The sequence below is a fragment of the Papaver somniferum genome, chromosome 8 (genome assembly GCF_003573695.1).
Source record: "Papaver somniferum cultivar HN1 chromosome 8, ASM357369v1, whole genome shotgun sequence".
In the NCBI taxonomy this organism is placed as follows: domain Eukaryota; kingdom Viridiplantae; phylum Streptophyta; class Magnoliopsida; order Ranunculales; family Papaveraceae; genus Papaver; species Papaver somniferum.
This window is the reverse complement of record NC_039365.1, coordinates 97600364-97672452: the sequence shown is the minus strand read 5'-3', so window position 1 is coordinate 97672452 and position 72089 is coordinate 97600364. Positions and strand designations below refer to the sequence as shown.

At 38.3% G+C, this 72089-nt stretch overlaps 2 protein-coding genes, 1 non-coding gene and 1 pseudogene across 3 annotated transcripts; all 4 read right to left on the bottom strand.

Moving 5' to 3' along the window:
- Positions 1–23037: 23037 nt before the first annotated feature.
- Positions 23038–24070, bottom strand: LOC113305821. Its single transcript, XM_026554819.1, has 3 exons — positions 23968–24070; positions 23473–23841; positions 23038–23105 (listed from the first exon to the last, which is right to left on the bottom strand). Exons 1-3 carry the CDS (start codon positions 24068–24070, stop codon positions 23038–23040), a joined length of 540 nt encoding a protein of 179 aa, XP_026410604.1.
- Positions 24071–34649: 10579 nt separating this feature from the next.
- On the bottom strand, positions 34650–34722 carry TRNAE-CUC. Its single transcript has one exon. It is a non-coding gene; the product is annotated as a tRNA-Glu (tRNA).
- A 143-nt stretch (positions 34723–34865) lies between these two features.
- Positions 34866–41143, bottom strand: LOC113302213 (AUGMIN subunit 7-like). Its single transcript, XM_026551085.1, has 8 exons — positions 40674–41143; positions 40511–40572; positions 39691–39782; positions 39414–39539; positions 36506–36596; positions 36081–36188; positions 35665–35763; positions 34866–35218 (listed from the first exon to the last, which is right to left on the bottom strand). The coding sequence occupies exons 1-8, from the start codon at positions 40891–40893 to the stop codon at positions 35012–35014; spliced, it is 1005 nt and encodes a 334-aa protein (XP_026406870.1). The 5' UTR covers positions 40894–41143; the 3' UTR covers positions 34866–35011.
- Positions 41144–61824: 20681 nt separating this feature from the next.
- LOC113307192 lies at positions 61825–61924 on the bottom strand (annotated as a pseudogene).
- Positions 61925–72089: the final 10165 nt, after the last annotated feature.

Here is a 72089-nt window from a genome sequence, read left to right as displayed (position 1 = left end):
CCAAAACCAACCCTTCTCCTTCACTTTGTGACCGACGCAAGTCTGGAACGACCATTTCTTGGTTTAGGCCAGATTTGTACAGATTAATCTCTCGAATCTAAAGTACTCCCTTGCAGTACATTGTTTAGGGTTTAAACTCGTTTCTCATCCACACACCCGAAATTACCAAAATCAGCAGAAATCGTTTTCACCCTCAAACAATAGTCTTTCAAATCAGGGTTTGCAATCAATGTTAGCTTAGTAACAAAGCATTCAATATTCACCGTTAGATGAGAACCTGATTAGATTCAAGCTAATATCTTTCAACTGTTAGATCGAAAACTTAGCTTGTTACACACTAATGAAATGCACGTTTTAGGTTTGTGTAACCGTACCCAAACATGTACATTTGTTGGCTCAACATTAGTTAACCAAATGGTTAGCCATATGAGCACTTTCATATTAACCATATTCTTCTTTACCATAACTAGTTCAAATGACTCAAATGAACTAGTTAGAGAGTTGTTCAATTGCTTAGAAGTATACAAGACACAATCGAAGCAAAAACGATTTGATTCACTCGAATCGATTCATGAACTTTATAGCCACGGTTTGCAAACTAACATTCCTTAGTTAATATAAGTATAAGTTCACGAATAATCGTTTTTAGAAAATAACCAACCTAAGTACGCAGACTAGGTACGCGGACTTAAGTACCCGGAATAAATTTGTAAATAGTTCACAAACTCCAGCAGATTTTCTCGGGAAGAGAACCTCCGACAGTACGCGGACTCTGTTCCGGTTTCCTGAGCAGCAAAGTACGCATACTTTGGTTCAAGGAATAAGGACTTATACATGTATGTGTTACCACACAATGCTTATATCCAAAACTGGTTATATAATCTAAACTCTTATTTCAATCATTGAAACATTCTTAGAGGACGTTATATAGTTTTTATTCACAAACTATTTTTCATCAAAGCCATTTTCAAGTAATTGAAACATAATATGACTTTCATCACTAGGTAAAGATGAACTTGGCCAAAGCGAAAGCTTACCAACACATATTTCGAGAAATAGATAAGCGATATGAACTCGGCTCGAAATAGTAAATGTGTATAATCAAAGTCTATATAGCAAAACGACTTTTGTCTCAAGATAGGAGATAAAGTAGATAGACTTTTGAGTGATAGATAAGTTCAAGTATCCACATACCTTTTAGTCGATGAAGTTCCACCAGCTCCTTTAGTAGTTCTTTGTCTTGTATGATGATCGCCATGGAGTTCTTGAGCTCAACTACACTTTCTATCCTAGTCCGAGACTTAGCTGTAGTAGACTAGAAATCAAGACTTATAGTTTTGATCACTAACATTGACAAACATGCTTGAGATAGCAACGATGCGAGTTCGACCGAGCAGTGCTCTAACAACAATTATCTAGTTTCCCACCAACGGTACTCGTAGAGCTTCTTGATCCCATAGACGTCTTTAAACGAGCGGTCGTAAGAGATTTCGCCTAATTAGGGTACTTTCCTCTCCGAATAGACGACTCCACCAGTAACAACACAACAAGGTAGTTTTGCTGGCTCTTAGGATAGTTTGCTCGAAATGCAAACTTGAGTATTTATAGACCAAAGAAGTTTGGATACCAAGGAATTTCCAAAACCGAATTATTCTTAAGATATGCAATAAATACCCAAATCGGTTTTCATAATTCCTGGAAATGCTTAGTCCAATATTACCGAAATCTCACTAGAAAATCTCCAATTAGTAAATGCACATTACCAATTTTTATTTTTCAGAGATATGCATTTAATTGCTGGTAATTAAAACCATATAAAATTAACAACCTTAATTAAAAGATTATTAATTTATCTCGGTCCGAGATCTCCTTGAGTTATTAAGGAATATCTTTGAACAATAAAATATAAGAGTTACTGAACATGTTCAAAGTATGTCGACATCTTTTTCTTTGTAAATAATTTTTCATATTTACAATCTTGGAACTAGTTATACCACACTTCCAAACAAGTTAGAATTGGTTCATCTGAATTCCAAGAACTATGTGATTGATCAAATATCAATACACTAGTCATGGGTTTACGGTTCTACCAAACAAAAGGATCGGTTCTAACTTCATATGGTTACTGGGACCGGTTACATCAGTTACCAGGATCGATTATGTCAATTACCAGGACCGGTTACCATATTCTCATGGTATTACTTGTGATCGGTTACACTAGTCACTAGGATCGGCTACACCAATTACCAGGACCGGTTACTCCAATTACAAGGATCGATTACACAACTCTTTTTGTGATTGGTCACACCAATTACTAGGATCGGTTACACCAATTACAAATATCGATCATACCATCTAAGGTGATTACTTAGGATCGGTTACACTAATAAAAGTCATACCAATACATAAGTCAGGCATTGTGATTAGTTTTAACGAGATACATAACAAATCATGATGATCGGTTCTACTAACTCACACATATTGGTAATCCAAAGATATGCAATGAATAACAATACCAATAATCCTAGTGATTTCCCTTTCGATTCATAAAACAAGTTCATGAATGTACTTCCTTTAAACGAATGTAAACATTGTTTCCTAGGATGAAATATTCACCTTTACCCATACACATGATCACAATAGCATTCATCGGATTATGTCGATGTCTTATATACGAAGTTCAAAAGATAAGCGTTATACTTCGTATTCTAATTCCTTAACACTATGTCTTACTAGAGTATAATCATTCACAGCTTCGCAGTTATGTTTTCAATATAACACGACTTGAAAGATACGTTGGGAATGAAACAGTTCAAGTCAAAATATTACTAACCTCAAGAGGAAGGATGATGTCGTCGATGTAGCTTGTTACTTCTTCACATTCTTCAGGTCTTCGAGTAATACTTGTATGTATCATAATCCTAATCTTTCTAGCATAACCTATACGAAGTTGTCTCGAGTATATAATCAAGCGACTCTTTAATTGAGTTTTGATTCACTAAAATATGACAAGCAAACTTACAATACCAACGCTTGGTGGGTTCAACCGAGTTATGCTCTAACATGATAGATAATCAAATGAATATAAATATGCTTTAATAGAGTTGTTCAAATGTTCACTATCTCGTAGAAATATCCATGAACAATTTGAAGCATATTCGGTTGGTTTGTAAACGAACCAGGGATTTTAGTTCGCAAACGAACCTGAGTTCATGAGTATGAGTTGTCATACTTACTGATTTCAGAACCTAACCACTGTGTTCGCAAATTGAGTAAGCGAACCACAATTCCGGACTTGGCCTAGTCATTCATTCGCAAACAATATTCGCAAACCACAGTTCCGTACCTTTCACAGATAAACCCGTTCGCAAACACAGCTCGCAAACAAGAGATCCTGACTTGAACTAGTACTTCACAGTTCACATAGTAGGTACGCATATTGTGTTGCATCCAGACATTGGTAGTACTTATAAAACTCTCATTTAATCATTGAAACATCCTCAGAAGACAACAATGATAATCTCACACATACCACTAGATTCAAATAATTTTCAAATGATTAATTAATCAAACGTCCATGACAACCTATCAATTGCACATTTAACAAAAACATACAAATCGTAAGTTTATTAATATTAATAATCAGTTCAATGTTACTTATAAATATACCATAGATACATAGAAACTACAAGAAAACTTTAACTGAAGACAATTATGATGAATAGATAAAATACGGTTTCTAAGGTGTGACCAAGTAAAAGTACAAGAAACTACATTTAGTGCTGGAATCAAAACTATCAAGTGGTGAATAGGGGATAATGCAAAATACCCTTAAAGTAGTGTTGGAATCTACACTACAAAAATTATGACGGACCGAAAAAACGCCTTTGGCGCGTTGCCCCGCAGGCCGTAACTTCCCCGATGCACCATGATGAAGCTACGATCTGGGCCTTAAAGCTAGGCAAATGCACGCTCATTTTCCATTGCAGGCATGCTCGACGAGCATGATGCAGCTAACTTAGGTTCCACACCGTTCCAACTTAACCTTGATCCGCAAAGGGTTTATTAAGTAAACCAAAAACTTTCTTAAAGCGGAAAAAATGGCCTTTTGAGACCCTAAATGATGGAATTTGGCAAAATTATGGTGACCATGTGGATCTATAGATCAACATGTCTTGATTTTTGGGCCGTTTCCCATCAAAATGGACTTCTGTTGAGCTAAATTACGACACTCGGTATTTTAGCCTATTTTGAACGCCTTGATAAGAAGTATGAGCATCCAGTGAATGAAATGCAACTTTCCTCATCAAGTTTGGCCAAAATCATCTCTTGCATCGCATTACCGAGCTTAGATAATATGAGAGGCCAATGTGCCGCAATCATATCCCAAATAGATGATATGAGCGACAAAGTGCTGGATTGGCAATGCTGCAACTCATTGTGGCTGCCTACGTATCCTTCTCTACTCTAAAAGGATCAAGCACAGACCGTAGTTCATCCAGAAGGGACAAGCAACTTAAGCCAACTCGTTTGCAAAGCCGTAGCCAAGCAATAAGGGTAATGGCCTAGTACGTATATGCCATTCCGTCAAAATGCATCCAAGTGTTGAATACTTGGTCTGCGGCATGGCATAGTGATTCTCATGCTTAACACGCTCCATTGGTAAGGCTACGCATATATAAATTAGGCCTAATCATCATTTATACTCTTTCGACTAAGCTATGAAGCTTATTTGGTACATGGTCCGCAGATGTACCTTCAACAAACTACCCCTCCCTATATATGTTAACTTGACATTTTTACAACTTATATTGGGGGAGCAAAAATCATTCATCAACTCCCAAGGCCGTGATGTATGTACCTCACCACCCTGGCCAACTGCGATATACGTCAGTGATGGTTGTACATTCAATTCTGGTTCACGGGTCAGTTTTAATGTCCGACCATGACGGCTGAACATTTTCTGAGCCAGGTCCCGTGAAGGGCCGTGAAGGCTGTACTTCCGGCTTTGGCCCATAGGCCACTCCAATGTCCATCCGTGATGGTTGTACATCTCTAAGGTTATCTCACTTGGTGCATGGTCTGTATATGCACCTTTAACCAAGTACCCCTCCCTATATATGTTAACTTGACATTTTTACAACTTTGATTGGGGGAGGAAAAATCATTCATCAACTCCCACTTTTACTGTTCATGGTCGTTGCCATATTGCCGGCCATGTTGGTTGTCCGTTTCCAACCGGATGTCCAGCCATGTTGGACGCTCACTGCCAGCGCATTGGCCAAGGGCCAATGTTCCTTCTCTTACGCAACAGAAGATTTGGATGAAGCTTCATCTCGGGCCATGGCGCATCTTTTAGCATGCGCCATGCTAAAAACACGAGGTGTTACATTATTCAACCCTTTAAAGAATTTCGTCCCCGAAATTCAAAACAAAACTATTGTGGACAAACACTTCGGTTTGGATTTCCTGAGCAAAAGTCCCATACCTGATGCTCAGAAATCACGGGTTTCTTCAACTTGTCATGAACAACAATTTAGGCCTTACGAGAGAACGTCTCATACCGCATACTCAGGAACCCAAAAAGTGTCAACAACGTTACCAAGAATCGCAATTGGCCAGTACCAAGAGGATATCTCGACCAGGTATCCCAAATGTGCATCATGTACTACACTCTCAGGAGTCCTTAAAGTTCACAAGGTTGATGTCAACAACATCTAGTACTGTGTGGAACAAGATCCAGTAGCCCACCGTCCCTGACGGTCATCCAAGTTGTCACTCGTAAGTGGGATGCTAGTCGGGCCTGACACGCACACCGTTGACCAGTTTCCAACGTGTGGGGATGATCAGTCCCATTGTCTACCCACCGTCCCAGACGGTCTTTCGGATATCCACTCGTAAGTGGGGTTCCACTTAGGCCAGAAAAACTCACAGTACTTAAAACAAGCTCAACTCGATTCGCAATGTAACTGGCACATCAAATACAAACTCTTTCCCGCGCAGAAGTTGGCCTACTCTCCAACTTAAATTTTTCCATTAAAGAAAATACTCGCTAATGAGTTCACACCGCACAGTTCCTAGAGTTTTCTCGGAACTTACTCTGATACCAACTGTGACAGACCGGAAAATTACGCCTTTGGCGCGTTGCTCCGCAGGCCGTAACTTCCCCGATGCCTCATGATGAAGCCACGATCCGGGCCTTAAAGCTAGGCAAATGCATGCTCATTTTCCATTTTAGGCATGCTCGACGACCATGATGCATCTAACTTAGGTTCCAAATCGTTCCAACTTACCCTTGATCCGCAAAGGGTTTATTAAGTAAACCAAAAACTTTCTTAGAGCGGCAAAAACGACCTTTTGAGGCCTTAAACGATGGAATTTGGCAAAATTCTGGTGACCATGTGGATCTATAGATCAACATGTCTTGATCTTTGGGCCGTTTCCCATCAAAATGGACTCCTGTTAAGCTAAATTACGACACGCGGGTTTTTAGCCTATATCGAATGCCTTAATAACAAGTATGAGCATCTAGTGAATGGAATGCAACTTTCTTCATCAAGTTTGGCCACAATCATCTCTTGCATCGCATCACCGAGCTTAGATGATATGAGAGGTAAATGTGCCGCAATCATCTCCCAAATAGATGATATGAGCGACAAAGTGCTGGACCGGCAATGCTGCAACTCATTGCGGCTGCTTACGTACCCTTACCTACTCTAAAGGGATCAAGCAGATACCGTAGTTCATCCAGAAGGGACAAGCAACTTAAACCAACTCGTTTGCAAAGCCGTAGCCAAGCAATAAGGGTAATGGCCTAGTCCGTATAGGCCGTTCCGTCAAAATGCATCCAAGTGTTGAATACTTGGTCTGCGACATGAAATAGTGATGCTCATGCTTAACATGCCCCATTGGTAAGGCTACGCATCTATAAATGAGGCCTAAGCATCATTTATACTCTTTCCACTAAGCTATGAAGCTTATTTGGTACATGGTCTGCATATGTACCTTCAACAAACTACCCTTCCCTATATATGTTAACTTGACATTTTTACAACTTAGATTGGGGGAGAAAAAATCATTCATTTATTCCCCAGGCCGTGATGGATGCACCTCACCACACTTGCCAACTGCGATGTACGACAGTGATGGATAAATATTCAATTCTGGCTCACGGGTCAGTTCTAATTTCCGGCCATGATGGCCGAACATTTCCTGAGCCAGGTCCCGTGAAGGATGTACTTTCTGCGTTGGCCCATAGGCCGCTCCAATGTCCAGCCGTGATGGATGTACATCTCTAAGGTTATCTCACTTGTTGCATGGTCCGTATATGCACCTTCAACCAAGTACCCCTCCCTATATATGTTAACTTAACATTTTTAAAACTTTGATTGGGGGAGGAAAAATCATTCATCAACTCCCACTTTTACTGTTCATGACCGTTGCCATATACCCGGCCATGACGGCTATCCGCTGCCAGCCCGATGTCCAGCCATGTTGGTTGTCCGCTTCCAACCTTATGTCCAGCCATGTTGGTTGTCGGCTGCCAACCCGATGTCCAGCCATGTTGGATGTTCACTGTCAACGCATTGGCCAAGGGTCAATGTTCCTTCTCCTACGCAACAGAAGCTTTGGATGAAGGTTCATCTCGGGTCATGGCGCATCTTTTAGCATGTGCCAAGCTAAAAACACGGGGTGTTACATAAATTGCAAAAAATAATAATTTGATATTCAAAATGAAAAACGCAGTAAATACAAAACATGTAATGAAATTTTTGTAGTAGATATTGATATCCAATGTGCAAAACCTAGTAGATATTGATATGTATATAGTAAAACTAATAGATATTGATATGTACTCCATATAACAATTGTGATTTGTTCCAATACAAGTTAGTATTATCAAATTGGAGTTGAACTCCATTCAACTTTTATGTTACTTTTAGAGAACAATATAATTGAGTAGTCCTATTATCAAGGTAGAATTTGTTTCATGTGCATAAATTACCATTCCGGCGGTGCATAACTACTAGACTATCCGTGTAAGGCACATAGTAACGATATGCATGGTATAAAACAACTCAAAAAGTTTGTAACTCAGTAAGAATAGACCCAATGTCCCCAAAAATCCGACCTTTCAGACCCATGGTAGATAATAGCCTGAGATAAAATTGGTTGAATCAAATCTCCACATATTCCAAAAGTACTAAAACTAAGCATAAGAAGTAAAAGCAGTAACCGCTAAAAGAGACATACATGGAAAGAAAAAAAAACGTGTGAAATATGTGCAGATGATTCCTTATGAACCTTCTGCGCAAGGATCTGAGCCGACCCAATTGGGGGAATGTTCAGTCACTGAATCTTGAATGACCTCAGAATTACAAATACAGTTGGACAAGCAATATGAATGTGAGTACAACATAAAGGAAAAAAACAGTTCTTTACACATGCATATTTTATCAAAAATTATGATGCAACATAAAAATTACTCATTGAGAATATGTAAACAAAAATCATAGAAATTGTAGTTAGTATACACATATATCCAAGAAAATAAGACTCGAAGCTTAGTAGATATTAATATGTACTGAGTAAAAATATAATAAATATCGATACGTACTTAGTGAAAATATCACAGTACATATACACATGTACTGAGAAAAACAAATTATGTACTCAATTGAAAAAACAAAAGATATACTTTATATCGTACTAGAATATAACCCGTGCGGTAATGGCACGGCTCGATGATAAGTATTTTCATATATTCTGATTTTGATTCATGTCGTTTGTCGTTTGTCTGCAGTTACTAAATAACGTGACAATTGATTTAGTTTTTTTTCTTCTTTCAATTGTCATATGTTTTATCCGAGTTTAAAATTAACATTAAAATGGTCAATAATATTTTACACTTTATAATGTTACACGTCTTGTGGCATCACATAATTAATATAGTCTATTATTACTCACCAATACGCGCCACCACCACAAAATCATATGATATCATTTCTTTTCCACCACCACCAAGTAATTAAGTCAATGATTGATTAACCAAACTCTAATTCCCCTTAAAATTTTAACAATTACATAAAAATCTTTAGATTCATTTTATAAATAATACTTAGCCCATCCGTAATTAGGGTTCAGTTCACTAAAGTTTACATGTTTCTTTAAATAAAAAAAGTAGCCCTCTTAATGTCAATTTTTGACTCCGCCACTGCCACCACCACTGCCATGTACCTCATGTAGGTTGTTGGGCGTAATTCTATTTTTCAATCACAAAAACCATGTATGAGGTTTATATAGAACAAAATTAAGTTGTTAATTAATTTTTCCAATATATTCTTTTCCATTCTCTTTTATATTGCACTCAATTTTATTTTAACATTAAAAATCATGATTTATACGATATGGTACCAAAGATAGTAGGGGTACCATTTGGGTGATCTAGTTGTCAAGAATAATTTGTCATATATGATTTGATATCATTGCTGGAATATATGGTACATGCCTCTACCAATCGTGCTAAAACAACCAGCCACATCTTTCACAACACAATGTTATCCGTCAGTGGAGAATCCACAGTGGACCAGTGAGACCACCGGCCCCCACATGTTTTTTAGGAAAGCAAATATCATACACAATTTTCATCAGAAACTTATTTCTAAATCAAATTTCATGAGATACAAAACTACCCAAAATTAAGGATTACTTCCATATTTTATATTTTATCGTAAAAAAAAAGTAATTTTCCTTAAATCTAAAGATATGTTTCATTCACATGAACAGCTAAAGAACAATTAGTTTTTCACTACATCGATTCTATTTTCATGTAAGGGTACATATTCCTATGTTAATCAAATTTTTCATTTTTTATTCTTCAATTAGTTAATTTCGGTATTGTTTTTACTGATCGATGAAATTAGGTTTACTTCGACGGTGGTTTACTATCATTTTTTCAACTATTTTTCTATTATAATAATCTTCGAGAAGAAATTGTGCTCCTATTGAAATTTTGTTCTGAATTCGTCACTGTTATCCTTGTTGTAATGACACGGTACTAATATTTTCCATCATTATTCACCAACACCTACCGCCACTACTTATTCCACCACCACCACTACTTATTCCACCACCACCACTAGGGGCAGAGCCAGGATTTTGAGGAAGGGGGACAATTCTTTGTTGGGAAATTGGATACGGGTGCAAAATAGACTTTGTAGCCCATTTATGGTAAAAAAAAAGATCGAAAACAATTAAAATTGGGCTTGGCTCTACCCATGACCACCACTTTTTAAGAAACGCCACTGCTTCCACCACCTACTACCGCCACTTATGTCTATTTATATTATTTTTATCAAAATTATTTATTAATGGAAATACATATTTATTAAATTAATTAAGGGAACGTTTATAGTGAAAAATAGTTAATACATCATTTATTATGAGCAGTTAGTGAAACTCTAATTAATAAATCACTTTATAAATACAACACTAATTAATAAAGCACTTATAATATTTAAGTTGAACAAACCACGACCGTAAATTTATCTATCCTTCTAGACAGATCTCGGTCGTTCTTTATCTACCCTAACTTAGCCCAACTTTGTTTTGTATTGTAAATACATTTATAACTGAATCATGACAGCATGACCAGGCACGTTCTGTATTTTGTTTAGAAAAATTAACAACTGAAGCTGATTTTAATCCTGTAATCCATATCCTGCTTCACTTGATAAACATTTTAAGATCCACAATTAGTAATCACTCAATAAAACTTAAATAAACATCAAAAGTGACAAAAAGAATGTAACGTTAACTGATGTACGTTCAAATATTAGACCCAATCTCCCCAGAAAGCTGACTTTTCATACCCATGGTAGATAATTGACTGAAATAAAATTGGTTGAATCAAGTCTCCACATACAATATTTCAGAAATCGACTAAAAATAAGCATAAGCATTGTAAAAGTAGTAACTGTTAAAAGAGAATGAAAAAAAAACACGTGATTCTGTGCAGACAAGAAAATGACATATAAATGTTCAAGATTAAAATATAAAAATCAAGCACTTGTGGTTACATTTGCTGATGCTTCAACGGACAAAAAATAATATGCAATTCTTAATTCCTTTTATCATAATAAATTAGTTTATTTCCGCTAACTTAAAAGTTCAGAATGTGAACTGTCAATATGAATTACTATCAATTCTTAAAGTAGTAACTGCGATTTTCACTAGACGTAATCAATTCTTAAAGTAAGAATTACTAGTTAATTCAGTTTGAATACCCGTTTAATGGATGGTCCACCCATACAACTAGTTTAATCACTAGTCCCTTTTTATGATTTTGGACTAACAAAATTATTCATACGTCCACCACACGTGTGGGACATCATAATAAATTCCAAAGTTACCCCTCTGTATTTATAATAGCCTTAACCAAATTCATTTCACTATCTTTGAATTTTTGTGTCGAAGAGAGCTTCGGCCATGGAATTTTTAATATATGTGATCGATCCATATGTGGGTGTCGGATCTTAGAATTGATTTTAGATTCGTAAACAACATACCTTCATATATGTATTTATAATTTTTCAAAAGTAAATAATTTCTGATTTTTGACATAGATTTTGTTTTCTTTTGATTCATATGTAGATACATAGATCCGATAATTAATTTAATAGGAGCATCCTAATTAAATTTTTGAGGTGATCTTTATTAATTTTGGAATATGTGGAGACTTGATTCAACCAACTTTATTTCAGTCAATTATCTACCATGGGTCTGAAAGGTCATCTTTCTGGGGACACCGGGTCTACTATTTGAACGTGCATCGGTTAATGATGCATTATTTTTGTTACTTTAGATGTTTATTTTTAAGTTTTATTGAGTGATTACTAATTGTGGCTCTTAAAATGTTTATCAAGTGAAGCAGGATATGGATACATGTTTAAAATCAGCTTCAATTGTTAATTTTTCTAAACAAAATACGGTACGTGCCTGGTCATCCCGTCATAATTCAGTTATCATTAGTACAAAACAAAGATAGACTAAGTTAGCCTGTGTTAGTAGTGGTCAGGATTTGTCCAGACAAAGATAAATCAAGGGTTGTGGTTCTCCTGACCATCTCCTACAACTCGCACGCGTGGCATTAATTCCAATATTATGAATGAAAAATGAATACTCAAGTCAAGATATGGATTTTCAAAAATTATAACGGGGAGGTTTGAACTCATGACCTATTGTGTCATAAGAGTGGCCTCTAACCAGTGTTCCACCTTGGTTGGAATTAATAGAAAAGATAAATCAACGGTGGTGGTTGTTCAACTTAAATATCATAATTGCTTTATTACTTAGTGTTTCACTAATTGCACATAATAAATAATCTATTCATTAGAAAAGTGTTTTATTAATTAGTGTTTCACTAATTGCTCATAATAAATGACTAATCATTTTTTAATTATAAATGTTTTCTTAATTAATTATAATATTTATTTCTATTAATAAGTAATTTTGATAAATAATATCAATAGACATTTTTGACGACAATGAGTAGTAGAAGAGGTGGAGGCCTAAAGATTAGTGGTTGTTAAGGGCGGCGCCAAGCACAATTATATTTATTTTTGTTCTTTTATCATAAAATGGGATACAAAGTCCATTTTTACATGTATCCAACTTGGCAAGAGTTTTTTCTCCCTCTTTCTTAAAAATCCAGGCTCCGCCCCTGGTTTGTGGTGGAAGAAGTAGTGACGGTGAGTGCTGGTGAGTAGTGATGGACAATATTAATTTTATGTTGTCGTTACAACGTCGATAACATCGTAGTAGGTACCATATATTTCAGGGATAATATCATACAAGATAATATTTTGATGATCGTAGTTGGATCACCCAAATGGTACCCCTGTTATCTTTGGTACTATGTCGTATAAATCATGATTTTTTAATGTTAAAATAAAATTGATTGCAATACAAAAAAGAATATATACACAGAAAAAAAATAATGAAACTAATCAATTGACGACATTTTGTTCAATCTAAACCTCATACATGGCATCTGTGATTGAAAATTAAAATTTTGTCCAACAACCTACATGGGGTGGACGGCAGTGGTGGAGTCAAAAATTGACATTGAGGAGGCCTACTTTAAAAAGAAAAGAAACATGTAAACTTTGGTGGACTAAACCATAAATATATATGTACAAAGTACTATTTATAAAATAAACTAAAAAATTTATGTAGTTATTAAAAATTTAAAGGGTTAGAGCCAGGTTAGTCAACTCTTAGCTCTACCACTAGGTGGTGGTGGATAAAAAAAATGGATTCATATGGTTTTATGGTGGTGGCGGGTATTGGTGAACAAAAACATATTATGCTAATTTCGTAACGCCACAAAATAGGTAACGTTATATTATAAAGTATAAAACATGGTTGATCATTCTAATGTTAAAATAAACTCGATAAAATACATGTCCATTTTAAAAAATTGGTGCAATCAATTGCCATGTTATGTAACAACTAAACGAACGACACGAATCAAGATCAGAACATATGAAATTATTTATTGTCAAATCGTCTATGTAAAGAATGGTCAGGATTTGTCCTTGGCAAAGATAAATTTATCGCTGGGGTTTGTTTAACTTAACCATTTTTAAATATTTTATTAATTAGTGTCTCATGATCGTTCATAATGATTAATTAAATTTCTATTATGTCCCTTTAATAATATAACATAAATACATAATTTTATTAATAAATAATTGTACTAAAAGCTATATTAATTCTAATGGTGGTAGTGGAAGTAGGGTTAGTATAAACGGTGGCGGGTGATTGTGAATGGTGGAGGCGGTAACATTACTATTGGTGGAAGAGATAGTGGCGGTAGATGGTTTTTATGATGGTGGGTGTTGCTAATAGTAGTGGATAATAATAGTTTTTGCTTTTTAGTGAGTTTTATTGACTGAGTAAAAAAAATCTTCACAAAACATGCAACATTTTATTGTGAAAGATGTAATTGGTTGTTTTTAGCACCATTGATAAGGACAAAAAATAAATATTTTGAGGATGATACCAGAATGTATAAGACAATATGATCATGACTGTTGGATCACCGAAACGGTATCCGTATTATATAAAGGCAATTGGTGTACCCGCGTAAGAGAACATTATCGCTCTCTCAAGTACTATTACATTTTTTTTCCTGAAAGACCATCAATGTCGAGTTGTTTCGCGACAACTACCTACAAAGACAACAACTTTCACTCAATTCCCGATATAAAACATTATTGACCGGGAAAATGTATTTGCATTCTAAAATATTTGTTTGAAAGTTATGTTTGTTCATCAAAATCATCATAAAAAACTCTAAATCATAAATCTAAATTTCACCTCCGATGTTTATAGAATATTTTTTATATTTTACATTTTCAAATCATGCGACCTCTTGATTACAAATAAACAATATCAAATTACGGATCAATATGTATAGGTTTCATTCACTGGGTTAGAAGGTAGAGTTGATACAGATGGGTAGATCACACAAAGCAGAACATGACTGAGAATACTTCAATAATTTGGTCAAGAAATAAGCTCAAAAATTTAAGATTAACTTTCTATAAAACTAATTAGATCGGTTTCGATAGGAGACAACTAAAATATGGATTAATAATAATTTCCACGTAAGACAATTTCAAAACATAGTTTGGCTAACTCTGCATATGTAAAGAGTGGTCAAGATTTGTCCTTCCTCAATTGCTATGTTATGTGAGAAGAAGGTGATATCTAAGATTGAGGTACAATTCAAATCTATTAGATTCATACCATTTACAACTGGACGCCTTGAAAAAAATTTACGTGTTGTTATTATTATTACGGGTAAGGGATACATTGACCACACTTGCGCAAATATCTCACTTCACAAATGATTGGTGTTGCATGTGCTGTCTAGAATGCAACGATGAATTTGAGGAAACAAGGCACCAGAAGCAGTGTCCAGAGTATTTTGGATATAGTAACTTAGACCCGATGTAATACTTATGTTCTTCTTTTTTTAGTTTTTCCACAATCTATTTATTTAAGAAAAATGAACATTGCAAATACATAACATCAACAAAAATTAGACAGATTATGTTTGATAATAATGGCTACTGATGGTCCGGAAACGACAAAAGAAAGGAATTGATGTAGAATAATTGTTGGGATATACGATGGATTACTTGATACGAATGAAAGAAGTATAACTATTTCGATTCTGAAATCACGTAAAGTTCACAGTAGAAGATGACGTCAAGTTTAAAGTTAGTAACAAACATAATATGGCTAACTAAAATGTTAAAAACAAACATGATATATAAACTTAGAAATCCGTGGGACTCGAAGAAGCCAATTTTGAAAACTATAATCTTAGAAAGCAACGATCCACAATACTATAATTTTTTTATAAATATTCAACGTAGAAGATGTCAACTTTTGGTAAAGGATCTATTGAAAACCTATAAATCTGAAATGGGATCAGGGAGTACAATATGTGTTCAAGGTTCTTTATGAGGTAATGTGTCGCCAAATTGTATTCCAAGTGAAGGTCGGAACATATGGAAGTGACAAAATGTCTAAGACTTTTGAAGTTACCAAAGCCTTCGTTAAGACGAACTGTTGGGCACAATACTTTGTTGAGGATTTAATGGCAGAGGTTTGCATATATACAATCCATTCGGAAAGGTAATTAGTACACATTTTAAACATTGTCATCTAATGGGTGTTGAAAAATTACAGGAAAATCATGTCACATTTGAGAGTTTGTATCATCCGTTCGATGCAGAAAAATATTATTCTCTGCCTATTTGGAGGATCGACAACATGACCATGATAGATGAGTCACCTGGAGCGAAATAGGAGCATGATGAGACTTTTATGGAGGATATTGATTAGTTGATTTCACTGAGATGAGCGCTGTTGAAGACATATTTTCAAAAAATATTTAAACTTGCATGTTGATGTAGAGCATTATCTCATTATAAGCAATGAACCTAAATAAAAAGTGTCTGGAAGTTAAGATTATATTTCTTTCGTTTGAGCAAATCTCCGGCGGTAAAATATTAAAGGAAAAAAACAAGAAAAAAGTACAGGATGACACGGGTTAAGGGCTAGTAATTGTATATGATATAGAGTATATCTTTTGTTTTTTCAATTGAGTACATAATTTTTTTTTCTCAGTACATGTGTATATGTACTGTGATATCTACTAGGTTTTCACTAAGTACATATCGATATTTACTAGATTTTTACTCAGTACATATTAATATCTACTAGGATTTTGATTCTTATTTTCTTTGGTAATGTGTATATTAACCGCAATTTCTATGATTCTTTTTTCTTTTTTCATATTCATAGTGTGTAATTTTTGTGTTAATTGCATCAGAATTTTTGATCAAAAGTGCATGTGTAAAGAACTGATTTTTCCATTCTGATGTACTCAAATTCATATTGTTTTTCCAACTATATTTGTAGTTCTGAGGTCCTTCAAGATTCAGTGGCAGAAAATTCCCCTAATTGGGTCGGCTCAGATCCTTGTGCCGAAGGTTCTGAAGGAATCGTCTGCACATATTTCACACGTTTTTTTTCTTCCATCTATGTCTCTTTTAGCAGTTACTGCTTTTACTTCTTATGCTTAGTTTTAGTACTTTTGGAACCAATTTGATCTCAGTCAATTATCTACCATGGGTCTGAAAGGTCAGATTTCTGGGGACATTGGGTCTACTCTTACTGAGTTACAAAATTTTTAAGTTGTTTTATACTATGCATATCATTACTATGTGCCATACACGGGTAGTCTAGTAGTTATGCACATGCAACAAATTCTACCTGTCGATAATAGGACTGCTAAATTTATATAGTTTTCTAAGAGTAACATACAAGTTGAATGGAGTTCAACTCCAATTTGATAGTACTAAATTGTATTGGAACTAATCACAATTGTTATATGGAGTACATATCAACATCTATTAGTTTTACTCTATACATATCAATATCTACTAGGTTTTGCACAGTGCATACCAATATCTACTAATTTTTTTCATTACATGTTGTGTATGTACTGTGTTTTTCATTTTGAATATCAACTACTTTTTTTGTTGTTGTAATATCTGTAGTGTAGATTAAGACTTCTTAACGGGGGTCGAGGGGGCAGCACCCCCTCGTACTTTTTTGTCAATTGGCGTTTCCTTAATTTATACAAGTAAAATGTTTAGTGTTTTTTTTTACAAGAATGGTTCATAAAGAGTAGAATTTGAAAAAGCGGGGGTCTAACAACCACATTTCGTTCGGAAATCTGTATGGATTAACTCCAATATAATTCCAAGAGAATCAACTAGACATTCAGACCCAATCAAGGAAAAACATCCAAGAGTTATATCTCAATTTCTTAATAATATCTGCAATCGAACAAATATAAATCTGTGAGCCTGATTGATATGAGAAATAACTTGAACGGTATCAAAAACCAATGTTCAAGTGTCAATCAACAACCAAAGGTCAGATTTACCAATTGATTGAACTACGCACAACCTGTGATATTTCAATTATATAAACAAATATAATGCGGAAAAAAAAAATAACACATACACTAGAAGTTTTGTTAACGAGGAAACCGCAAATGCAGAAAAACCTCGGGATTAGTCCATATTTGAACACCACACTGCATTAAGCCGCTACAGACACTATCCTACTACAAGTTAACTTCGGACTGGAATGTAGTTTAGCCCTAACCAAGTCTCACACGGATTATGGTATAGTCGTGTTCCTTACATCTCTGGATCCCAGTAGGACTCTACGCACTTGATTTGCTTAGATGATCTCACCCACAACTAATAGTTGCTACAACCCAAAGCAAAGACTTTATAAACAAATCTGTCTCCCACAGAAAAGTCTATTCTAATAGATAAATCTGTCTTCCACATAAATACCTATGAAGTATTTGTTCCGTCTTTTGATAAATCAAGGTGAACATGAACCAATTGATAATCCGGTCTTATATTCCCGAAGAACTGCCTAGAAATATCAATCACCTCATAATAACTTAACTATATGGTAGTAGAACAAGTTATTATGGTATCACAGAGAATGATACAAAGAGCTTTGTGATTACTTTTTATATCTTACCTATCGGAGATAAATCTCGAGCCAATATTAGAGAAGATAGTACTCAATATGATAGAACAAGTAAAATCAGAACATATAACTACAGAAAAAATAGTTGGGTCTGGCTTTAGAATCCCAATGAAGTCTTTAAGTCGTTAACCTATAATGGTTTTAGGAAAAACCTAGGTTAAAGGAGAATCGAATCTAGTACGCAACTTAGCTTGAGTCTTCAAATCAGGGTTTGATAGCTTTGAAACAAAGCAATCAATATTCATCGTTAGACGAAAACCTGATTTAAGACTCAAGCTAAGTTTGCTTAAAACCAAAGCAATATCTCTCCACCGTTAGATGGTCTTAGCTTGTTACACACAAATGAAATATACCTTTATTTAGATACGGGTAACCGTACCTAAACGTGTATATTGAGTTGGCTCAACAATAGTTAACCGAAGTTAGCCATATGGACATTTTTCTATTAACCACATTCATCCAAAACTTCTAGATCAAATGATAATCAAATGAGTCTAATTATGTTACTCATAGAGTTGCTCAATTGTTTATATTCTCATAGAAGTATACAAGACACAATTGAAACGAAATGGGATTGATTCAAGAGAATCGATTCATGAACATTAAGCCACGGTTTGCAAAGATTGCATTCCTTAATTTATATATGTATTTGTTCATGGGTATGAAGTCATATTTAACCGAATTTAGAACAAAAACCAACTTAGTTTGAAAACGGGTACGTAAACTTAAGTTCCGGACTTTGGTCTTGTCTGACAGTTCACAAACCGGTATGCATATTGTCGTCCCGGACCTAACTCAAGTAGAACCGTTCGCATACTGGTATGAAAACTTGGGTCCCGGACTTTAACAGTTAAAACCGTTCGCATACTGGTATGCAAACTTGGTTTCCGAACTTGAATCATACCACAACAGTTTGCATACTGGTATGCATACTGTGCTATATCCAGACAATGGTTAATTGTTCTAAACTCCCATTTCAATCATTGAAACATCCTTAGAAGATGACAATAGATGTCTTACACAAACTATTAATTTATAAGTAATTTTCAATTGATCGAATGATAAATACGAAATATTCCGAGTCAACATTAAATGACCGTGTCACACAAATCATGTAAGATGTTTCAAGGCAATATTCACATGAACATCTTTTGACATATTATTTAGTTTCCAACAAATAAATTGTTTCCAATTAAACCCGTTAAGAATAATGATGACCGTAGCTAAGCAAAAAGCTTCCAACACATATTTCGAGAAAGATATAAGCGAGTTACACTCAGCTCGAAATATCAAATGTGTATAATGTAAAAGTCTATATAGCTATACGACTTAGTCTCAATAGAAGATATAATAGAATAGACTTCTGAGTGATAGATAAGTTTTAGTCTCCACATACCTTTTGTTGACAAAGTTCCTCCAAGCTCTCCTCAGTAGATATCTGTCTTCAATCGATGAACGTCGTGAAGTCTAAATCTCAACTACACATTCTATGCTAATCCGATACATAGCTATAAGTAGATTAGAAATCAATACTTATAGTTTGATCACATAAACTTGACAAACAAGCTTGAGATATCAACGCTTGTGAGTTCGACCGAGTAGTGTTCTAACAGAATTGTCTTATTTATTTGCAAGTGATGAGTATTACTGTTGTAGGATTTTGAACTTAGAAAATACAAGTATGTATCTTCTCCATTTATAATTAGCATTATTACTAATTGCTTCAATTCCTAATAAAAATTAAAATTACATCTTGATTACAAGGAATAGTCCTTAAACTGTTTCACACCATTGATAACCTTGTCAAGTCTACTATGAGTCCTACAGTTCTATTCATTGAGATTACCGGGTTTCTATTCATGATTGAATGTGGTGTGTCTTTGGTAACTATATTTATGGATGTATAAGTATTTTAGCAGAAGACCTTCACCAGGCTCTGATTATGTTGACAATGCATGTAGGCGAATTGCTGATATAATGTGCAAAAACTTGAATAATATGATACTCAGTACATATTAATATGTACTAGGGTTTCAATTAGTATATATCGATATGTACTGGTGTCCATGCTAAGGTTTGTTTCTTTTGTGTCCTGTAAGTTGTGTTGTCTGAGCTGTTATAAGTATCCATTTGTTAAGATAAATGCACGCCTTCTCGATAGACTGATGTGACTTTGTACCTCCTTCCAAGTGCTAGTGTGAGTATTTAGACCACTAATTTGTCAAACTTTAAGGATATTTTGCATTAACCCCTATACACCACTTGATTGTTTTGATTCCAACACTAAATGTAGATTCTTGTACCTTTTACTTGGTCACACTTTGGAAACCGTCTTCTGACTATGCAGCATAATTGTCTTCAGTTAGAGTTTTCTTGTAGTTTTTATGTATCTATGGTATATTTATAAGTAAAATTTAATTGATTATTAATATTAATAAACTTATAATTTTATGTTTTGCTAAATGTGCAGTTGCTAGGATCTCATGGACGTTTGACTAGACATCAGGTCGGTCAAGCTTTCTTAGATTTGTTGCTGCTTAGAGAGACAAAATTTTCTTTGACTACATAAGACAAAAATGTTTTACTTAGTAAAACATATAGTACTTTTAAAAGTAGAGACCATATTTTCGAAAGTAGTAATTTGTGATAATTTTGGGTTTAACAACTTTTATTTATGTTCGGATAATACTTTTTGTATGGATTGCATTGAAAGAACTGATACTTGTTTGTCTGCCCTTTTGTTTTGGTGTAACACCTAGCTTTTTTGTGTTATTTTATTTCAACTAGTACTAATGGTTCTTAGAATAGAAGGTCAGTTCATTTGTATTTAGAGATAAGGAAAAGAAACAACAATTTTTTATCATTCTCCAGGTCCTCTTATTCATCTTCTGCCGGTTGAATTAGTTTTTACTTCTGCACTACTTTCACAAACAAGACCATTTTCTTTCCTTTGGAGTATCAATTGGAAGTTCATATTATTTTTTTTCCTGGGGCAAACTTGCTTAAAGATTATGATCTTGCTCTGGTCGTGTTGACCATTCCAGTAGTCGAATTGCTGATATAATTGCGTGAAAACTTGAAGAGTCATATACTCAGTACATATCGATATTTACTACGGTTTCACTTAGTACGTACAAATAAGTACTATAATATTATATTAAATATACAGTTGACCACCTAGTTTTTCCTGACAAACTTTAGGTTGAAAAACTAATTTTTGCAACAATTACGTACTGAAATTTATTGAAAGAAAATAACAGCACCCAACTTTCCACGGTACATACAAATATGTTCTGGCAATTGACACTGTCATAAACCACCAAGTTTCTTTTAGTACAGTCAAATATGTATTGCATCATTTACAATTGAAAATCCAAATAAATTAGGTTCATATTGATATGTACTGCATTAACGAATCACTTTTCCCTAAGTACATATCAATATGTATCGTAGGATTCAATCATAAACTAGAGTTTTATCTAGTACATATTGATATGTATTGGATCAACGAATCACTTTTTCTTTCAATATGCATTGTTGGATCATGCACAATAAAAAGGAACAAAAGCGAAGTAAACATTTGTGATGGGTATTCAAGCATAAATTAGGGCATTACCCTGTACATATTAAAATGTGTTGTAGAAAAACATAATGTATGTTATTTTTGTGGATGCATATCAATAAATCAATTTTTTTCTTCAATACATATCAATATGTATTACTGGATCAAAAATAAACTATTAGTATTTTTACCTTTACATGTTGCATCACTGAATGGAAATACTTTTTCCTACGATACATATCAATATGTATCGTAGAATTATGCAAAACAAAAAAGTTCATACAAAATAAAAATCTTTTTCTTATTCATTGGATTTATTAAACGGCTTTTCAAATATGTTATCAGCATCACCACAACCCCAATCTCATATACAGTAATTAATCTCAATTTCTTCAGATTATGGATGCAAATTGAATTACGAAACAACTAAGAAATGAAAAAATCAATCTGTAACATGATTAGTTGATTATTTATTTTATTTTTGCTAAATCACATTTTTAATTAATTGAAGAACTCAAATGTTACACAAACTGACAGAATAGAAACAAAAATTTAAAGTACATGAATTGAATGCCTAAATACTACCAAATAAGTATAACTGCAGAATCTGTAGTAAGGTCTTCCTGGCATTTCAATAATCTTCAAAAACTAAGGTCTTCATGTGTCAACTATTCTTTCTCCTGCAGCAAAGGTCTTCCTGGCATTTCAATAATCTTCAAACACCGAGGTCTTCATGTGTCAACTTCCTGGCATTTCAATAATTTTTGCTAAAATTTGTTTCTATGGAAATGTGTACAAGATATCCTGCCTACTAAAAGTAATCTTTTTAGTTTCGTCTCTAACCAGAGTACTACTTGTGTTATGTGTGATGATAACTGTCAAGAGTCTGCTGAATATATTATTCTAACTGCAAGTTTGCTAAAGATGTGTGGTCTGCTACTTCTTATGCACACTTAGTCCAGCAGAATGTCGGTTCAACCATTAGGTTAAGGATTGGATGCACAAATGGCTAGTGAGTTCTAACCCGTGTGATGAAATTTGTGTTATCTTCACCATTGCCTGGTACCTTTGGAAAGAAAGATGCTGCAAAAAAATTCAAGATAAAAATGTAAACCATCTTATCACAGCTAGATGGGCTATGAGGCTTTGTAATGAGACTATGTATGCTCGAAACAGTAATAATACCATTATTCAGTACATGTACATGTACCCGCAGAGAGCCCATACAATCTAGATTTGCCTGACCAATGCATTCTTACATACTGTGATGCCTTATTTGACATGAATACTCACCAGTTTGGTATTGGAATTGTCTGCTATGACTTAGCAGGTAACTTCAAAGGCTGCAGAACAGTGAATGGGATAACTGGAAGTGTAGAAGAAGCTGAAAGTATGGCCATCTATGAAGCACTGCAATAGACCAGTAACAAAGAATTTAATTACACTTTCATAAGAAGTGATTCTAGATTAGCTACCTCTTATTCAAACAAAGCAGATTTCTGGGTTGCAAGTTGGATTTTGGATGATTGCTCTGTTTTGGCAAGCCATCTTGTTATTTTTTAAATTTGAATACATTAGTAGAGATTTCAATTCTAAAGCTGACAAAGATGCTAAGTATAGCAGAAAGATGAATGTAACTGGCACTTGGTAAGTTGATCAACCTCACTTCCTAACCCAATCTGTGTAACATTTCCGTTGAGTAATGATATCTCTATTTTCTTAGCAAAAAAAAAAGCAAGCTAAGGCAGTACCTTTCTTGGCTAGTAGATCAGCAGAGAAATTGATTTCTCTGTAACAGTGTTGAAATTTAACATCATCAAACAGTTGAATAACATTTTGCCATCTAATTCTTAAGTACCATGGTACTTTGTTCTTTTCAAAGGGACTAACTACTGATTTGTAATCAGACCTTATGATAACCTTTTTAACCATCAATACCACTGCCCATTCTAGTGCACAAAGAATTACATAAATTTCTGCAATGGAGTTAGTGGCAATCCCCACTCCACCTGATAATGTACCAATTACCTGAGAAATGTTATCTCTAGCAACCACCCCGAATCCTGCATTTCCAGGATTTCCAAATGAAACACCATCACAATAAAATAATATGTACCCATCTGCAGGAGGAATTCAAAAACATTCTTTGATGCAGTTAAATTTTATGTACCTGGTCCCCAGTTTGAAGAAAGATATTATTTGGGTATCATAGTTTTGTCCCCATTTATTCCCATTTATTCTGCTACCTCCTTCATGCACCATCTGATGAATCTTTCTTTTGAAATTGTTCATATTAATCTTCCCATCTTCAAATAAGACGTCATTTCTTTGAAACCAAATATATCTCATTATGGCACTAGCTGCTGTAATTCATATCTCCTTAACCAATGAATTTTTATTTTTTGTTGCTTGAAAAACATCATGAAAGGATAATGGCCTGGAAAATCCAAATATTGAACATAACCAAGTCCAAATCTGCACAATGAATTCACACTGCCATAAATAATGGTCCATACTGTCTTATTATGCAACACACACAGAGCATCTGCAAGGCATTTCATAACCATGTTTCCCCATTGTTTCATCATCTACATAAACACCTTGTTATAGCTTCCAAATATTGCATGCTATACTGGGATGTAAAAATGGTTGCCAAATGAAGGATGGCCATGATAGTTTTTGTTCTTTGAATCTCATTTTTTCCACTGCCATTGCTGTAGAAAATTGACCATTGGCACTGCCACTCCGTACCATGCAATCATTTTCTCCTCCACAAGTAATTTACTAATGATTAAGATGAATTGCAGTTCAGGAGGAATATTCCAGGCTTTACCGTTTAGCAACTCCTTTACTTTCATCTGCATATTATTCCTCACAAATTCAGTGTAACCAATTTCATGTATTAAAGGAGAAAGTAGTATAGATAATATGGTTACTGAGACACATAACCGTGATATCTTTAGCGCCACCATTAGCACCATGCCAAAATCTACTCCTTGTTTCATATGTCGCCGCCTCCATCGAAAACTTCATTTAAATAACGGTGAATAATTTCACCCCTTCTCTTTCTCCATGATTTTTTTCTCCAAATCTATATTCAGTTTCTCTCTCTAGCTTCTCCTTCTCATGGGCCACCACCGAAAATGCTAAAATCAAATACATCCTCTAACGTCGCGGCCATCACCATCACAGACTTTACCTCAAACTAATTGATCTCTCTAACGCCATTAACGCAGGCTCTTCTCTCCTTTTTCGTTTTTGGTTTTTTCTTTATGTTTTGAGATCAGACGTACAATGGTAAGTGTTCAGTCGTCATTTTCATGTTTTAAATATTTTTTGGACCTCCCATTAAATGCTTTTTCCCGTTGGACCTTAGGTTAACTAGTAGATGGGATTTTGGACGATCCAACAAATTTCCCGTTCTTAAATGTGATAATTGTGATTATTAATAGGTGAAAACTAGAATTTTCACCAATTGAACCATATTATTAGGGCTAAAAACTAAAGGTTTCACTGAAAAACAAAATTTTCACCAAATCTAATTGCGTTTGAAAACTGGATGTTTTACCTAACAACGCCTTGTGAAAATTGGAGTCTTCTTCCAGTTTTCTTAAAACTCATGGGTGATAATTGGGTTTGTTAGGTCGGTTGCAACAAAAAAAAATCACAAAATTGGTTTAAAAGACCAAAATCGACAATTTCTGGGTGAAAAGGACATTTAGATTTTGATACTGTTTAAATTGACAAAAATGTAAAAATATCCAGGATGTAAACAGTTTCATCCTACCCATTTTCAAATACTTTTTTTATTTTTAATTTACATAAGATGCATCCAGTTTCATCCTTGTTATTTTTTAAGTTTAAGTCAAGATGAATTCAGTTTCATCCTTGCTATTTTTTTGGTGTCCAATCACTCATATTAATTTTTACTCGTCCATTTGAACCATGTTCTAAAAATATTTGGACAAACAGCCCATTTTTCGTAAAAAATTTATGGGATAAATAAAAAGGTAAAATGAGTTGTTTAAGCGATTTTTTTAGCTTAGCAATAAATAAACGTCACTTGGGGAGATATCTTAGGAGAGAATTATTCTAGGGAAGTCAAAGGAATTATTTATGGAGTTCTTTTAGGAATTGTTATTTGTTACAACTGTTTTGTTTGTTTTTTGTATTAAAACATAAAAAAATTAATTCTTTTTGAAAAAGGTTGTTTGTGTAATTAACTCCTAAGAAAAACAAATGAGTAAAAATCTAGTAAATATCGATAGTACTTAGTGAAAACTTAGTAGATATCACAGTACATATAAACATGTACTGGGTCCAAGAGCATAGCTCAGTGGTATCCCATCAAATCCAGTAATGAGGAAGTCTGAGGTTCAATCCCCGCCGTAGTAAAGGTTTGTAGTAGATTAGTTCTATAGTGGGTTTAGTGGTGTTGGGTCTGGCAGTGGGGCCAGTCCAACTGGCTGGGTTCGGGTAGGGGATTGGGTCCGGCTTTCGCGTATCAAAAAAAAATACACATGTACTAAGAAAAACAAATTATGTACTCAATTGACAAAACAAAAGATATACTCTACATCATATACAATTATAAATGAATCATGACAAGATGACCAGGCACATTCTGTATTTTTTTTTGAAAAATGAACAACTGAAGCTGATTTTAATCTTGTATCCATATCCTGCTTCACTTGATAAACATTTTAAGAGCACAATTAGTAATCACTCAATAAAACTTAAAAGTAAGCATCTAAAGTAACAAAAAGAATGTAGTATTAACTGATACACGTTCAAATAATAAACCCAATGTCCCTATAAAGCTGACCTTTCAGACCCATGATTGATAATTGACTGAAATAAATTGGTTGAATCAAGTCTCCACATATTCCAAAAGTCGATTAATTAAAATAAGCATAAGAAGTAAAAGTAGTAAACGCTCAAAGAGACATACACGGAAAAAAAAAACGCATGTGAATATGTGCAGATAAGAAAATGGCATATAAATGTTCAAGATTAAAATATAATCAAGCACCTGTGGTCATTTGCTGATACTTCAACAGACACAAAATAATATGCAATTCATAATTCCTTTTATCATAATAAATTGGTTTCTTTCAACTAACTTAGAAGTTCACTGTATTACAATACATCATAATATCCACTCAAATCATATATGTACTACCAAAACTCAAACCCAAATCAGAAACTAGTTTGAATCTTAATTAGTTGAGACGAACCATTATTCTAAGATTAATTTGACAAGGGTGTTTCTCTATATACCCTCAAAAATACTAACGGTACCCCTTTATCTGCGTATCCTCTCAACTAATCTTCCTACCCATCAAAATTATCCAAGTTTTATACCCCTGATAGATCACCGATATCAATTGTTTCACAACTATTTTGAGAAACAGATATAATAGGCTTTCGTTTTTCTATCTTCTAATCAGTGCACTAGGGTTCTTGGAGACAGATTCATTCTCATCAACCACACAAGATCAAACTTTATTAGAACCACATCAAAATCTTAAACCATATTTCAAAACCTCCCTTTATTTCATTTAACAATACCCATCATCATTAAAACCTTTTTTTATTGATTAAAGCCCAGAAAGAGACAATTTTTTGGATTGTAATCAATGTTTCTTTTGTTCGTATTTTTCTGTAGAACCGAAGAAGTATGGTCGTCCATTTGTTATTGGTATGATGTCTCCTTAACATCACATCTTAGACATGAATGGTGCTAGCTAGCATTTAGAATGGTTGATTTACTCGTAAGTTTTAGATGATGATGAAAAAGTAATTTCTAAATAGGCAGCTACAACTCTCATGATAAGCTTGTTACTGCCCACAAATTCTCTCCACCCCGCGGAATCAAAGAATTCTTCCTTGTTCCATAAAATGGATACTCAACTGGCCATTCTTACAATTTTCTTGACCATAAATCAGCCAAGGATGAAAACAAAGGTCAGAAAATCAGTCATGATTTTTGTATAAAATCTTTTTCTTTTTCTGGAAAAAAATATTTTGTAAAAATTCGCATTTAAATTTTGAATTATTTTACCTGACGTCAGTAGGGGCGGACCTGAAAGAATTAGGGGGCGACATAATAAGACAAAATAGGTTGAAAATACTTATATGTCCATTCATAATCGGTACTAGTTTTTTTTTGATCTACCGATTGTGACTATGTTCTTCTCTTATTAGAGAAATCCAAAATTCCATTGGTTTTGAAAAATTTGAACTTGGGGCTACTACCATCATCGGTAGATAAATAACATCACAATAGATAATAAACATCATGAAACTACCGATTGTGCAAATATAGAAATTCAAAATTCCATTGGTTTTTGAAAAATTTAGGGCAACTACCACAATAGGTAGATAAATGAACATCACGAAACTAAACGATTGTACAATCGGTAGATAATGAACATCACAAGACTACCGGTTGTGCAAATAGAGAAATTAAAAATTTCATTGGTTTTTGAAAATTTCGAATAGATAAATAAACATCACGAGACTACCGATTGTACAATCGATAGATAATGAACATCACAAGACTACCGATTGTGCAAATAGAGAAATTCAAAATTCCATTGGTTTTTGAAAATTTCAAATTTGGGACAACTACCACAATCGGTAGATAAATGAACATCACGAGATTACGATTGTACAATCGGTAGATAATAAACATCAGAAGACTACCGGTTGTGCAAATAGAGAAATTCAAAATTCCATTGGTTTTTGAAAATTTCGAATTAGGGACAACTACCACAATCGGTAGATAAATGAACATCATCAGACTACCGATTGTACAATCGGCAGATAATAAACATCACTAAACTACCTATTGTGTAAATAGAGAAATTCAAAATTCCATTGGTTTTTGAAAAAATCGAATTTCGGGCTGCTACCACAATCGGTGGGTAAATGAACATCACCAGACTACCGATTGTACAATCGGTAGATAATAAACATCACCAAACTACCAATTGTGCAAATAGAGCAATTCAAAATTCCATTAGTCTTTGAAAAATTTGAATTTGGAGCTGCTACCATAATCGGTAGAAAATTAACATCACGAAATAACTATTTTAACTACCGATTATAATTTTCGTAACACAAACCAACATACATCAATATAAACTACCGATTGTAGTATTGTCTACCGATTATGGAGGGCATTTTAGACATTTCAAAAAAAAATTGAGATAAGGGGTGGCTTTATTTTAGTTTTGGGTGATCCTATTTTGTTTTATTAGTCACCCCTAATTCTCTCCGGGTCGGCCCTAATGACGCCAGGTTATTTTAACCGTTTTATCTGTAAAGTTATAAAAGGAGTATCAATATAAAAAAATTCAAATAATTTAAGAATTTTCGTGTGTAGCTAAATAATACTATCTCCGTCCCACTATTAATTGACCTATTTTAAAACTGATTTGTTTGATAAACTAGGTCAATTAATAGTAGGACGGAAACTAACATAACTAGTTTATAGGGTATGGTTAGTATTTTCATGAGTATATATAAAGGAACGCCCTTTGAAAAAAAAAAGAGAACAAAGAACAAGATGTACAGAAAAAGTAACGAGTAAAGATGAAGGAAAGATGGTTACAACTTATCTCTTATTTGTATTAGACGTAAATTAACCTCTGTTAGTAATTGTTCTTAGAACTTCACCCTCATGCCACCATTAATGGAGTTTATAATGTAGGAAAAAAATTGAAAAAACATAACTTTTATTAGATAACAATTAAGATCATCTCAAAAATTTTGTTAACAATCATTAGGATGCTTCTATTAAAAATAATTATCAGATCTATGTATCTACATATAAATCAAAAGAAAACCAAATCTAGGTCAAAAATCATAAATTATTTACTTTTGAAAAATTATAAATACATATAAGACGGCATGTTGTTTACGAATCTAAAATCAATTGTAAGATCAGAAACGCACATAGAGATCGATCACATACCTTAAAAACTCCATGGCTGAAGCTCTCTTCGACACAAAAATTCAAAAATAGTGAAATGAATTTGGTTTAGGCTATTATAAATACAGAGGGGTAACTTTGAAATTTATTATGAAGTCTCACATGTCTGGTGGACGTATGCTTAATTTTGTTTAGTCCAAAATCATGAAAATAGATTAGCGATTAAACAAATTGTATGGGTGGACCACCATTAATCGGGTACTCAAAACTGGATTAACCATTAATTCCTATTTTAAGAATGGGAAATTTGTTGGATCGTCCAAAAGTCCATCTCCTAGTTAACCTAAGGTCTAGTAGGAAAAAATCATTTAATGGGATATCCAAAAAATATTTAAAACATGAAAATGATGACCGAATACCTTCCCATTATAAGTGTGATCTCAAATCATTAAAAAAAAAGAAAAAAAAAAACAACGAAAAAGGAGAGAAGAGCCTGCGTTAATGGCGTTAGAGAGATTAATTAGTTTGAGGTAAAGTCTGTGATGGTGATGGCGGCACATTAGAGACGTATTTGATTTTAGCATTTTCGGTGATGGCGCATGAGAATGAGAAGTTAGAGAGAGAAACTGAAAATAGATCCAGAGAAAAAAATCATGGAGAAAGAGAAGAGGTGAAATTGTTCACCGTTATTTCAATGAAGTTTCCGATGGCGACGGCGACATATGAAACAAGAAGTAGATTTTGGCGTGGTGGTAATGCGGCGAAATATAAAACAAGGAGTAGATTTTGGCGTGGTGGTAATAGTGACGCTGAAGATACCACAGTTGTGTGCCTCGGTGACTATAGTATCTATACTTTCTTTCTAACATATCCATTTTTTATTTATTTAGGATTAATCAATCATTACCATGTTACAGATTGATTTTCTCGTTTTTTAGTTGTTTCATAATTCAATTTGCATCCATAATCTGAAGAAATTGAGGGAATTAACTAGTAGTTCCTACTTGCGATTTTCACTAGACACAATCAATTCTTAAATGTGATAATTGCAATTATCACCGGTTACACCATATTATTAGGGCTAAAAACTAAAAGTTTCACCAAAAACCAAAATTGCCACCTAATCTAATTGCGTGTGGAAACGGGATGTTCTAGCCAACAACGCCTTGTAAAAACTGGATTTTTTTTTTTCAGTTTTCTTAAAACTCATGGTGATAATTGAGTTTGTTTGGTTGGTTGCAATAAATTTTCTTTTATGAGACAAACAAATAAATGAGATAAATAAAAAGGTAAAATGAGTTACTTAAGCAGTTTTTTTGGGTCGAGATCGTCTGTGCCACTGCTTGTGTGTGCCCTATGTGCCATACCAATAGAAACACGCCACATCATTCCTCTCATTAACCATGACTAACTAAATAGATTTTCTATATATACAACACTAATCGATTAGGAAAGATAATTAATTAGTTAAAGAAGATATTACAAATCCAAGAGAAAATACCGTGTTTCTATTGGTGTGGCACATAGGGCACACCCAAGCAGTGGCACAGACGATCTGGACCCGGAATAGCTTAGAAATAAATAAACGTCATTTAGGGAAATATCTTAAGAGGAAATTATTTTAGGGAAGTCAAAGGAATTATTTATGAAGTTTTTTTAGGAATTGAAATTTGTTGCAACTGTTTTGTTTATTTTTTTATTTATTAATTACTGATTAAAATTGTGAAATAATAAAATTAAATTAAATTGTGAAATAATAATTTATTCATTAAATTATTACTCATTAGACAGGAAATTAGTCGAAAGCCGAGCAACAAGCTGGGCTCCATCCCCTTTTTGTACTACAACACTTAGCCTATGAAAAAGAAAATCTCCAACTCGCACATTAGCATCATGGCTGGCCATGTAGTTGCGAAAACGTTTAATGAACTCAGTCGTTGCATCCCCAAACTCACCAAGAGTAGTAAAAGCCAAAGCACCAAAATCATAGCCTTGCAAAGTGCACTTTTCCAAATATTTGGTATTCTTACGAGTCACGGCCTCCTTAATAGCTTGACCCAGCTCAAAAATACGGCTACCATTCCCAGCAAAGGGAGAAATAACTGTCACATCCAAGCAAACATCCCGCCCATTATCCCAATTGAGCACAAGAATATCAGCTGGCCCCAAAGAAGTACCATTGTTCGCAAGAAGCCCCAAATCCACCTCTTTTCGCGCCGACACACCCGCTCTGTAACACATATCAACAATCACATCACGCACCAAGTCATGCTGAAACTTCAGACCTACCTCGTTTGTACAATGCACAACATGGTCACCAAACACATCCATCTCTCTATTGCAGAAGGGGCACTTACTATCCAACTCAAACAAAGGAATGCCAAGCCTATAGCATAAAACCGCGCTAAACTTCCTTGCGCCAATTTGTTGATTTAAACCAACAATAGGAATAGCCATCAGGAAATCTAGAGCATGCTTCACTTGGTTACTCCTCCATAACATTAAATCGCGTTCAGACAACTCGAAACTGGAAGTCAGGTCCTTCTTTATTTTTTGTATTAAAACATAACAAAATTAATTCTTTTAGAAAAAGGTTGTTTGTATAATTAACTCCTATTTATAAATAAACATGGGTTCTTTATATATAGAATTTTAATGGTGAGTTTAAACAAAAAAAAAATGGGCTACAAAAAAGCTCCCCTCGAAAAAAGAACCATGCATATATACATGAACAACTAAAAACTAGTTCTCCGCATACATAATTTGGACGGACGAAGGGAGTCTAGAACTATGCAATATACACGAACAACTAAAAACTAGTTTTCCGTCTATATAACTTAGACGAAGCGAGTATGTAAAATTAATGATTTTTATATTGTTTATTAATAGGACCAATCTAAGAGTCTAAGACCAATACTTAGTATCAAAAAACTTGAAAAGATTGCAATAGTGCTTTCTCATCCAATTTCTTCTTTTTTGAAATAGTTAGGCATCCAATTTTTCACGATTAGAGAAAGATAAACTAAAACAAAGCTGCATTGTTTCTCGGCCGCTCCATCTTTTTTCATGTTTACCAATTTTTTACGGTGTTGCGAGATAAATATACTCGGCGAACATGCATGCATTGATGCATTTATGTTGAAAGAAATACATAAGAAGACTAATCAAAGTGCTTTACCATTTACCTACTGGCTACTGATTATGCTCTTGGAACATGTATATGCATTTTAAAGTTGAAATTACTACAATTAGAATTGCTGAGCAAATCTCCTTTGGCAGTGAGCTTACTCCATGATGATAAAAAAGAGTAAGCTGACTGACAAAGGAGTATTTGCCCTGTAATTCACTTGTAGCTTGATGATGACCATGGGAAACATAACCTCGAAAACCTTGTATTTATACTCTTATAGATTTCAAATTCTTTGGTATATCTGATGGCATGGTATCTTGTAAGTTATTCCTAAGTTTTATTCCTCCCAGAGTGACCAACGCAATGCCATTCTCTAGTGAGTTCATGAGTGGACGACTTAGAGCACATTCGCACAAATGTAGAGATTAGTAGAAGTGTCGAACAAATACGTGTTTATTTTCAGTTGACATGTTTCACTCCGTTGATGAAAGGAACAGCTCTTTGTTGTACCTACTCAAGTGATTTTTTTCTCTCCTATACTTACAATCTAGACTGTAAACTTTTCCTTTATCTTTTCTCCTTTTTTGAAATTGTCCATAGAACACTGTGGTCCTCCTACATACGAGCTCAAAAAGAAGAAGTTCGAGATGAAAAAAAGGATTCATATGCTCACAAAGGAAGGGCCATTCAGAAGAGCCGTTTGGCCCTGCTTTATAACAGAAAATCACATAGATTTGATACCAACTTTTACAAAGAAGTACTGAAACTTTTCAGAAGAAAAAGACTTGAACCACAAGAATGGAACATCCTAGGGAATGTTCTATAGTAGTATTCTTTGTTGTTTTTGGATTGTGAGGGTCTGTAGCACCCTGTCATCCATTTTCTCTATTATTCTTATCTTTCATCCTTTGTTCTTGTTTCCATGTACACTCTAACAAAACTATTAGTAGATTCCTTTATGCGGAAAACCGGAGTATTATCAAGTTAAGTATGTAGATACTCGTTTGGCACTTCAGGACATGCAGTTTCCATGCATTAAAGTAAGTAGTCTACAGACATGCAATATTAGAGATGCAAATGGTATTTAAACAAAAAATTTGGACATAGACAAAAAGCAGTTGAAGTATAACTTCTGTTGAAAGTTGAATAGACAAGAGCTCTGTTAAGGCACAGAAAAGAAATACTGAAGATGTGGATAAAAAGTTATGCTAGCTACTTGAAGTGGTTAAAGTAAGAATTCACATGGCATATCCAAATGCAAAAGGCCAACTCTTGAAGAATTTTGCTTAGCATATGCCACTTCTTTGGTTCATGGCATATCCGAATTAGAAATGTGAATCATGCCGGTATAAATAGAATGGTTTTGCATTTATGTGATTACTCGAACACGATAAAACAAGATGGAGTTTGGTGGCAAAAGTGTATGGGTAGAGAAAGAAAAGATAAGAATAACAGTGCAGTTCTCCTCTGGCAGAGAAGTGACGAGCCGGGGAACTGGTGTTTGTTCCTTGCTTGTTTTCTTTCTGCCAAAGGAGAATTGCCCTGCCATTCACCCATACAATCAATCATTTCACAGGGTTGTTTACTTCACCAAGAAGAACAAAAACACAGGGTTGTTTACTTCACCAAGAAGAACAAAAACGGAAGAAGGATGAAAAACAGCTTGGTGATAAGTGTATGGGTAGAGAAAGAACAGAGAGGAATGACAGTGCAGTTCTCCTCTGGCAGAGAAGTGACGAGCCCGGCAAGGCAACTGTTGTTTGTTGCTTGCTTGTTTCTTTCTGCCAAAGGAGAATTGCCCCGCCATTCACCCATACAAAAAGTACAGCAAAAAAATTCCGAAAACAATACAAAAAAAATTCCGTTGCCGGGACTTGAACCCGGGTCTCTCGGGTGAGAGCCGAGTATCCTGACCACCTAGACTACAACGGATTGGCCTTGTTACGCTATATATTTTCCATTCCTTTTTCAACTTTTGTTTCCCAAAAATAACACATGCGACATTTCTACTCTACAGTTACGGGTCCTTCAGACAGAGAGGGTTCCAAATCTGGTGATCCATTTGCATCAGTTACAAAAGCAATGGGTAAAACAGTTTCATAATTCCACTGATTAGTAAGGGTTACGGCAACCGAGTCTACATAATACACAACCAATAACACGGCAAACAAATACAACTTTGCAATTAAGTCTACATGACAGACCATTATGTCCTCTCCATTCAATGTGTTGGAACCTCCTCACCACGTTCTCGAGAAACAGAAGCTGATAGGACCCCAAGATCATGATTCAAAAATGTTAATGCCGACTCACACTCTGCAATAATTCTTGTGATGGAAGTGGAAGATGGTTCATTCTTCGTTCCTTCAGATGACCCGACAGCAACTGCAGCATGTGAATCTCGAAGATTCCTCAGGTTCCAAAGGAACTGTATAATCAATCAAAACCATCTTCAATTCTTACACAGATTTTGTTTATTTAATCGGAATACAAAACATCAAATCTTTGAAACAGGAGTAACACATTTCTCGAAGACAAGGAACCAAAGCACAGTGTACTTCATGTACACTTCAGAACTTTGACATTCCAATCCAGTTAATAATTGATTTTACTGTTGTATTTTGTGATTAATATTATTCACCCAATATCCGTAACAGAAGGTTTAATGATCTGATTGTCCATTCAGAAAAAAGTGTCAATTATAATACCAACAGAATCTGAGGAATAATTCACCTAGTTATTATATTTATATCAGCAAATAAGAAATGCTCCTTTATCCAGCATTCCTGAGTTGAAGACTAATTATATATTACTCCTTTAATAGCAGAAAAAGAAAAAGAAAAAAGGAAATCTTTTGGCACTAACTAAACATACCTTTAATAGCATTTTATAAGCTTCCAGCAAGCGATTGGCAGCTGGCCCAAATCCATGCAACTGAGGTACTTCCATCATGTGTGTCCATGGACGAATTTCCTACAAAGGCAGAAGAGTATCAATATTAATACACTAAGCAAACCTAGACGAATTTTTCAGTTTTTTGCTAGTAAACCACTGCTGTAGAATGAACCTAAGACCTAGAATAGTTAAAACTTATCCTGAATTAGTACACAATAACTCAGAGAAAAACTGGACTCTTATGCACCAAAAGAATTGTATTGAATTAGAAGGGAATATAAACATGATCCCCAGATTCAATGCAATGACTGCACAAGTAGTCTTCCATATTTTAACATCAATTATATCTTATACTGATACAAGGGAACTTAACATAAGGAAGAGCATGCTAGTACCTTGCTGTAAATCAAATTGAAAGATTTTGCCGTTTCCAGAAAAGACTCCAGTTGTCCCCGCAACTGTGTTTCCGTTTCTGCATGCTCCTCATCTGGGTTGTATGCATACTGAAGAGGAAAACCATTCATGAACCAAAATAGGATGAAAAGTGAAAACAAATATTCACCAGATGGATAGACACACTAAGCAACTAGGGTAACATGCCAAAGCATCTATGCTGTAAGACAGACACGAACATAGAGACTTAAGGATTTGAAAAACATTAATCAATATAAGTGCTTTAATTAGATAAACGAAACAATATGATAGTTTCTATGAAGCTTTGAGTGAAAAATAAAAAACACAAACAAATGGGAAACGAAGATAAGGAAGAAACAGCTATCTATTTGCTTTTAAAGTCAAGAATCCTAAAGACTAAACTAACCTTTGACGCCAAATCATCAACCATCTGTTGTAGACTCAACAGCTTCTTTGAATGCTCCGACAGCTTTAACTCCAGTTCAGAAATATCAGGCCTGGAAAACGAACTTTGATTAAATACCAGGTAGTTAACTAGTTATTACTTCTTTAAATCAGGGAAAAGTTAAAGCAGTTAATGCATTTTAAGCAAAACATCCCCTACCAGCAGAGTTAAAAAAATCTGCCAAAAACTTTGTTGATCAATAGGATTTTTTTAAACAGTTATAGGACGGGAGAGAGAAAAAAAAAGTGAGAAGTGTAATCCTAATTATGACAAAGAACATTTCCCCCCACCTCTTAGTAATCCTTAAAAATGAAAAGGAAATACAAGATGCTAAAGGGGAATACAGGCATAGCGGAAAGCATATGAGTAATATCTATGGCTGAAGTAGTTCAATAAAGAGTCTGGCGGCTAAAGTGTCAGACATGGCTTTAATATGGAAAATAGAACGCAAATGTCAATATTATTGAGTTTTGCATTTAATTATAGTTTCACAAAAAATACCCAACTCTAATTGACAGATGTGGAGATGTAAGACAGTGTCTTTAGTTAAGCATGATAGCCCTAGATTATCAATAGGGATGCATATGCAACTCAAAGATGCAGTACCTGTGCGACCACCATGCTATAGAAAAGAGTCCACACAACTGGATTCTTTGATTCCAGAAACAATAGAAGAAATAATAACTAAACCTAAGTGACATCTATAACAGCAGTGTATTGCCATATTTTTTTAATCTACCATTAAAGTGGCAGGCACGGGAGCCAACTACATGGCTAACCACTAACGAGTCCAGGCCACAGATCCTGTACGCCTTAGCAGGATCTGTAGCCTAGGACTCGTTAATGGTTAGCCATGTAGTTGGTTCCCGTGCCTGCCACTTTGATGGTAGATTAAAATCGAAAAACCAGAAATGTGAAGGAAAAAAAACACGAAGTCTTCTCCGGATAGCTTAGAACTATATACCAGAAATGTGAAGGAAAAAAAATCGAAAAACCAGAAATGTGAAGGAAAAAAAACACGAAGTCTTCTCCAGATAGCTTAGAACTATATACCATATCATGTAGAGTCCTTCTGTGACAAGGTCATCCTCGTGACAGCTATTGTAAGGGGTCACTTTATAGCCCTTCGATATGAGTCATATGACATCTTAGTATGCGAAAATCTCGAGACAAAAATTATACCGTATATCAGAAATGTTTTTATTATTTTCTCTTATCTTTTTAGTTTATATATCCCCGCATTTGATTTTATTTGCTACTTAATCCCTCTAATTAACCAAACTCATATTCTTGGAACCGCGAGAACAACAGAGCTCCCTGTAAACTCGTTCAAAGTCTCCCTTAAGCAGATAAAACAAGGAAAAGCCAATTACAAATGAACCCGAAATCTAAGTGGTTGTTTATGAGTAAGATGAACAAATTTAGGTTCCTATCAAGATTGATTAAAATTGATGGAGAAAAGGGAAAGGAAGATTGGTGTACATGGGTATATTAAGTACCAAAAATGAAGATTACTGCGTCAGCTTTCATACATTGAAAACAATCCAACCTAAATATGATTAGTGTGGTTAGTTCAAGATCAGTTATGAACTAAGTGGAACAGTTATGTACATTAGTCTCTCTATAGTTCAAAATGAATTAAGTTGGCCTATCATACATTGAAAAAACAATTCAACCAAAATCAGTACTCTCCCTCTACCTGACTTTAGATAAAAAAATTATAAAATTGAGTTATACGGGAAGTCCAAAAGCAATGCCTAACTATATATTCATTAAGACCCTGATGATATCAGTTTACCGATACCATCAGGGGAAAAGGAGTGGGTTGTGTCGAGGCTGGCAAGCTGGTGTAAAATCTGCCATATCTACATGAGATGAAACCCATAGATAACCGTTTGGGGCGATACCCTCCTGCGATGGGTCTTGCTGAAAAGAGCTAGGCATGCCGACCTCTTGGTCTATCTTGGCTTCCATCTCTAGCCTACCCCAACTTGCTTGGGACAAAAAGGCTCTATTTTCAGTTCGGTATCAGTTTACCAAAAGGATAAGCATGGATGTCTAACATCTAAAGAGTAAACAAACACAATGTACCCTTGATATACGTTTTTTCTTTTCATGTGATTAATCACTTCGAAGCCATGACAATCAAAGTTGATCAAACCTTCTTCCACATTTCAAAACCAAAAAACCCACGGCTGGTTCCAGGTTTTTAGGAAGAAAGAAAAGGTAAAATAAGAACTTTTCACTGACCAAAAATTAAATCTCTGATTTGTTAGAGGGACTAAGGAGCAAATTAATAAAATATAGATATGTAATAAAACAAGAAAGATAATAAAAATATTTTCATTATCTAATTTTTGTCTTGAGATGTGTACATATCTAAGATGTCATATCCAAGGCTATAAGGTGAGCCCTTACAGTAACTATCACGAGGGTTACCTCGTAACAGCAGACACTATCATGTATCGCGATCCTAAATCCTAACTTCATACATATACGCCTGACACAGGACAATAGATACAACGACTGTGAAAAACTGCTGATCACGCACTATAGCCACCCAAGATATGGTATAGAGGTACGAATTGCAAAAAACACATGGGATACTATTGAATGAAGGTGCATACTGAATATCATATCTACGAGGTCTAGGTGCATTGATTTCGAAGTAGCTTTTCTAATGAAACATTCAATTTATGCACCGATAATAGTGCATCTAGAATCCGAGTGACTAATTGTGTATCTTGATTAAGAAAAAAAAAGACAACCTCACCTGTTAATTTGCAACTGTGGATCTTTATACTCCTCGCAGTCTGACATTCTACTATCAGACATGTAATTACAATGGAGATAAAGGCAAAGGACTTACAGCGGAAATATGGATTGAATCTGCACATCAGCAGGGAACAATTTGCACTCTTCGGAGAAAATTTGAGCTTGCTTCTCGGCAATGGCATCTACTAGCTGTATGTCCCTAGCCACTTGCTCATCGATACTGTGGGAAGATAATAACAAAAACTCAGCTCAAAATATGTTTAAATTCTTGAAAACTCATAACAACACCCCAGGTAAATTCCCTTTCTTTCAATAAACTAACATAAACGATTAAGCAAGAAACAAAATGTTATATAACAAAACTACCTCACCTCCAATCGGGGTTATCAGCATAACAGCTGGCCTCAACAAGATCCACAATCACACCAAGCATTTCAGCACGATCTTCATAGCTACCTCTTCCCTGATTATTGGTAATATTAGCACTTCAGAAATTCGAAGAATCATAAATCAAATTAACCTTCTCACATGAACGTAATCTACAAAATTAAGAATATGTTCCCTGCTGAGAATGAGAACTTCAAATAACATGTCAACTTCAAATCCTGGAAGCAACATTTTTTTAAAGATTTCGAACTAGAGCAAATTTCCAGATAATGAGGATAACAATCTACGCTCTTTCTTGTATGCAAGTGCATTCAATTTAACCCTTCACATTGGGATTACATTACACTAAGAATTCAGCTTATCTGAAGCAAATCTAACAAAACCGGAAAGTCAAAAGGTGTATCGTGGTAATTATGAAAACCGAACCAACTATAAGATACATTGACATCAGAGGTGTGAATATTGGCAGAATCATAATGCTACTGACATTCTAGTTGTTTGAGTGAGATGAACCTGCAACACATACAACACATCACTCGTTGGTGTCTGATTATGAGAATACTATATGGATATATCACTGCTCTATGTGGGTCGTGTCAATTTGATGTTCAGCTTGCAGTTATTCTCATAAAATAAAAGAGATCTTCTCTTAAACAAATTCTATATCAACATCAAATACTATGGCAAATCTATATCAATATCAAATACTGTGGCAAGTCCATCATATACCAGGAACTCAGCTAATTTGTAGCAAATTTAAGAAATTGGACTGTCAACAATAAGTGGGACTCGAAAATAACTCACTTGGATAGCTTCTGTATCAATTGTAGTTGTGATCCCCAAAAACTTTGCAATCTCTGCCAAATCTAAAAGAATATTAAGCCATCATCAAAATAAAGTACTTACAACGACGGAATTACACTAAATATAACATGTGCAGAACTGTTATTTGGATAAGAAATCTCACATTGAATCCGAGCAGTCTCTTCGTCGCGGTCCATACCATCACCTAAAGCACTTTGTTGTGAAAATGGTGATTTATCACCCAAGAGTCTAAAGAAAAGCCATTCAAGAAGTGCATATCTCTCCATGCCAGCAAATAGTAGAGACTGAGAAGGAGCATTAGCTCTAGGGTAATTTAATAACCCTAATTTCCTTTGTATTTCTTCCATTTGCTTTGCTGCCATTCTTTACCATAAAACAATCAAAACCTAAAACGCAAATTGCTCTCCCACTTTGCTACCAAATCTTCTTCGATGATACAAGTTCTAAATTAACGATCGAAATGCACGAGAGAGAGGAGATGGGGTTTGAAATTTTGAATTTTTTGATTAATTTTGAAAGTGGTTAGATATTTATCAGTCAGATTCTCCACTTCAGTATGTGTAGATGCCTAAAAAAAGTTTAACATTTAGGTATGTTGCGCTTAATAGCTATGGCTATGGCTATGGCAAATAACAACCTACCGATTTCCTTGCTAATTTAGTGACTCTGACTAGATGGGCTTTACAATCAGAAACATTTATCCAAACCGATCCACAATTTGACGGTCGGACACCCAGTTCACCTATGAATAAGTTGGACAATTTGCCTGGATTGGATACGGATGCGGTATGTAAAATTCCTTGGATATATACCCATCAACATGAGTAGTAAGTACAACAAACTACTCAAGATGTTTCTCACTAATTAACTAGTAATATATCGATAGTAATGATCGTTCCCGCAAAAAGCTGTGTGATTGAGTTGTTATTCGGATTAACAAAACTATAGTGAAAAATAATTATAACGGAGAATGGGTTTGATTAAATAATAAATATAAGAAAGATGAAAAGATGATTAGGAATCATTTGTCGTTACCAAATGTTGACTCGCATAGTGTACTATTCTTTCGAAACTTTTTTTATTTCCTCAGACACAACAGTGACCACGAGTTTTCTTTTCTTCCAACTTTTACTCTTACCAAACTCCGGACCACCACAAACGCCTTCTTTCTCGACTTCTAATCCACATCGCTTCACACAAAAACACAGAAAAGCACCCAGTCCTACTCGTACTCAAGCTCTTCCTGTGTATTTTATTTCTAGGGCTTCAATCACCAACAGCGACCCACCCTGATAATAGTCAACTTCTCTTGAACCGAAAGTTTAGTTTCCTGCTTCATTCTCTTAAACTGTCAATTCTTGGGAATTGACAAGCTTGAACTTTGATTTTGCTCATAACTTTCTCAAACGACGTCGGAATGACCTTATTCTTTCGCCGCTGGATTCATATTTTAGTGCTCTTCAAGATGATGACAAGAAATCCTAGATTCGAGCAAATTTCACTTGGTCTTTGGCCCTTCTCCCCTTATAGACTTTATTTTTATAGCTATTTGCACTTCTTTTTGGATGATTCACCTAACAAAAGACATAAACTGGATAATAATCATAATACAATGTAACTCAAATAAAAAATAGTAAATAAGTATAAGAAAATAATACTCAGAACATGTAGATTATGCGCTTATCACATATCCATGGATGAAACAAGTGAGGTATTTTTACTAGAGAAACTTTGAATAATCAATGACGACCGTGTTTGATAGTCCATGGCGAAAATTCTTTTTTTAACCAATACGAAATCAAGCTAACTATATAATAAACTAGTAAGTATCAAAATTCACATAACGATGTGGTACATTTTATATCATCTATCTCAAATGGTTATGTTTCAACACGTATCACTTATTATTGTTAGAGCGAAAGCTTGGTTGAACCCACAAGCGTTGGTATGATTTATATGCCAAAATTATCTCTTAATTTATAGCCTACTAAAGTATGCTTCAATCTAGATTAGAGATAGTAGAGTCTTAGGAACTTTCAAGTTATCCTCGAAGATTTAAGATCACATGAAGAAATCATTTTGAAAAACCTTATCAAGTTTAGTACCGAAGACTGGTTTTTCCTTTCAGACTCTTTTCTCTTCTACCTATCTATCTACCTATTTGTCTTTCTATCTGTTGATGGTGGTTTTTATCTTAGGGTTAAAATCGTAAAACCTTAGTCAAACAGTGACGTCACACTAGAGTAATAATGTCGTCACTAGCACATTTATTGAACCATTCAACATGACTGCGTAAAATTACCGGGGTACCTTTTTTATGTATATGCCATGCTCCACGGCAGAGCCCTCGGTACTGACTGGCATCATCTCTACACATGCCAGCCACGCATGCTAGCCAAACGTGCCAATGACATGCCAACCATGCCAGCCGCACCACCGTGCCAATGGCATGCCATGCGAGCCACATTTCGGCGCCAAAGGCATGCCAACCATACCAGCCGCACCACTGTGCCAAAGGCATGTCAACCATGTCAGCCGCACCACCATGCCAATGGCATGCCATGCCAGCCACATCTCCGCTCCAAAGGCATGCCAACCATGCCAGCCGCACCACCGTGCCAATGGCATGACATGCGAGCCACATGTCCGCGCCAAAGGCATGCCGACTATGCCAGCCGCACCATAGTGCCAATGTCATGCCATGCTAGCCACATCTCCGCGCCAACGGCATGCCGACCATGCCAGCCTCACCACAGTGCCAATGGCATACCATGCCAGCCACATCTTCGCGCCAAAGGCATGCCGGCCATGCCAGCCGCACCGCACTGCCAATGGCATACCGTGCCAGCCACATCTTCGCGCCAAGGCATGCCAACCATGCCAGCCGCACCACAATGCCAATGGCATACCATGCCAGCCACATCTCCGCGCCAAAGCCATGTCGGCCCTACCACATGCCGCTGGCTTCCAAACAAAGAGTTGCAACAATCAACGGCTACCCTTCCATCTGAGATGAAGATCTCAGCCGTCCAAGTTCACCACCTAACGCATGGAAACTTCCGGCCCAAGGCCAAACATCACGGTTTTGCCAAAACCCTAATTTTGGCCGCGCCTAAAATATGCCAAAGCCATGCCGGCTCTACCACATGCCGCTGGCTTCCAAACGAAGAGTTGCAACAATCAACGGCTACCCTTCCATCTGAGATGCAGATCTCATCCGTCCAAGTTCGCCACCTAACGCATGGCAACTTCCGTCCCTAATTTTGGCCGCGCCTAAAATATGCCAAAGCCATGTCGGCCCTACCACATGTCGCTGGCTGCCAAACGAAGGGTTACAACAATCAACGGCTACCCTTCCATCTGAGATGCAGATCTCAGCCGTCCAAGTTTGCCACCTAATGCATGGAAACTTCCGACCCAAGGCCAAACATCACGGTTTTGACAAAACCCTAATTTTGGCCGCACCTAGGGTTTTGGCCGCGCCTAAACTACGCCAAAATCCTAGCTCGGCCGCGCCTAAACCATGCCGCTAGATGCAAACGAAGGGTTGGAACAATCAACGGCCACCCTTCCTCCTGAGATACGAATCTCAGCCATACAAACTTGCCACCAAACGATTTGTGGAAATCTCTTGACCACGGCGCCAAAACCCTAATTTGGTCGTGCCAAGAGCATGCGAGCGCTGCAACCATGCCGCTGGTTTCCAAACGAAGGGTTGCAACAATCTACGACTACCCTTCCTCCTGAGATGCAGATCTTATCCGTACAAACCTGCCACCAAACGACTCGTGGCAATGTCTTGGCTGAGATGATAACTCTTGGTCACGACACCAACCTGGAGACGATGCATATTCTTTGGTCACGACACCAACTTGGCTACAAACGCTAAATCCTTTGGCAACGCCACACGTAGCAACATGCTACACGTTTTCCACGAAAACACTCGAGACATCAAAACATGTCACAAACTGGAGGATGCTCATTGGGGTATTTGTCTGGCGGTTTATAGCGTGCGGTGTACACTACGCCCGTTACAGGAAAGTTTCATAAGGGTGAGGCGGTTAGTAAATACAAGATGTAATGGTGAAACAATTCCTTCATTATGGAAACATCAATTCCAGGCGTTACCCGTTACCATTTTCTTCCATTTACTCAACTGTTTCCACTACTTACGAGACCAGGGTACGTTTCGTTGCGACTTGTATAAATACGTGTCACCTATTTCCACCAAAGACAAGTTTTTGTCAGGAGAATACAACACTCGGAAATCACTTGTTATCTTTCCTATCTGTTAGCTTTCCACTTTCTGATACAAGTCGTCAAACAACTACTCTTCCCGAATCAACTATTCTGGTCTCAACACTCTCTTCGCTTCCCTTCTTAGACCAACCCTTCTCTTTCACTTTGTGACCAAAGCAAGTCTGGAACCGCCATTTCTTGGTTTAGGACGGATTTGTACAGATTGATCTCTCGAATCAAAGTACTCCCTTGCAGTACATTGTTTAGGGTTTAGACTCGTTTCTCGCCCACACACTCGAAATTACAAAATCCGCAGAAACTGTTTTCACCCTCAAACACTATCATAGCATAGTCGAAGACTTAACTGAATGATCATATAAAAAGAAGGCCATATCACAAATAAGCCAATAGAAAATATATAGTGATGTTTTGAATTCGAGTCTTGACTTGAAACTTTCAAACAACGAGCCAAGTGAGGAAAGTTCATTGAACTTTCCGTAATTGAATTCACGAACCTACTTATCGCTGGAATTTCCTGAACTCCAATTTCACTTTAATTTCGCGAACCTACTTTGTGATTTCGTGAACCTAATTGTATTTTGATATTCCTGAACCCGGACAATCACTTGAGTTCGCAAACCTACTTTGTGACTTCACCAACCTAAAAGTGCAACCGACCGATTTCTATCATTAGGTCTATACATTTTCCTTCTTTCAAGGAAAACTTTTCACACACCAAATTCTTTGAAAGAAAAGTTCTAGTTCTTTCCAGGAACTGATCTAACTTGTGAACCAAGTTTTTTAGATCTTATTTTAGGAAATTGCCGCAATGAGTGCACACTATCTATTCTCAATAGTTTGAAGTCATCCTTAGAAGTAATTCCTTTATGAAATTTACTCGATACTAAATGTGTCTACTACTTCAAAATATGGAACGAACCTCAATGCAAGTCAAGTTCTAAATATACAAACATATTCTTTGTAACTTATGAAATGACCTAAACTTAGCAATTGAGAAACACCTTGGGTTACAAGAAATTAATTGCTTACATCTTATGCAACCCAGTCCTGATCGATCACCATATACTTGAGACATTAGCAACAATACTCAATTCTTGCACGTTGTATATCTTGTTACAAAATTTATGCTCCAAATACCAAAGGTTCTTTGAGAACTAAGGCACGACTTTGAAAGACTTCACTTGGGATTTGTGAAGCAAGGGTTCACCTATTTTGATTTTTTATGTATAATTTTTTCTAATGTAAGGTCCTTGTATTCTGCTACAAGCCTATTTACGAACAAATTGATCAAATCTTGATCTGATAAAAAAATTCAAACATGATCAAGTATAACGTATATCAATTAATATTTTGTTTCGAAGTTTTCCATAAGAATTAATCTTGGACTCACTTGTAGTCAGATATTTTTATGAAGATAATTGATTATGTATCTCTACTAACTTTTGAAGAGTATATAATCTAAATCATGGAATCGATCTTTTCTCATCTTGATCTAGAATCAGAAAGGAAATCACTAGGCGTCATTTTTGAGGAAGGGAAACACTAGTCTTCATGAAAGACTGTGAAATAACTATTAGGCCCGTAAAACATGTCATTTAGAATTCAAGTGCATAGGTTCCTCCTGGAATTAAGAGACATAGGGGCACGTCTGCAATTCGTTGATTTTGATATCCAAATTGACGAGTTCTCATTCGTGAACCTGTCTCCAAAAATTAGTTTCAGATATAAACACAACCGATGGTTTTGGATATAACCTCTGCTAATAACATATAATATGTTCCCAGAGATTTGCCAATAAATATATAATTACTGACTTGTTATATACATTAAAAGAGCTCAAATTAGTGATGCATATGCGAATTTCATTGGCATGCCATTCTTAATCATTGTCAACACAACTATTTTCCTATAAAGTTAATTTTCCTGAAAAATCAACGCAGAAACTCAAGTTATTGAGCTCAAATATGATAATCATTCATATGGCCAGCCGAACAATTTTTAATTTGTTTATATAATTAAAATGATAAGAGTAACCTTGTAAAACTAGTGTCAATAAGTCTGGGTTTTCAGCTGGTTTACTACTGGAACTGTAATATTAGGCCCAATTATTAGAGTTAGGTCCGGTTCTTAAATTAATGTAACTAGACCCGTATGGTAAAAAAATTGAGAATGCACCAGGTCCTTATAAACCAATAGAATTTCTTCTTAGAAAATATTTTATTTCCAAGCGATCTTATTTTTTAATTAATATTCTAATTGAAAATTAAATTTAAGAAAAAGATTCAAAATGAGAAAAATCCAAAGTAATATGTGCACAAACATTTCTCGATTTGACTAAAAATACCAAAATATATGAGTGTTAGATACATAGTTGAAAAGGTGGGGGTACAAAACAACTACAACCAATATTTCGTTCGGCAATCTGTATGGACTAACTCCAATATAATTCCACGAGAATAATCTAGATATTCAGACTCAATCAAGGAAATATATCCAAGAGTTATATCTCAATTTCTCAATATAATCTACAATCGAACATATAGAGATCTGTGAGCCTGATTGATATGAGAAATAACTCGAACGGTACCAAAGACCAATGTTCAAGTGTCAATCAATTTCAATCAACAACCAAAGGTTGGATTTATCAATTGATTGAACTATGAACAATATGTGATATTTCAATTATATAAACAAATATAATGCGGAAAAGAAATAACATAGACACCAGAAGTTTTGTTAATGAGGAAACTGCAAATGCAGAAAAATCCCGGGACCTGGTCTAGATTTGAATACCACATTGTATTTGTTCCGGAATTTAGACGCGGTTTGCAAAAATTAGATTCCTTAATATATAAATGTATTTGTTCATGAGTATGTAATCATACTTAACCGATTTTAGAATTTAACCACCTAAGTTTGCAAACGGGTATGCAAACTTAAGTTCCGTACTTTGGTCTTGTCCGACAATTCGCGGACGGATACGCATACTGTCGTCTCGGACCTAACTCAGGTGAAACCGCTCGCAAACGGGTATGCAAACTTGGTTCCCGGACTTTAAAAGTTAAAACCATTCGCATACTGGTATACAAACTTGGTTCCCGGACCTGAATCATACTACAACAGTTTGAAACATCCTTAGAAGACGATAGTAGCTGTCTCACACAAACTAGTAGCTTATAAGTAGTTTTAAAGTGATCGAATGATCAATACGAAATATTCTGAGTCTATACCAAATGACTATCTCACACATATCATGTAAGATGTTTCAAGGCAATTTTTACATAATCATCTTTTGACTTATTATTTAGTTTCCAACAAATAAATTGTTCCCAACTAAACTCGTCAAGAATAATGATGAATGTCGCTAAAGCAAAAAGCTTTCCAACATATATTTAGATAAAGATATAAGCAAGTGAAACTCAGCTCGAAATATCAAATGTGTATAATGTAAAAGTCTATATGGCTATATGACTTAGTCTCAATAGGAGTGTTTGTGGGTGAAAACAGTTTCCGCTGGTTTCGGTAATTTCGTGTGTTGTGGGTGAGAAACGAGTCTTAACCCTAAACGATGTAATGCAAGGGAGCACTTTAGATTCGAGAGATCAATCTGTACAAATCCGACCTAAACCAAGAAATGGCCGTTCCAGACTTGCTTCGGTCAAAAAGTGAAGGAGAAGGGTTGTTTTTGGGGAGGGAAGCGAAGAGAGTGTTGAGACCAATTGATTCTGGAAGAGTATTTGTTTGACTTGTATCAGAAAGTGAAAGCTAACAGATGGGAAAGCTAACAAGTGATTTCTGAGTGTTGTATGCTCCTGACCAAAACTTGTTGTTTGGTGGAAATAAGTGAGACCTATTTATACAAGTCGCACCGAAATGTACCCTGGTCTCGTAAGAATTGGAAACGGTTTGAGTAAATGGAAGAAAACGGTAATGGATAACGCCTGGAATTGATGTTTCCATAATGAAGGAAACTTTTCACCATTACTCCTTGTATTTACTAACCGCCTCATTCTTTTGACACTTTCTTGTAACGGGCGTAATGTACGCCGCACGCTGTAAACCGCCAAACCAATACCCTAATGAGCATCCCCCAGTTTGTGACATGTGTTGATGTCTCGAGTGTTTTCGTCGAAAACATATAGCATGTTGTTGTTGTTTGGCAATTTGAGCTTGAGATACTTGTCGTCTCGGTGGTGACCCTCGACGGTCGAGATTTTGCATCTTGAGAGGAAGGGTAGCCGTTGATTATTGCAGCCCTTCATTTGGTAGCCAGCGACATGAAAGCATGGCGGCGATGGCTTTGACATAGTTAGGTGTGGCCAAGCTAGGATTTTGGCATAGTTTAGGCGCGGCCAAAAACTAGGGTTTTGGCATAGTTTGAGCGTGGCCAAAATTAGGGCTTGGCGTTGGGCCAAAGGTTGCCACACGTTGGCTGGTGACCTTGGAAGGCTAAGATATGCATCTTAGATGGAAGAGTGGTCGTTGATGGTTGCAACCCTTCGTTTTGGCAGCCAGTGGCATGAAGGAGAGGCTGGCATGGTTGGCATGCCTTGGCACGGAGATCTAGCTGGCACGGCATGCCATTGGCACATGCAGCATGGTTGGCATGCCTTGGCGTAGTGATGTGGCTGGCACGGCATGCCATTGGCACATGTGGCATGGTTAGCATGCCTTGGCGCGGAGATGTGGCACGACATAACATTGGCACATGCGGCATGGTTGGCATGCATTGGCGCGGAAAGGTTGCACGGCATGCCATCGACACATGTGGTGTGGCTGGCATGGTCGGCATGCCTTGGGTGGCGAGTTTGGACGGTTGAGATCTGCATCTCAGATGGAAGGGTATCCGTTGATTGTTGCAACCCTCCGTTTTGGCAGCCAGCGGCATGTGGTACAGCCGGCATGGCTTTGGCATAGTTTAGGCGCAGCCAAAATTAGGGTTTAGTACAAACCATGATGTTTGGATTTGGGATGGAAGTTTCCATGCGTTAGGTGGCGAACTTGTGTGGCTGAGATTTGCATCTCAGAAGGAAGGGCAGCCGTTGATTATTGCAACCCTTCGTTTTAGCAGCCAGCATCGTGCATGGCTTTGGCATGTGTTAGGCGCGACCAAAATTAGGGTTTGCATGAACCGTGATGTTTGGATTTGGGCCGCAAATTGTCATACGTTAGGTGGCGAACTTTTGTGGCTGAGATTTGCATCTCAGAAGGAAGGGCGGCCGTTGATTATTGCAACCCTTCGTTTTGGCAGCCAGCGTCGTCCATAGCAAGTTGGGACGGCTGGCATGGTCGGCATTCCTCGGCGAGGAGATGCGGCTGGCACGGCATGCCATTGGAACATGTGGCGTGGTTGACATGCCTTAGCGTGGAAAGGTTGCATGGCATGCCATTGGCACATGTGGTGCGGCTGGCATGGTTGGCATGCCTTGGCACGGAGACGTGGCTGGCATAGTTTGATATTGGCACGGTGGTGCGGCTGGCATGGTTGGCATGCCTTGGCGCGGGGACGTGGCTGTCATGGTTTGCCATTGGCACGGTGGTGCGGCTGGCATGGTTGGCATGCCTTGGCGCGGAGACGTGGCTTGCATGGTTTGCCATTGGCACGGTGGTGCAGCTGGCATGGTTGGCATGCTTTGGCGCGGAGGCGTGGCTGGCATGGTTTTCCATTGGCACGGTGGTGCGGCTGGCATGGTAGGCATTCCTTGGTGCGGAGACGTGGCCGTTGATTGTTGCAACTAGGGCTGTCAATGGGTACCCATTACCTGACACCGGAACCGGACCCGTTAGGTTCGGGTCCGGTTCCGGGTCCTAAAGTTGGACCCATTAACAACTTAAGACCCGACGGGTAATTACCCGATTGGACCCGAATCTTAATGGGTCCAACTAGGTAATACCCATCGGGTACCCGCGGGTATCGGGTACCCGATAATTCATTTTATACATCTTTTTAGAAGTGTTATAAGCATTTTGCTAGTTTTGGCTTTGATTTTTTTTTCATTTTTTTATTACATTTAATCTTTATTTAGTACATTAATTAAGAAATAATAATAAACATTTTTAAAAATAATTTAGATTCAAGCTAAAAAGAGAAGGAAATTAAGTTTTTAAGATTTTTTTCATATTTTTCTTAATACCCAACGGGTACCCGGAACCGACGGGTACACAGGTCTTTAAACGGGTCCGGTTCTGGGTCCACAAATTTAGGAACCGGACTCGGAACCGCAAGGAACCGAACCCGTATTTCATAAGTAGGATCCGGGTCCGGGTCTAGTGGTACCCGGGAGGACCCGGACCCATTGACATCCCTAGTTGCAACCCTTCGTTTTGGCAGCCAGCGGCGTGAAGGAAAGGCTGGCATGGTTGGCATGCCTTGGCGCGGAGATATGGCTGGCACGGCATGCCATTGGCACATGCGGCATGGTTGGCATTCCTTGGCGCGGTGATGTGGCTGGCACGTCATGCCATTGGCACATGTGGTATGGTTAACATGCCTTGGCGCGGAGATGTGGCACGACATACCATTGGCACATGTGGCATGGTTGGCATGACTTGGCGCAGAAATGTGGCTGGCACGACATGCCATTGACACATGCGTCATGGTTGGCATGCCTTGGCGCGGAAAGGTTGCACGACATGTCATTGGCACATGTGGTGTGGCTGGCATGGTTGGCATGCCTTGGGTGGCGAGCTTGGACGGTTGAGATCTGCATCTCAGATGGAAGGGTAGCCGTCGATTGTTGCAACCCTCCGTTTTGGCAGCCAGCGACATGTGGTAGGCCGGCATGGCTTTGGCATAGTTTAGGCGCGGCCAAAATTAGGATTTAGTACAAACCGTGATGTTTGGCTTTGGGCTGGAAGTTGCCATGCGTTAGGTGGAGAACTTGTGTGGCTGAGATTTGCATCTCAGAAGGAAGAGCAGCCGTTGATTATTGCAACCCTTCGTTTTGGCAGCCAGCGTCGTGCATGGCTTTGGCATGTGTTAGGCGCGGCCAAAATTAGGATTTGCATGAACCGTGATGTTTGGATTTGGGACACAAGTTGTCATGCGTTAGGTGGCGAACTTGTGTGGCTGAGATTTGCATCTCAGAAGGAAGGGAAGTCGTTGATTATTGCAACCCTTCGTTTTGGCAGCCAGCGTCATGCATGGAAAGTTGGGATGGCTGGCATGCTCGGGATGCCTCGGCGAGGATATGCGGCTGGCACGGCATGCCATTGGCACATGTGGCGTGGTTGGCATGCCTTGGCGTGGAAAGGTTGCACGGCATGCCATTGGCACATGTGGTGCGGCTGGCATGGTTGGCATGCCTTGGCACGGATATGTGGCTGGAACGGCATGCCATTGGCACATGTGGTGCGGCTGGCATGGTTAGCATGCCTTGGCGCGGAGACGTGGCTGGCATAGTTTTCCATTGGCACGTTGGTGTGGTTGGCATGCCTTGGTGCGGGGACGTGGCACGGTAGTTCGCCTGGCATGGTTGGCATGCCTTGGCGGGGAGACGTGGCTGGCATGGTTGGCAAGCCTTGGCGCGCAGACGTGGCTGGCATGGTTTTCCATTGGCACGGTGGTGCGGCTGACATGGTTTTCCATTGGCACGGTGGTGCGGCTGGCATGCCTTGGCGCGGAGACGTGGCTGGCATGGTTTGCCATTGGCACGGTGGTGCGGCTGACATGGTTGTCATGCCTTGGCACGGAGATGTGGCTGGCATGGTTTGCCATTGGCACGGTGGTGCGGCTGGCATGGTTGGCATGCCTTGGCGCGGAGACGTGGCTGGCATGGTTTTCCATTAGCACGGTGGTGCGGCTGGCATGGTCGGCATGCCTTGGCGCGAGAGACGTGGCTGACATGGTTTGTCGTTGGCACGGTGGTGTGGCTGGAATGGTTGACATGCCTTGGCGCGGAGACGTGGATGGCATGGTTTGGCATTGTCACGGTGGTTCGGCTGACATGGTTTGCCATTGGCACGGTGGTGTGGCTGGCATGGTTGGCATGCCTTGGCGCGGAGACGTGGCTGGCATGGTTTGTCGTTGGCACGATGGTGTGGCTGGCATGGTTGCATGCCTTGGCACGGAGACGTGGCTGGCATGGTTTTCCATTGACACGGTGGTGCGGCTGGCATGGTTGGCATGCCTTGGCGCGTAGACGTTGTTGGCATGGTTTTTCATTGGCATGGTGGTGCGGCTGGCATGGTTGGCATGCCTTGGCGCGGAGACGTGGTTGGAATGGTTTTCTATTGGCACGGTGGTGCGGCTGGCATGGTCGGCATGCCTTAGCGCGGAGACGTGGCTGGCATGGTTTGCCATTGGCACGGTGGTGCGGCTGGCATGGTTGGCATGCCTTGGCACGAAGACGTGGCTGGCATGTTTGGCATGCTTTGGCGCGGAGACGTGGTTGGCATGGTTTTCCATTGGCACGGTGGTGCGGCTGGCATGGTTGGCATGACTTGGCGCGGAGATGTGGCTGGCACGGCATGCCATTGGCACATGTCGTGTGGAAATTAGGGTTTGGCCTATCGAAACCCTAATTAGCATTAAAAAAGGTACCCTGGTAATTTTCTCGCAGACATATTAAAGGGTTCAATAAATGCTCTTGGCGGAGACATTATTACTCAAGTTCCGTGACGTCACTGTCTGACTAGGGTTTGACGATTTTAACCCTAAGCTAAAAACCACCATCAATATTAAGTCCCCTACTTAGCTCGGAACAGGGGAATTGTTACGAGGTAAGTATGAGATGGTGACAGACGAGGACATAAACGAAACGCAAGTCATGAAAGATGGTCAGGAAGATTCGTCTAACCTTTTTCGAGAAATAAGGAGGATCCGTCATCCTTGCATTTGGCGGCTTTGCGTAAATTCTGCTCGTGGCACTGCAGGTTAGGCCGCGGAGTGGTAGAGATGATTGCTTGCCGGGATGCATACTGTTGGCATCGGTTTGGAAGGGAGCCGTTAGCATTATTCGGCTTGGAATGGAGTCGTCAGCATTCGTCGGCTTGGAATGGAGCCGTCAGCATTGGTCGGCTTGGCATGGAGCCGTCAGCATTGGTCGGCTTGGAATGGGGCCGCTTGCGTTGCACGGCTTGGAGTGGAGTTATCTTGCGTTCCTCAGAAGGATGACGACTTGCTTCAGTTCCGTGTAAGGATGACGACCGGCTTCAGTTCCGTGGAATGATGGAAACTTTGTCTAAATTAGGGTTTGGCATGCCGAAACCCTAATTAGCGCCCTTTACTAGAATCTCTGTAGAATTCTCGTACGGACTCGGATTTTGACGGTCCTCCACTCCATTCTGAACGAAAAAGAATTTCATATCTCCCATGTAGGGAATATTTAGGTTTTGAGCTCGTTCGGGATGTGAAAACAGTTCGACGGTAAAATTCAGGAAGAATTCAGGAGGAATGTTGCGGACCCGAGGTGGCATAGTCGCGCCCAGTCACCTATTCCCGCTCATGGAGCAAGAAGGAATCTTCATACTGTTCATACTATAGAAACTCCGTCCGCATGAAAAGAGGTATCGACCCTCTTCTGTTGCTCGTCTGGATCTGTGCTTTTGTCTGCAGTGTCTCTCCAGTGGATTCCAAAATTTACCAAAACTCCACTGCATTCTTGAGATGGATGGATGAAATATATGCTCGACAACGATCATGTCAGGGATAATCTTTGAGATTGTTGTTGCGCTGTGGGTCCATCCTTGACTTTAGGTTGTTCAGTGTCTGGACCTTCTGGCGATGATTGATATGTAGAAATATTCCGAAGACACAGGATTAAATAGATGAGTTTGGAGACATTTTGTTGCCGATGTGCTGCTATCAAGTCTTCAAGGACTTTTTTCCAAGGGACATCCTTCGAACCAGCTTCTGAATCTTGGACTATCGTATGGAATGGGATGCGGTGAGCAGTCCCCAGTTATATTTCTGTTAGATCCGATGGCATGGCCGAATATGTGAATGTATCTTTGTGGCGTGCTTTTGGATTTTTCGATGCACATGTATGGCTTCATGTTGAGAAATTCCCGCGGCTCGTAAAACTTCGGCAGTGATGATGCTGAAATCAGAAATAACTAGGTTGAGGGGAGTGAAAGCGTCTCATGTTGGTAGTCCCCACCTGTAGCCTACTTTCATCGCATCGCCTTGAATCCATGTCCACGGGATTTGATACAAGCTTATTGTACTCTTCTGGATGTGACGATGGGACACACATGGACGAAATATTCTAGATAGCGAAGAGGCAGGAATGAGAGAGTTATGTTGTTTATCGTGGCTCCCTCTGTTTCTTCGGGAAAATGTTTCAGACGCGTCTCTGGAGTTATCTCATGCGTTTTTGATGGTCGTCGGGATGGACTGCGATGAGCAGTCCCCAGTCGCATTTTTCTTTAGTTTTTGAAGTTGTTTTCCTCTGAGCAGGCTTGGGATCCGCCGCGGCCTCATAAAGTGTTGAAATCCTCTTCTAGAACAGAGAGGTGATGATATTCTTGCGCTACACCCTTGAAGAGTAGATGACTTTGTTGTGGTTATGGCCTTTTGGTTGACTGTGTCTTCTGAGCTTTGACAGTGAAAGGATTCCTTGTAGATCCTCATTCCCCAAGTATGGTTTACATGTTTTCATCTTGTATGGTAAGTGGGTTTACCATGATAAAGATATTACAATCGTGCGTTCGTACTGGTGATTTTGTTACTTCTTCCACATGAAACTAAAATATGGAGGAGTACGGGTTACCTTTGTAGTGATTGCTGCTGCGGTGAAGCTCTGGCTGGTATCAAAAAATGAGCGGCAACATTTCTTGGTAGAAGATGTAATCAGAAGAGACTACATTGTCATGGGAACAAAGTAGGTTGGCTAGAATTGTATGGGCATCCATGGAAGTAAAAGAATTGACTGGATGCGTAAGCGGGCAAACTGTCCATGGTCACGAGTTTTGGCGGGATGGATCAAAAGGTGGCCATGAATACGAAGGCTGGCTGGATGCGATCATGATCCTTGACATGGGGAGTGTGGTGGCACGACCCTTTTCAGGAAGGAGTGGGGTTGAAGCGCCTTCGACTCTTGGACGTTGAAACTTAAGGAGCCAAATGTTGTTTCGGATCCCGGAGAAGCTTATCGAGATATCGCTGAAGCGGAGCGGCTGCTGGAGCGAATGTTGAAGCGGAGCGGCTGCTAAAGTGAACGTTGAAGCGGAGCCACTTCTGGAGAGAACGTCGAAACGGTGCCTTGAAACTCTCAGAGCCTTGACGATTACAATGTTGAAGCCGGAGACTGCGTCACTCATCGTTCTGTCAAACTAGACATCCCTCAAGTGAACAGTGGTTATGAGTCCCCAGTTCCATCTATCGATCGTGCTTTCCAGGAGAGGTTGGGGTTTGGGAACGGCTTCCCTGGCTGGAAACAACTGCTTTCCTGATGCAGTGCGGTTGAGGGATGCAAATATGTCTTGATGCTATGCCTTGGAGAAATATAGAATCTCACATAAATGTTTCATCATAGACTGCACGATTTTTTGGGCGAAGTCTCCAGAAATCATGCATCTCCTGACGGGAAGAGGGTCTCTGTGAATTCAGGAGGGTTGCTGATTCCCTTTGCCTCGATTTTGGATAAGTCATTCCTGATCTTTACGTGTGATGAAATTGGATCGATGATATCCTTTTACTGGGAGTTCAAGAGCAATGCGAGCCCCTTCATCTATAAACGCACATCATGCTGAAGTGACTGCGCCGGATGTTAAAAGTATTCCTTGTCATCTCCCTCTTGGGTTGATGTGACTATTATGGTGGCCGCTCCGTCAGTGTCTTGAGAAAATATGTATCTCTTTCCGAGTTATAAACATGTCTGTCTGAGCCTTACGAGAACCTTTCGTCTTTCCATCAAATGAACAGTGGTAAAAAGGAAGTCGGCTTCTTCCGGCTCTTCCAGTATCTTTCCCTGATGGTGGAGTAACAGCATATCTGGTGACGGTTGGAGCTGTCATACTTGAAAAAACGTTGGGGTGACGGAAGCGGCTCTGGTTCTGGTGATCGTAGGTGTATCGTGCAGAGATGGCGCGGTTTTGATCACGGAGTGTTGGAGCCATGGCGTTGTTTCGAAGGGTGAGGATGACACTGCTTTGGCTGGTTGTGGAGCGGAGAAGATGGCGCTGGAAGGGTGCAAGTTGTTAGCGCTGGAAAGGATGCAAGCTGCTGGCACTGGAAAGATGCAAGCTGTTAGCGCTGGAAGGATGCGAGCTGCTGGCGCTGGAAAGATGCAAGTTGTTAGTGCTGGAAGGATGCTAGTTGTTAGCGCTGGAAGGATGCAAGCTGCTGGCGCTGGATTTGGTATGCCGCGGACTGTTGGCTGGGCATGGTGCGGACTATTGGTTTGGCACGACGCTGGCTTGGCGTGGCGCGGATTGTTGGCTTGGCACGGTGCTGGCTTGGCGTGGTGCGGACTGTTGGGCACCGTGAGGCTTGTTCTTGCGGGACCAGTTGTCTCTTTCCATACGTAGCTCTGATAGAAAAAATTTTGTGTCCGATTTGTCTAGATTCTATATATTGTTAGGGCTCATTTTTGTACTTATTATGGTGTTTTATTTATTTGTAGGTATTTTTGGCTAATAAACATTTTTGGAAAAAATTGGCTCGAAAAGTTGACGGAAAGCACCCGGAGGACAATTGCAATCGGACCCCCGGCTTGGATAAGGGGGAACCCCAGGACACCCCTTAAGACAGCTGCTAAAGGCACCCCTACTCTGGATAGGGGGCGCCCTTTCTTCTTCACGGTTTCAAATCCAGAAAATTGGCGGCAAATATTTGGAAGTTTTGGCAATCGTGATTTGGAGGAGTTTGAGGTCGATTAAACCTCTGATTTTCATAGGATAGACTCCTTATGGGTTTAGGAATCTGATATGGGTGTTTAAATCGATTAAACTGGGCTCAATTGACGGATTTTTATCACAACAGAAAATATGGAAAGTCACGTGTGTGACCTGTTTCAGGGAATTTTAGAGAGATTAAAGTGTTGTAAACTTTCCCAAAGATTTGTATCTATCTAAGGAAGAGTTTAGAATAAAAAGGAAAGCTCAGAAACGCGTAGAAATTCTAAAACAAGAAATTACCGCAACTTGGCCGTGAAGATAAGGAAAGAGATTTTGGAAGATTTGGGAGAGATTTAATCGGTATTTTTGATATAAATAGATGGCTTGGGTCATATAGAAGTGGTGTCGAGAGTTTGGGGACCTGAGGAGAGCATGAGAAGAAGAAATCAAAGTTTTATCAAACTCTGTTTCTGCTGCTGCTGAAGAGGAAGAACACGAAGAACATTGATGCACAAGCAACTGTCGCAGAAAACTGTCGTTGTTCAACAGCAGAAGATAAGTAATGTTTATATACAACAGTAATAATTGTTCCTCTTTGTACCAGAGATCTGTAACACTTTTACGCCGTTGCAAATCAGCTGCTTTACACCTTTCACTCTTTTAATCAACTTTTGAGCAACAGACATATATTTTGAGCAAGTGATTAATATGAGGAGCTAAACCCTAACACTGGGATGGCGGAGAAAGCCATACTTCATGCGTGTGGTAATTATGTTTAATTCTTTTTACGACTTTTTGCATTAATTTAATCGTTTTATGATTTTTCTTAATTAGTTGTGAAGTCGTATGATGATGTATGCTTGGTCTAAGTGCTCTTGATGCATCATGCTAGTAATTTACAATTAATCTTTTTAAAATCTACCCTGGCAAAGAATTAGAGTCAATAAACTAGAGCTATAATTGTCTAAGAATTGATTGTTGAACCACATGATATGAGGTTTGGTGGAATCCTAAGTCCCAGTTTCTCCGATATTGATATCATCTTTTTGTATATATTTATTAGGATTAATATTTAAGTCTAGAATCGAGTCTACACAAGTCCGAGTTGAACGAACTTCTACTTATCACTTTCAAAACTACATCAATTTTTGGCGCCGCCGACGCGGACTTGTTTTTAGGGTTTTAGATTTTTTTTAGATTTTTTTTATTTATTTTTTATGTTTTTGGGTATTTATCTTGTGTCTACAGGTTCTGGATCATAAAGAAAATTGATCCAAGGAGTTTGGTGATTTCATAAAGACTTCGAGCTAAATATTAAAGCAAATAGAACAGAAAAGAAGACAATTTTTTTAGAAAATTTTAGTTTAGGGTTTATTTATTTTCTTTAAAAAAGAAAACTGTATTAGGGTTTATTATTTTTGTAATTTTTCTTTATTTTTTTGGACTTTTGGACTTTGGGACATTTTTTTATTACCCTACGGAAGGGTACTTTAAATATAAATTGTTTGCAGAAAAGGAGGACAATTACGATATTGTCTCTGCACCTTGGGTTCGTACACTAGACATCGGAGTCAGTGGCCCGAGTCGACTAGAACCGATTCATCCCCCGTCTGGAACGGGAGGTAAGATTCTAAACACTCGCGAATCCCCCTGTCAGCGAGTTACTGGACTCCTTCGTATGCATATATGTTGAGGACTGAATACGGAAATTTATTTTTCTAGTAAAGGGCAAGGCCTGGTGATAGACACATTTTTGTGTCTAATTTGTCCTCAATGCCCGTATTGTTGGAACTCTATTTTTGTACCGATATTGTGTTTTTATGTATTTTTAGGAAATAAACATTTTTGGAAAATTCGGCTCGAAAAGTTGATTTTGGCACCCGGAGGACACGTCTTATTTGGACTCCCAAGTTTGGATAAGGGGTAACCTAATTACTAAGGGGCACCCCCAGGTCACCCAAGGCATCTGCTATTCGGACACCTATACAGGATAGGGGGGGGTCATCTTCTCAATATTCAAAATCAATTTTTGGCGGGAAAAGAAAGTTATTCTCTGGCAGATTTTTGGTTCATGATTTGGAAGTGTTTTAGCGAGATCAAATCGCTGTAATTCTTCGGAAAGGTTTATTTGGGCTTAAAAGGCGTCATATGGCTGTTGGTTTTGATCCAAATTGGCTAGTTAATCCGAGAGAAGAAAAACAGGGAAAGCACGTCACATGGAAGATATTCTCGGGATTTTTATCCATCTTTGGAATGATTTCGTGTGTATACAGCGTGCGTTACTTCATCAGAGACGCGTAATAAACATGGTGGTAGAATTTCAACACCATGCAGACGCTTGAACAAGGTAAAGAAGGAAATAATTACGTAACTCTGGTAGAAAATATTTTCCGAGAATAAAACTCATTAGTGGAAGATTATTCGAATTGATGGCGGAGATTTGGAGGTGATGTGACTATATAAATGCTTCTGGGATGTCATAGAACGGTTGTCGAGAGTTGGGAGGAGAAGAGAGGAAGCTGCAGAGGAAGAATCACGAATTCTCTCTGCTGCTGCTGTTCGTGATGAAGATGAAGAACATGAAGAACGGACTCGCAAGAGCAGTGGTTTATCAACAGTGAGAAAGACTCACAGGCGTGGGTCGTAGTGTGGGTCATAGTTTGGGTCTTGCAACAACATAACATTTGTATCGTTCTTTTTGTAACAGTTGAACAGCGCCTTTGCAACAGTTATTTCTGTTACAATTTTTTTGTTCAATTGTTTTACTCCCTTTAATCAACTTTTGAGCTTTATACATGTATTTTGAGATTATGATTAATATGAGGAGCTAAACCCCAACACTGGGGCGACGGAGGAAGCCTTAATTCATCCACGTGGTAATTTTATTTAATTCTTTATTTACTTTTTGCACCAATTTTAATTGAATTAAGATTTTAATTAATTATTTGTGATTTCATTTGATGGTTTATGCTTAGTCCTAGGGATTTTTGATATGCCATGCTTAAGAAATACAAGTAATATTTTATAAAATCTATCTTGGCAATAAAGTAGAGTTAATATTTGTTTTGTTTTGAACTATAATCGCCTAAAATTAAATTCTGAACCACTTGAAAATGAAAAATGGCCGAATCTTTAGTCCCAGTACTCTTTCCCATATTGTTAATATTTTTTTTATATATTTTTATTTTTAAATCTTTACAAGTCCGAGCAACGAACTTTTACTACCACTTTTAAAACTACAACACCTGGCCATACAAGATAAGGGTTCGTATTTCATCACCGTTCTCTTCTTGGCCGCTTTAGGAACACGTAACCTACGCGAACCTAAGCCTAAAATTTTGACTAGAATGAGACCGATAGGGTAACGAGCTTAACAGGAAAGTCATTCGAAAAATATTGGTTACTCTTTTAAGCATACTTCGAAGTTTTTGACGGTTTCTGTAAGTTGAATGCGTGACTGCGCCGCCTTGTAATACCGGTGAGGCCTTGGGTATCAAAGCTCCACCGAGCTTCCCTCGCCTCTATTCAACTTACGTTAACTCGGATTGATTCCAGAGGGGTTTGCTTAAATTGTAACGAATTCCCGTTCGAAGTATTAGAAGCTGGTCTAGAAACAATCTAAGTGGAGCCAGCATGCTTTTTGTTTGCTAGAAATCAATAGTTTGATTTGGTTGAGTCGGCCTTGATCTGTGTTTGCTTACCCTTCCAATTTAGAAAATTATATTGTATGCCTGAACGTAAAAGAGACGCACTAGGTATATTTGTTAAAGAGAAACCTAGTAGTTCGAAGCGTCTCGATTACCTTAATCTAGAAAGTCCGACTTTTGAAGAGTCTGTTTTTGAACGTCCTTTGACTGAGGAGAGAATCCATGTTGCTCCGATAGCGCCAGAAATGGCAACTTTGCAAGCTTTGTTGCATCCAACTAGGACTACTCGTCCTTCGTGTATTAAGTTAGCTGAAACGGAGGCACCCTATGAACTGAAACCTGGGACCTTACAGATGCTCCCAATCTTTTTAGGGAAAGAAAATGAAAACCCTTATTACCATGTTAGGGATTTTGAGGAAATTTGTAGTACTCTAATTAGAGGCTTAGATGATGATGCTTTGAAACTTAGGTTATTCCCATTTTCCCTGAAAGATAAGGCCAAGTCGTGGCTGTATAGTTTGGACTCCGAGTCAATTGAGACATATGAACAACTTACATCTGCCTTTTTCAATAAGTTTTTCCCTAGGCACAAAACATCGTCTATTAGGACGCAAATATGCACATTTTCACAACAAGAGGGAGAATCTTTATATAGGTATTTGGAAAGGTTCAATGATTTATTATCCCAGTGTCCTCATCATGGTTTAGAAAAGGTTAGGCTAGTTCAGATCCTTTATGAGGGTTTAGATTATTCCACAACGACCATGGTTGAGTCTCTATGCACTGGTGGATTTGAAAACCAAACTGTTGATGCGGCGATGGAATTTTTTAATGAAATCGCCGAAAAAACCCAGCAATGGGAAAATAGTAGGGCACCCCAGAAAACAATTCTTTTAAGTAGAGGAAACGTTAATAGGGTAGAAGGAGGCTATGAATCAGATGCCAAAATTGTTGCTATAGCAAAAAGGTTAGAAGCCTTAGAAGTGGGCCAGACTAGTGGTAGAGTGGAGCCTTTTTGGGAAGGCCAGAATATTGAAGAGCAGGCCAATGCTCTTTATAATAACACTAGATTTGATAACCGTCAAAAGATTGACCCATATTCAGAAACCTATAATCCTGGTTGGAGAAACCATCCGAACCTTTCGTGGTCTAAGGGCCAAAGTCAAGGTCAGTTTAGTAATTCTAATGCTCCCCCAGGTTTTGGCTATACTAAGAATCCTTCAGGACTAGCTCAGTTTCAGAATCAGTCAGATAAGAAAATCCTAAGTTTAGAGGAATCTCTCGCCTTGTTAACTCAGCAAACTGCAAAATTCAGTTATCCGTAGAACAGAGTCTACAAGCTAGTAACAGGATAGGACAAGAAAATAGTCAGGCTATTTCCGAGTTAAAAACCCAGGTTGGTCTGATAAGTGATTCTTTGAGAGAAAAAGGTAAGTTTCCTAGTCAAACACAACCCAACCCTAGAGGAGTTCATGAATTAGGTGCAAAACCATCGAATCAATTGAATTGTTAGAACCCTTAGAAGTGGTAGAGTTGTAGACAATAAGGTAACCATGCCCGATAGTGAACATACTGTAGTTCACCCCTCAGGATCTCACCTCTCAGGACCAGTAGCTGAAGAGACTGATAAAGTTTCTGATGATGTGAATTCGGTTCCTGAAAGGTCTGATTTTAGGCCTAGAGCCCCATTTCCTCAGCTATTAGTACCAACAAAGAAGGAATCGAACTTTAATGACATAGTGGAGGTTTTTAAGCAAGTTACCATAAACCTTCCCTTATTAGATGCAATTAGGCAAATTCCTGCTTATGCCAAGTTCCTTAAGGATATGTGTACGCGAAAGCGAAAACTTAGCGTCCATAAGAAAGCCTTTTTAGCTAGTCACGTAAGTTCAATCATTCAGAACACCACAACTCCAAAGTACAAAGACCCAGGTTCTCCTACCATTGCTTGCACAATAGGTAACTTCCGGGTAGAAAAAGCTTTACTTGACTTAGGAGCCAGTGTGAACTTACTGCCATTCCATGTATACTTACAGCTAGGACTTGGTGAAATGAAACCTACTCAGATGACACTGCAGTTAGCTGATAGGTCTGTTAAAATCCCTCGAGGTGTTATCGAGGATGTTCTTATTGAGGTCGACAAGTTTATTTATCCAGTGGATTTCGTGGTCCTAGATACCCAACCTGTCCCTGACCCAGAGAACCAGATACCTGTGATTTTAGGTCGCCCATTTTTAGCTACGTCTAATGCGATCATTAACTGTCGAAATGGTGTGATGAGTTTATCTTTTGGTAATATGACTATGGAGATGAACATTTTTAATGTCAGTAAGCAACCTCATGAGCTAGATGACACATGTGTTGAGGAGGTGAACATGATAGAAGCCTTAGTTCAGGAGTCATTACCAAACATCTTGTCTGAAGACCCATTAGAAAGTTGTCTATCCCATTTTGGTTTAGATTTTGACGACGATAGCACTATTGAACAGGTGAATGCTCTATTAGATTCTACCCCTGTGTTAGACACTGATAGATGGAAAGCTAGGTTCGAACCGTTACCAGTTTCTGAGACTACCCTAATTCCTTCTTTAGAAGAGCCCCCAAAGTTGGACCTTAAACCACTACCCGATACTCTAAAGTATGTGTTTTTAGGCCCATCTGAGACTTTACCTGTGATTGTAGCTTCCGATTTGGATAGTGATCAGGAAAGTAGGCTAGTAAATGTACTTCAAGACAATAAGGAAGCTTTAGGGTGGACTATAGCAGACATTAAGGGTATAAGTCCTACTGTGTGTATGCATCAGATTCATTTAGAGGAAGACTCCAAACCTTCTAGGGAGATGCAACGTCGACTGAACCCTAACATGAAAGAGGTAGTTCGAAAAGAGGTGCTTAAGTTGTTAGATGCAGGTATTATTTACCCAATTTCAGACAATAAGTGGGTCAGCCCTGTTCAGGTTGTCCCCAAGAAATCAGGTATCACTGTAGTCCAGAATGATAATAATGAATTAATCCCAACCCGAGTGACCACGGGATGGCTGTGTGTATTGACTATAGGAATTGAATGTCAAGTTGTACACTATCAGAATGATAATAATGAATTAATCAAGAGTGACCACATGGCGTGTGTGTAGACTATAGGAAATTGAACAAGGTCACAAGGAAGGATCACTTTCCCCTTCCTTTATCGACCAAATGCTAGAGCGATTAGCTGGACATAGTCACTATTGCTTCTTAGATGGCTACTCCGGTTATAATCAGATCGTTATTGCCCCAGAAGACCAAGAGAAAACCACTTTTACCTGTCCCTTTGGTACCTTTGCGTATAGACGCATGCCTTTCGGGCTATGTAATGCCCCTGCAACTTTTCAGCGTTGTATGATGAGCATATTTTCTGATATGGTAGAACGGTTCTTAGAGGTCTTTATGGATGATTTTTCAGTGTTTGGTTCATCTTTCGATGAGTGCTTGCATCATTTGACATTAGTGTTGACTAGGTGTAAGGAAAAAAATTTAGTGCTTAATTGGGAAAAATGCCATTTCATGGTTAAATCAGGAATTGTGTTAGGGCACATCGTCTCTTCAAAGGGTATAGAGGTAGACAAAGCCAAAGTTGACCTTATTAAGACTTTACAGGTCCCAAAAACCGTAAAAGATATTAGGTCATTCCTAGGGCATGCAGGTTTTTACCGTCGATTCATTAAGGATTTTAGCTTGATTTCTAGACCTCTTTGCAATTTGCTTGCAAAAGATGTTAAGTTTGTCTTTGATGATGCTTGTTTAGAGGCTTTTGAGAAGCTTAAAACTTTACTCACTACTGCCCCGATAGTCCAGGCACCTAACTGGAACCTACCCTTTGAGATTATGTGTGATTCTTCAGATTATGCTATAGGCGTCGTTTTAGGACAACGAGAAAACAAATTACTTCATGTGATTTATTATGCTAGCAAAACTCTGAATGATGCCCAAATGAACTACACAACTACCGAGAAGGAACTTTTAGCCATCGTGTTTGCCTTGGATAAGTTTAGGTCCTACCTATTAGGTTCTAAGATCATAATCTATACAGATCATGCTGCTTTGAAATACCTTTTATCTAAGAAGGATACCAAACCTAGATTGATTAGATGGATCCTATTGTTACAGGAATTTTCCCCAGACATTAGAGACAAAAAGGGTGCAGAAAATGTAGTAGCAGACCACTTGTCTAGGCTAGTTGTTAGTTCCCCTAGTGATTCCCTTCCTATAAGGGATAGCTTTCCTGATGAACAATTGTTCTCTGTTTCCCAATCACCTTGGTATGCAAATATAGTGAATTATCTTGTTACTGGTCGAACCCCTCAACATTGGGGTAAGCAAGATCGTTCTAGGTTTTTAGCCGAGGTTAAGCATTTCTTTTGGGACGATCCTTATCTGTTTAAGTATTGTCCGGACCAGATTATTAGGAGATGTGTATCTGAGAGTGACCAGTCTAGTATTATCTCCTTTTGTCATGAACATGCATGTGGGGGTCATTTTAGTGCTAAGAAGACTGCTGCTAAGATTTTGCAGTGTGGATTTTACTGGCCTTCGTTGTTTAAAGATTCCCATAGTCATTGTGTTTCTTGTGAGCGTTGCCAGAAGTTAGGAACCATTTCCCGTAGAAATATGATGCCTTTGAACCCTATTTTAGTGATTGAGGTCTTTGATGTGTGGGGCATTGATTTTATGGGTCCATTTCCTATTTCGTTTGGTTATCTTTACATACTTGTCGTGTAGACTATGTGTCTAAGTGGGTTGAGGCGGTTCCGTGTAAAACGAATGACCACAGGGTCGTAGTCCAGTTTTTGAAAGAGAATATACTTACACGTTTTGGTACGCCGCGAGCTATAATTAGTGATGGAGGTTCACACTTTTGTAATAGACCGTTTTCTTTTTAATGAAACAATACGGTATTACCCATAAAGTAGCAACCCCATATCACCCTCAGACTAGTGGTCAGGTAGAGGTTTCCAATAGGGAAATTAAACGTATTCTAGAGAAAACAGTTAATCCAAATAGGAAAGACTGGTCGTCGAGGCTTACTGATGCCTTATGGGCTTACCGTACTGCGTTTAAGACACCCATTGGAATGTCACCTTATCGTTTAGTGTTTGGCAAGGCATGTCACCTGCCTGTTGAGTTAGAGCATCGAGCCTATTGGGCTATTAAGAACTTAAACTTTTCACTTGACAAGGCAGGAGCTCAAAGAAAGCTCCAGCTCAATGAGTTGGACGAGATTCGTAGAGATGCATACGATAGTGCTAAGGAGTATAAGAACAAAATGAAACTTGTGCATGATAGGAATATTTTACGAAAGTCATTTTCTCCAGGTCAAAAAGTTCTTCTGTATGACACTCGTTTGCATCTATTCCCCGGGAAGTTGCGCTCTCGGTGGACCGGTCCTTTTGTGGTCCGTACTGTTTTTCCTCATGGCGCTGTTGAGATTGAGACACCAGATGGTAGTAGTTCTTCGAAGGTTAACGGTCAGCGATTGAAGCCCTTTTTAGAGCCTTTTCCTACAGGTGATGTTGAGGAGGTCCCTCTGGAGGACCCTGTTTACCTTGATTGACCATCGAGGCGATTTTGTATGTTGTATAATATTTTTGTAGGTTTTTGGTTACACTTCACCCAGGTACTATCTTTCCGACTTCTCTCTTTACTATTTCCTCATGTTACTTATATTTTTGGTACTGTTCTTTGATTAGAAACATTGAGGACAATGTTAGATTTAAGTTTGGGGGTGGGGTAGAACTTTTTGTTACCTTTTCGTTGCAATAAATAAACTCCAGAGCCTAGAAATTTATCCCTATTAAGGATGGCACTAACCAATCTAAGTGGATGGAAGCATTTTGGTTGTAGGAGTTGAGGAACCAATCTGACTAGATGGCAACATCTAAAGAGTCTATTCATAAAGCACAGAGCTCAGGTGTTAGAAATAACATGATAGTTTCACCATATCTCGTTGAGTCCTTTTCACTTCTGTTTTTATTTTGTTTTGTTTTTAAACTATGTTTCTCTAAGTGATTAGGTGGGGCTCACGATTCAAGTTGTTACCAATGCTAGGGTGAATTAGAGTGATTGAGATACAAAAAAAAAAAAGAGACCAGACCATCAGACCAACTGGAATAAATTCAATAAAGTCGACCACTGGAACCCTTGTATATGCCAGTTGTGTTGACCTAGAGTTAGGATTATCGACACTGGTTCCCTTGTATATGCCAGTGTGTTGATATTAGTCAGACAGTATCTCAGTCCATTAGGATAGGTTCATTTTGGCGGAGGCCTTCAGACAGATATGAGAAACACCGTTCACCTAGTAAACATCAAAACCATCTATGTTTTTCTATATCCATCTTCTTGATCCATCCATGTGATTAGTTTCGACTCCGGATATTGATGTCCATAGTGCAACTATCTGAGTAGAGCTCTGTCACTTATATATGAATTTTAGTATGCTTGAGTGCAAACTCGTGTACAACAATTGGAATTTCGCATCAGGGTACTTCCTCTTGTAGTCAATAAGTATGCCAACCAAGGAGATTCTTTAGTGCCTTCCAAGGTTATGTGTAGATAGCTAAGGTCTGGAGTATAAAGGTTTTGTGGGTATACCTATGGTAAGCCCTCCGGAGACAACACTCCACCACTAGGGACACCTAAGGGTTTAAAGGCTTATTGCATACGCTAAATGCAATCGACGATGCCTGCGACAGTGAGTTAGGATTTTATTTCTATTTTATTTTTGCTCGTGGACTAGCAAATAATAGGTTTGGGGGTATTTGATAGACACATTTTTGTGTCCGATTTGTCTCGATTCTATATATTGTTAGGGCTCATTTTTGTACTTATTATGGTGTTTTATTTATTTGTAGGTATTTTTGGCTAATAAACATTTTTGGAAAAAATTGGCTCGAAAAGTTGATGGAAAGCACCCGGAGGACACTTACTATCGGACCCCCGGCTTGGATAAGGGGGAACCCCAGGACACCCCTTAAGGAAGCTTCTAAAGGCACCCCTACTCTGGATAGGGGGCGCCCTTTCTTCTTCACGGTTTCAAATCCAGAAAATTGGCGGGAAATATTTGGCAGTTTTGGCAATCGTGATTTGGAGGAATTTGAGGTCGATTAAACCTCTGATTTTCATAGGATAGACTCCTTATGGGTTTAGGAATCTGATATGGGTGTTTAAATCGATTAGACTGGGCTCAATTGACGGATTTTTATCACAGCAGAAAATATGGAAAGTCACGTGTGTGACCTGTTTTAGGGAATTTTAGAGAGATTAAAGTGCTGTAAACTTTCCCAAAGATTTGTATCTATCTAAGGAAGAGTTTAGAATAAAAAGGAAAGCTCAAAAACGCGTAGAAATTCTAAAACAAGAAATTACCGCAACTTGGCCGTGAAGAGAAGGAAAGATATTTTGGAAGATTTGGGAGAGATTTAATCGGTATTTTTGATATAAATAGATGGCTTGGGTCATATAGAAGTGGTGTCGAGAGTTTGGGGACCTGAGGAGAGCCAGAGAAGAAGAAATCAGAGTTTTATCAAACTCTGTTTCTGCTGCTGCTTCTGCTGAAGAGGAAGAACACGAAGAACATTGACGCACAAGCAACTGTCGCAGAAAACTGTCGTTTTTCAACAGCAGAAGATAAGTAACGTTTATATACAAAAGTAATCATTGTTCCTCTTTGTACCAGAGATCTGTAACACTTTTACGCCGTTGCAAATCAGCTGCTTTACACCTTTCACTCTTTTAATCAACTTTTGAGCAATAGACATATATTTTGAGCAAGTGATTAATATGAGGAGCTAAACCCCAACACTGGGATGGCGGAGAAAGCCATATTTCATGCGTGTGGTAATTATGTTTAATTCTTTTTATGACTTTTTGCATTAATTTAATTGTTTTATGATTTTTCTTAATTAGTTGTGAAGTCGTATGATGATGTATGCTTGGTCTAAGTGCTCTTGATGCATCATGCTAGTGATTTACAGTTAATCTTTTTAAAATCTACCCTGGAAAAGAATTAGAGTCAATAAACTAGAGATATAATTGTCTAAGAATTGATTGTTGAACCACATGATATGAGGTTTGGTGGAATCCTAAGTCCCAGTTTCTCCGATATTGATATCATATTTTTGTATATATTTATTAGGGTTAATATTTAAGTCTAGAATCGAGTCTACACAAGTCCGAGTTGAACGAACTTCTACTTATCACTTTCAAAACTACATCAAGCTCAAATAGGAAATCCTTTCCTTATTCAAATTCCAAAAATGTTATGCCTATAAAAAGGGGTTGGCTCTCCTCTTTTTTTTTTTGAAAGGAAAACAAAGCGCCTGGTTTATGGTTTTATTTGAATTGATAGATAACTGTTATCTACGAGGGTTTTGGATTATTCTTTTGGAATGAATTGTTTTAGAATAGTGTTGTTTTGGTTATGACTGTAAATAGCATAAGTACCCCGGGAAAGCTATGGAATTGTGAATGTTGTGCGAAAGTATAAAGAATGAAATGAAACATGGGAACAATATGGATATCGGCTTTTATCATCTCTGTGAAGATTTGAAGTAGTAGACCATGTATTTTTCCTAACAAGACTTACTCGGTTTTTTGGATCTCTGTGAAGATTTGAAGTAGTAGACCATGTATTTGGGAAGCACCGCGGCGATTATGGAAAGTCCCCAGTCGTCCCTGAGTCACCTGATAACCGAGTCGTCGATACCTGTGCGGATCGTTTGCTCCTATCATCTTGGAAGTCCCCAGTCACCTCTTGTCGTGTTATGACTGGTAACTGAATCGCTTGGTAACTGAGTCGCCGATCCCTGAGTGGATCGTTTGCTTCTACCACCATGATGTCTGGGTTGAAGTATGAGATTGGGAGTTGGAAATCGATATTGTAACCGAGAGATTAATCTCCCACTGTGGTCGCCAATTGTTTGAGGGTGAAAACAGTTTCTGCTGGTTTCGGTAATTTCATGTGTTGTGGGTGAGAAACGAGTCTTAATCCTAAACAATGTACGACAAGGGAGTACTTTAGATTCGAGATATCAATCTGTACAAATCCGGCCTAAACCAAGAAATGGCCGTTCCAGACTTGCTTCGGTCACAAAGTGAAGGAGAAGGGTTGGTTTTGGGGAGGGAAGCGAAGAGAGTGTTGAGACCAGAGTAGTTGATTCTGTAAGAGTAGTTGTTTGACTTGTATCAGAAAGTGAAAGCTAATAGACGGGAAAGCTAATAAGTGATTTCTGAGTGTTGTATGCTCCTGACTAAAACTTGTTGTTTGGTGGAAATAGGTGAGACCTATTTATACAAGTCGCAACGAAACGTACCCTGGTCTCGTAAGAATTGGAAACGGTTTGAGTAAATGGAAGGAAACGGTAATGGGTAACGCCTGGAATTGATGTTTCCATAATGAAGGAAATGTTTCACCATTACTCCTTGTATTTACTAACCGCCTCATTCTTGTGACACTTTCTTGTAACGGGCGTAATGTACGCCGCACGCTGTAAACCGCCAAACCAATACCCTAATGAGCATCCCCCATTTTGTGACATGTGTTGATGTCTCGAGTGTTTTAGTGGAAAACATGTAGCATGTTGCTGTTGTTTGGCAAGTTGAGCTTGGGAGACTTCCCGGCTCGGTGGTGATCCTCGACGGTCGAGATTTTGCATCTTGAGAGGAAGGGTAGCCGTTGATTATTGCAACCCTTCGTTTGGTAGCAAGAGACATGAAAGCATGGCCGGCATGGCTTTGACATAGTTAGGTGTGGCCAAGCTAGGATTTTGGCATAGTTTAGGCACGACCAAAAACTAGGGTTTTGGCATAGTTTGGGAACGACCAAAATTAGGGCTTGGCGTTGGGCCAAAGGCTGCCACGCGTTGGATGGTGACCTTGGACGACTATGATCTGCATCTTAGATGGAAGAGTAGCCGTTGATTGTTGCATCCCTTCGTTTTGGCAGCCAGCGACGTGAAGGAAAGGCTGGCATGGTTGGCATGCCTTGGCGTGGTGATGTGGCTGGCACGGCATGCCATTGGCGGATGTGGCATGGTTAGCATGCCTTGGCGCGGAGATGTGGCACGGCATGCCATTGGCACATGTGATGCGAATGGCATGGTTGGCATGCCTTGGCGCGGAGACGTGGATGACATGATTTGCCATTGGCACGATGGTGCGGCTGGCATGGTTGGCATGCCTTGGCACGTGGACGTGGCTGGCATGGTTTTCCATTGAAAGGTGGTGCGGCTGGCATGGTTTTCCATTGGCACGGTGGTGCAGTTGGCATGGTTGGCATGCCTTGGCGCGGAGACGTGGATGGCATGGTTTTCCATTGGCACGGTGGTGCGGCTGGCATGGTCGGCATGCCTTGGCGCGGAGACGTGGCTGGCATGGTTTTCCATTGACACGGTGGTGCGGATGGCATGGTCGGAACGCCTTGGCACGGAGACGTGGCTGGCATGGTTGGCATGACTTGGCGCGGAGACGTGGCTAGCATGGTTTGACATTGGCACGGTGGTGTGACTGGCATGGTCGGCATGCCTTGGCGGGAGACGTGGCCGACATGGTTTGCCATTGGCACGGTGGTGCGGCTGGCATGGTGGTGCGGCTGGCATGGTTGGCATGCCTTGGCGCGAAGACGTGGTTGGCATGGTTTGTCATTGGAACGGTGGTGTGGATGGCATGGTTGGCGTACCTTGGCGCGAAGACGTGGCTGGTATGGTTTACCATTGGCACGATAGTGCGGATGGCATAGTCGGCATGCCTTGGCGCGGAGACATGGCTGACATGGTCTGCCATTGGCAAAGTGGTGCGGCATGCATGGTTGGCATGCCTTATTGCCGAGACGTGGC

Coding starts and splice junctions, on each gene's coding strand:
- LOC113305821 (XM_026554819.1), bottom strand. CDS start 24,070: ATGAGATATATTTGGTTTCAAAGAAATGACGTCTTATTTGAAGATGGG. Junction 23,842..23,967: donor TCAGATGGTGCATGAAGGAG/GTAGCAGAATAA, acceptor TTCCTCCTGCAG/ATGGGTACATATTATTTTAT. Junction 23,106..23,472: donor TGATCTACTAGCCAAGAAAG/GTACTGCCTTAG, acceptor CCATACTTTCAG/CTTCTTCTACACTTCCAGTT.
- LOC113302213 (XM_026551085.1), bottom strand. CDS start 40,893: ATGGCAGCAAAGCAAATGGAAGAAATACAAAGGAAATTAGGGTTATTA. Junction 39,783..40,510: donor TTGATACAGAAGCTATCCAA/GTGAGTTATTTT, acceptor ACCAATAATCAG/GGAAGAGGTAGCTATGAAGA. Junction 36,189..36,505: donor TTGATGATTTGGCGTCAAAG/GTTAGTTTAGTC, acceptor TTTCCTCTTCAG/TATGCATACAACCCAGATGA.